This window comes from Lactuca serriola, chromosome 1 (assembly GCF_051521515.1).
Source record: "Lactuca serriola cultivar US96UC23 chromosome 1, Lser_US96UC23_V15, whole genome shotgun sequence".
Lineage (NCBI taxonomy): Eukaryota > Viridiplantae > Streptophyta > Magnoliopsida > Asterales > Asteraceae > Lactuca > Lactuca serriola.
Window position 1 is genome coordinate 253,519,031 of NC_136408.1, and position 72,089 is coordinate 253,591,119.

At 38.0% G+C, this 72,089-nt stretch overlaps 1 protein-coding gene and 1 non-coding gene across 2 annotated transcripts; one reads left to right on the top strand and one right to left on the bottom strand.

The window, feature by feature from the left end:
* Nucleotides 1–45,189: 45,189 nt before the first annotated feature.
* Nucleotides 45,190–45,705, bottom strand: LOC145067174 (uncharacterized). The gene has a single exon (XM_079014373.1). The coding sequence runs from the start codon at nt 45,703–45,705 to the stop codon at nt 45,190–45,192; it is 516 nt and encodes a 171-aa protein (XP_078870499.1).
* Nucleotides 45,706–46,770: 1,065 nt separating this feature from the next.
* Nucleotides 46,771–46,877, top strand: LOC145080834 (small nucleolar RNA R71). The gene has a single exon (XR_013695416.1). It is a non-coding gene; the product is annotated as a small nucleolar RNA R71 (small nucleolar RNA).
* The last annotated feature ends 25,212 nt before the right edge of the window (nt 46,878–72,089 follow it).

Sequence of the window (72,089 nt, forward strand, 5' to 3'; positions counted from 1 at the left end):
ATGAAGTGACTCTTGAACCTCCATAGCTTAAGGACAAGACTCTTCATCTTTTGTAACCATTGCCAACTTTTATGAGTTTTATGAAACTTAAATGTGACTTTTCATATAACTTGAGGACAAGTTACAAAAACACATTTTAGAATCATCTCTTAGATTAATTTGGATTGAAAACAACTATTTCACTGAACTTTCTATTAATCTAAGCAACTCATAAGAACAAGATAATTCAAATTAAACTTTTTCATGTAATTAGTCTAAACCTTAAACTAATACAAAACATGAATCTATTGACAATTATCCCTTTGAAATTGGATTAGCATGAACATTACCACACAAAAACAAGTTTATAAGTTCAAAAACATCTTAGGGTAATGTTCCTAGTCCAATTCTAGCCAAAAAAGTCGAATTTATGCTGACTGGGGTTCCAACTCGTCGAGTGCACGAACCAACTCGGCGAGTTGGATGCTTTTTGCCTTGGACTCGGCGAGTCTGCTGGGCAGATAGCATCAAAACTCGATTTTCCAGCTTCTTTTGCAAGTATAACAAGAAAACAAGCCTAGGCTCTGATACCACTGATGGGTTTTGAGCATTCTAACACTCCTAAGTGTACATGCAACCCTAAATACCTTGGATCTATGTTTTCTCTATTATACATGCAAATAAGAACATCCAAGGTATTAACCTAATCTAGCATACAAAACAATGACTATAGCAAGATAGCATACATACCTCTTTGGTGTAAAAAGTCTTCATGAAGCTTTAAGAGCTTAGCCCCAATAGTGTGGAAGCCTCAAGTGGAATCACAAATCACCAAGACACCTTGGAAGACTTTATAGAATATAGATACTTTGTTCTCTCTAGTGAAATTGGCTAGCCCTTCTTAGTGTACCACACTAGTGCCAACTTCACCAACCAAGGACATCTTTATATAGTGTGGAGGATTAGGGTTAAACCCTAATACCCATGACCTTTCATTTCCTAGGATCCATGGGTTAAACACTCTATGGACTATCCATGAAAGCTTAGCCCAGCCTAAATGAACTTGGCCCATTCCATATATATAAGAGTCAATATTTAATTAGTTCCTTTTGATCACTTAATTAATTATAAATTAATTCTTGATCAATACTAATTAAATAATATGATTCCATAATAATATATTATCCATATAAATTGTGTCGGTGAAGTGCAACCCAAATGGACCATGCCGGGTTGGGTCAAGTACATACCAAATATAGTTATGGACTTAGACATTAATCCAACAAAAACAACATGTTATTAAATCATCCATATGTATTTACAACTGTGTTTTCATTCAGCAGATTTTCACATACTACAAAATGTGATGCATGAAATGGTTTTCTATCTTAAAAATACTTTGTTATCAAATGTATTACTTTTGAAACGTTTATTTAAAATGACATCAAGTCACTTTTATTATTGTTTCAAAACTCTTAGATGTCTTACAAAACCATTTTTACCTTCTTGAGCAAAACTACATTTATACACATATGTTCTTATATATGTATTGATGTTATAGTTTTCATTTCTTCATTTAGTTTCCTTCACTCTTGTGTAACAAGGGTGTATAAACCTACTTGAACAATCAATTACCTTTTAGTTAACTATCATAGGGATAGTTAGAAAATATCAAACATTATTCCTATTACAAGGAATCACACAAGAGTCAGTTCATTCATGAGTACATATACATATACTTACCTGATACATGAGTACATATATATAGACTTATCTGATACATGAGTACATATACATATACTTACCTGATACACGAGTACCGTTACATAGATGCATTATCCTGTATTCACTTACCTGGATACTTGTACCTTGAGTTACAAGGAAGATTTATTAGAGTCTTCTCTGTAAATTGTCTTTCCTATCCCAGTTCAACGGGATATCTAGGCGGGACTAACCATTCCGAATCCCAACTGATTAGCACCAGTGGTTGATGACCATCTACGGAGGTCTAAGGTTAATACTTATACTAGGTAGATCGATTTCGGGACTAACCCTCCTTCCATTCTGTTGCTACTACAGAGGATGAGTGGACAATCTTCGGATGTTCATCAGGTTATACTTTTCGCTTACTGCGATGTTGTGTTAGTCCTAGTACCAAGTGATAACACTTACATTAGTACATTTTCCTAATTACTTTATTTTGTGATACTTTCACATAAACGAGGAGTTAGACTATGTACTTTAGTGCTAGTCAATAGAAAGGAAAAACTACCACTTTACTTACAGAACATTCGGGTCTTGGTAGAAGACTACATTTCATAATAATAGAAAATAAGGGATTTTCTAGGGCTTTTAATACTTATATCAACATTTTCATTTAAAAGATTTACATGGCATTCATAACAGCTTTTCAAACCAAGACAACGACACTTAAATACTTATGAATTGACTAGCTTTAAAGCTGAAACTCTCTTTCAAAATAACTTGTATTCTCAGGTCACCAGTAGACAGGTACGATGGCCAGGTTTTGAGAAGATGGAGCACAGACAAATCTCGTCTTTTATTTTGATTATATATTTTTGGCGTCTTATTACAATGAAAGAACACACATGTATTAAAACTTTACTTATAATGCAATGGATGATGTTGCTGCTTGTTTAGTATTTTACACTGTTGTGATACTGTACATGACGTCCTCCACCCCGGAACGTTTCCGCCGATCACGGTTTTAGGGTGTGACAGAATGGTATCAGAGCATTGTTTATAGTGAATATAGTATATCAACCCATAAAAGATATACTAACTATAAATACATAGGGATTAAAACACTCGGTCTAAGAGTTATACTTTTAAATAATAAAATATTTAAGTAAGTATACGTTCCTGCATTCATATTAAAATCAGTGTCACAATGACAAGAACAAAAGTATTACGATTGTTGAATATAACAAGTAAGCCTGGGGATATATGGTCAGTCTTGGGAATGGTATAGCCTGATCAACTATGATGGTCCAAGGAGTGATTAGCATATGCCGAAGAATGGTTGTGATGTGGCAACAAGTCTAAAAACTTACTAACATAACCATAAAGAAATACCATAGGGGTATTTGGTATTACTGTAATTACCTTAGTCAGTTCGCCTATTTAGCCATATCTTATATCCCTTTTCTCGCGTAGATTAAAATGGCTGGATTTCACCATGGCGATTCGTACTTCCCAAACCAAGGAAATGTTGGTTGGCTAGAGGCGGAGCCTGAAGTCAACAACGTACCCCCAGCTGCTCAAAACCGAAACCTGAACCCCCACCCTGCATTTCAAGGACCCACACCCCTGTGGGCTACAAACTTGAATACATGGAGCCAGGAACAAGGTTAGCCCATTCCCTACAATGGAGACCGAAGTTTCTGTTGGAATAGTGTCTAAGGCTGCAACTATATTAGGCAAGTATTTGACCCGATTGTGCATGGTCCTTTTGGGTTGCCTTCACCATAGCAACTTGATAGGATGATTTATTAAGAGAGAGTAAATATTATTAATATATTATGGGAATAATATAAAGAATAATATATTTTCATTTGATTAATATAAGTCATAGAATTAATTGGAATTAATTTGGTGACTTGAAGAGGTTAATTAAATAAAGGGGTATAAACTGTCAATTGTTTGATAGTTAAGCTTTAGACTGTAAATCCTTATAGATATATAGTGGACGGATTCTAGAAGCTAGGATAGCTTCAAAATCGTCCATGACTTATCTAAGGAAAGGATTTGGATAGCCTTAAGAGAAGATTATCCAATTAGGGTTTAGGTTGTAACCCTTAAGGAGTCTACAAGTATAAATAGATCCCATGGGCAAGGGAAATCGACACCTCACCTAAAGTAAGAGAACCCTGGCCGATTTCCTCCCCTCTCCACTCTCATAAATCATCTTCCTTGCTATTGGTGTTTGTAAGCCATTAGAGGAGTGAAAATTGTGACTCTAGAAGCTCCAAGACTACAAGATCAACAAGGAATTCAAATGTATAGTTCTAAATCTATTTCAATGTTGTTATTTAACCTAATTAGCCATTAGAAGTCTTGGATTCAAAGCATGTTTAATTAGAAAGCCTAGATCCAAGCATTAGAGTTTTGCATGCGCACATAGGAAAGTTCTTATGGCTAAAACCCATCAGTGGTATCAGAGCCTAGCTTGGTTTTCTTTAAATTGTTGCTTGATTAACTGAAACAAACCTGCAAAATTCAATTTTTTGGTTTCTGAGTCATGGACTCGGCCAGTAGGCCTGACTCGGCGAGTCCCTTTGTGCACTCAGCGAGTCCAGGCGTCAGGAATGGCCAGATTCGGGATTTTTTCATAATTATCTTATGAAAACTTACCATAATCATAATAGATCAACCTAAATCCGATTTTTTGATATATATATATGACTATTATCTTGATCTAGTTAAAGGTATTTATCAACTAATAAAATATTTAATTTCCTTATATGATAATTAATTAATTATTTTAATTATTTTGGTAATTATCTTTCAAAGAAATCTTGAATAAAATAAAATATAGATAATTAGGATATTAATTGTTAATTGGAATTATTTGTTATTTGATCGTCTATGTTTTAAATGTTTAAAACTTGCCCTCAAGTTTTGAAATTTATATTTGTGATTAAAAGTTTTAATTTAGACAACTTAAATTTCAAACCCTAGATTTTAAAAGGTTTAAAATACAACCCTATACTAATATGATATTACTAGAATAATATATATATATATATATATATATATATATATATATATATATATATATATATATGTATAACTAAATGCTAGTCTTACCGTTAGTAGGCCTCATTCACGAAGCCGATCTATAAGGTGGGTATAAGGTTGCGGCCTATAAAATGGCGCTTAATGGGTGTACACTCACACCCACCGCTTGCTTGATTGGTGGAGGGTCGTTAGCCGAACGGGTAGGATAAGGAAACCTCATCCTCTCATTAAAAGTATAATAAGTAATACAAAGTAACTACACATTTTTAAAAATTTCCCAATCTTAGTTACTTTAGGAAAAGTGAATTGATGCAATCCCATGAAATTACACTTTGCACCCTTGCCAAGAAGTTAGTGGAGCGTGTGTGGTTTACCGGCACACTAATTGGTCCTAAGGAAAGGTGGCAAAGGGTGATTCATTGTTTATCATAGTTCGATGGAGCGTGTGTGGTTTACTGGCACATCGAATAGGTGATCGTTACAATGAAGGCACCATGTGAATTTGCATGGTAATTCACACCCGCTTTGTGATCCTCGGTATCCCAATCACAAACAAGAGGGGCATATCGAGATTTAAACATGCCATTGAATAGTTTTAATGAATCTCTTTCGAACATAGGAATTCTCAATACACTTAGGACTAATAGTTAAGTTTTGTGATGGAGAATTAGTGAATCATCATTCACTTACCTTCAATTTATTTGAATGTTAGATTACGGCATCCCTTTTCTAATATGTAAATGTTATTGTTGGATCCTAGCCCTAATTTTCTTATTGGGTGATAATTAGGGATTCTTATTCTAATCTATCTTTGTCCTTTTTCTTTTAAAGATGTCGAACGCAAACAACGCTGCTGCTAGTTCTTTAACGTTGATGAGCCTTTGCCAAAAGGTCACCTTCGATGGAACGAACTTTAGCGAATGGATAAGGTAGATTCACACCATTGCTCGCTATGAGGATAAGGAGTATGTCCTCGATGAGAAGCTCGAGAAAATCAACCCTGAAATCGCTACTCCGGGCGAAATCACCGCTTTTGAGACTCATGAGCGAGATGCAACGAAGGTACATTGCATCATGATTGCCACCATGAACTCTGAATTCCAAAATTCCTACGAGGACATGTACCCGTACGAGATGCACCAAGACTTATTGGAGAGATAACACCAGAACGCGAGACAAGAGTGTTATGAGATTTTCACCAACATGATTTCCGCTAAGATGGGTCATGGAGAATCTCTTACCGTGCACCTGCAAAAGATGCAAAGGTATGTCGACCGCCTTCGTAAGTTAAATGTTGACTTTGGAGAAGACTTGGCGATCGACATGGTGCTTCACTGTTTGCCTCCGATGTACAACCAATTTAGGATGAACTACCACATGAACAAAGAAGAGGTCACCCTAAGCAAACTCCAAGGTCTCTTGAGGGTTGCTGAGAGCAACTTCAAAGACAAGTCTGTTGCACCGACTCCCAATCCACCTGCTGAGAGCAATTTCATCGAAGAACTATCGCAAGGTCAAAGCCCGAGATGGTGCCTCTTCTAGTGGGACCAAAGTTGATCCCGCTAAGCCCTGTCCTAACCCGAAGGAGGCAGAGTGCCACCACTGCCACAAGATAGGACATTGGAAGAGAAGCTGCCCAGAGTACCTGCAAGCAATCAAAGAAGGAAAGATCAAGCCATCTTTCGCAGGTATATACACAATTAAATCTAACAATTCAAATCATGCTATTTCTTGGTTTCTTGATACTGGTTGTGGTTATCACATTTGTTCTAATGTGTAGGGACTTAGAAGAAGTAGGGATATGGAGCAAGGAAGGATCAATCTAATCATGGGGAACAGAAGATCGTCGCCTGTGACCAAGATTGGAGTGTATTCTTTAGCGCTTAGGAATAATTTGTGTTTAGATTTCAACAATTGTTGCTATTCGCCAGAAATGGCTAGAAACATCATTTCATTTCATGGTTTATATAGAAAAGGATTTAGATTTTCTTTTAATAATGAGAATGGTTCTATTTTGGCTTATCTAAATGGTGTCTTTTACTTTGAAGCTATACCATGTAATGGAATATATGAAACTGTTATGATTGTTGATAACTTAGGAAATGATGTTTTGAATATAGATTCTTCCACTAGTATGGATAAAGCATCCTTGTGGCATTGTCGTCTTGGACATGTCAACAAGAAACGCATAGCCCAACTCCAAAAGGATGGAACGTTGGAGTCATTCGACCTTAGGGAAGATGACACATGCGAGTCTTGTTTACTTGGAAAGATGACTAAGTCACCCTTCACGAGTACATGTGAAAGGGGTGAAGGTCTATTGGACCTAATACATACCGATGTATGTGGACCGTTTAGATCAACCACGAAGGATGGGAACCGCTTCTATGTGACCTTTACCGATGATTATAGTAGATATGGGTATATCTATTTAATCAAGCAAAAGTCAGAAACCTTTGAAAAGTTCAAAGAGTTCAAGAATGAAGTAGAGAATCAATTAGGCAGGAAAATCAAGATGCTTCGATCCGATCGAGGAGGAGAGTACCTAAGTCTTGAATTCCACGATTATCTCAAGGAGTGTGGAATAGTTTCGCAATTGACGTCTCCTAGGACACCGCAGTTGAATGGTGTGGCAGAAAGGCGTAATCGAACCTTATTGGATATGGTTCGCTCTATGATGAGTCGTGCTTCACTACCTATCTCTTTTTGGGGGTATGCCTTAGAGATTGCCGCCCATATCCTTAACCGAGTCCCTACTAAGAAAGTTGCCAAAACACCTCACGAGATGTGGACAGGGAAAGCTCCCTCGTTGGCACATATCAAGGTTTGGGGTTGCGAGGCTTTCGTAAGACGAGATACTCACGACAAGCTCGAACCTCGAAGTGAGTGATGTATTTTCATCGGCTACCCGCAGACATCCTTTGGATATCTCTTCTATAGACCGAAGGACAATGTTGTCTTCGTTGCGAGGAGAGGAGTTTTCCGAGAGCGAGAACTCATAAGCCAAGAAGACAGTGGGAGGCAAATCGAACTTGAAGAGATTCAAGAGTCTATGGATGAAGGAACCTCTACCGCTGGCACTCAATCCGAGGAGGAAACTCCGGTTGAACCGATTGACGAATCCTTACCTCTTAGACGTTCCGATAGAGTTAGAGTTCATCCCCAGTTTTATGGTTTTCATATTACTACCGAAGGGGACACGTATATTAGTGATGGTACACTAGTAAATCTTAACGAACCTAATAGCTATAAGGAAGCCATGGCAGGCCCGGAGTCTGCGAAGTGGAAAGAGGCAATGGATAGCGAGATCCAATCCATGTATGACAACCAAGTTTGGAATTTGGTTGATTATGTGCCCGGACGTAAGACCGTTGGGTGCAAATAGATCTTCAAGAAGAAGATTGACGTGGATGGAAAAGTACACACATATAAAGCGCGATTGGTTGCGAAGGGCTTTACTCCAACTCGCGGAGTTGACTGTGATGAGACCTTCTCACCAGTTGCGAAGATTAAATCTATTAGAGTGAAACTAGTGATTGCCGCATTTCATGATTATGAGATTTGGAAAATGGATGTCAAGACCGCTTTCCTTAACGGAAAGTTGGCTGAGGATGTTTACATGGCTCAGCCAGAGGGGTTTGTGGATCCGAAGCATCCGAATAGAGTGTGTAAGCTTGAGAAGTCCATTTATGGACTTAAGCAAGCATCTCGCAGATGGAATCTTTGCTTCAATGAGAAAGTCAAAGAGTTTGGATTTGTACGAAGTAAAGACGAATCTTGTGTATATGTCAAAGCCAGTGGGAGTATAGTAAGCTTCCTCGTTCTATATGTCGATGACATATTACTCATAGGAAACGACATCCCGACTCTGCAGGTGGTTAAGTCCCTGCTCGGGAAGTGCTACGCTATGAAGGACCTCGGAGAGGCTTCTTACATTTTGGGAATAAGGATAGTAAGAGAAAGAAGTAAGAGACTAATTGGACTTAGTCAGAATATTTACTTGGATAAAGTACTAAAACGATTTAGTATGGAAAACTCGAAGAGGGGAGAATTACTGATACAGAGTAATGCCAAGTTGAGTAAGACTCAAAGTCCGAGTACCGAAGCTGAGATAGCAGAAATGAGCCGAGTACCATACGCTTCCGCAGTTGGCTCAATCATGTGCGCTTTGATTTGTACTCGCCCTGATGTAGCCTTCTCTTTGAGCATGGTTAGCAGATATCAGGGGAATCCTGGCAGAGCACATTGGATTGCGGTGAAGAATATCCTTAAGTACCTTTGGAGGACGAAGGAATGGTTCTTAGTCCTCGGAGGGAGTGATGACTTGAAGGTGCGAGAGTATAGTGACGCCAGTTTTCAGACCGACAGGGACAACTACCATTCGCAGTCGGGCTAGGTCTTTACCCTAAATGGAGGAGCAGTGAAATGGAAGAGTTCCAAGCAGGAGACCGTAGCTGATTCAACGTGCGAATCAGAGTACATTGCAGCGAACGAAGCGTCGAAGGAGGCAATATGGCTGAAGAACTTCATCGGTGATCTTGGAGTTGTACCTGCCATAAAGGAGCCCATGGAGATTTTCTGTGATAACGAAGGAGCAGTTGCCTTGACCAAGGAACCGAGGGATCATGGTAGATCAAGACATATCGACAGAAAATATCATTTCATTAGACATCGAGTAGAAGAAGGACAACTCGTAGTGAAGAGGATATCATCAGAAGATAACCCAGCAGATCCGCTTACGAAGGGACTGAGTAGGGTTAAGCACTTGCAGCATGCTAGGAGTATTGGGCTGAAGGATGATATTAGCATAGATTAGATAGTATTAGAAACGTGTAATAGATAAATGTAATTAACATTTGATGATTAAATAAAGGAGTTTTATTTATGAGTAATGTTACTGTCTTATGTTAATTGTTTAACTATTGTTTCACTTTGCATGTTTTGACTTCCAGAATAATTGAGTTTATTAGGAATAATCGAATTGTTCAAATTATCCACAATCGTTCATATGTTGGAAGTAGATATGAATGAAGATTGTCATGAATTGGTGTGTAGATTGTCTAAATGGTTTTAGACATAGCAAAGGGTTGCTACAACATTCACGAGTGCTTATGAACTAGTTTTGAGCATTGGAACAAACCCGCGCTTGCTGGAATCACCTTATGGAATATGATATAAAAGGGTGATCGCAAGACGATAATATCATATAGTCTTAAAACCTAGATATATGGTTTGTTATTTGTTAATTGGTTCTACATTGATAATGCGAAAACGCATCAGTAACTCGGTGTTATAAAACGCATTGTTGTGTATAGTTGATTAATGAATAAGTAAATGCATATAACTCGAAGTTTATCTGTAACTTTTATCTAAGAAGGTAAAAGTGATATCTCGGCCGCTCGATGATTTTATTTGACTTATGTGCCGGGCCCGGTCAGAACTGAATTGATGTGTTCGATTAAGTTCTATGTCAAATAAATCAGAGATCGAGAAACCTAAATTCTTGACTAACAATTCCATAGGATTGTCAGCATGATATCTAACAGAGGACTGTACGATCCCTTATCTAAAGGACAAGATTGATTAGATTAGAGTTTGACAGCATCTTTGAGAGCTACGATTGCAAACCGAATTGTACTTGTGCATATAGTTACTAGACTTATCCAAGTGTGAGACTGTTGGAATAGTGTCTAAGGCTGCAACTATATTAGGCAAGTATTTGACCCGGTTGTGAATGGTCCTTTTGGGTTGCCTTCACCATAGCAACTTGATAGGATGATTTATTAAGAGAAAGTAAATATTATTAATATATTATGGGAATAATATAAAGAATAATATACTGTTATTTGATTAATATAAGTCATAGAATTAATTGGAATTAATTTGGTGACATAAAGAGGTTAATTAAATAAAGGGCTATAAACTGTCAATTGTTTGATAGTTAAGCTTTAGACTATAAATCCTTATATATATAGTGGACAGATTCGAGAAGCTAGGATAGCTTCAAAATCGTCCATGACTTATCTAAGGAAAGGATTTGGATAGCCTTAAGAGAAGATTATCCAATTAGGGTTTAGGTTGTAACCCTTAAGGAGTCTACAAGTATAAATAGACCCCATGGGCAAGGGAAATCGACACCTCACTTAAAGTAAGAGAACCTGGCCGATTTCCTCCCCTCTCCTCTCTCATAAATCATCTTCCTTGCTATTGGTGTTTGTAAGCCATTAGAGGAGTGACAATTGTGACTCTAGAAGCTCCAAGACTACAAGATCAACAAGGAGTTCAAAGGTATGGTTCTAGATCTGTTTCAATGTTGTTATTTAACCTAATTAGCCATTAGAAGTCTTGGATTCAAAGCATGTTTAATTAGAAATCCTAGATCCAAGCATTAGGGTTTTGCATGCGCACATAGGAAAGTACTTATGGCTAAAACCCATCAGTTTCTACAACCCGTCTGAACGAGGTTCTGTTGATAGAGTCCTACTAATCATGGTGCGTTGGATTTCTCAGAACACGATGATGGATCAAGCGACTATCAATCAAGTCTTGGAAGTTGACGCCAACTCTGGTGTTAACACTGTCCACATTCGCCAACTAGAGTCTGCTCATGAAAGGACTCTGGTCTGCAATGCAAATCTGCAAAGGGAACTTGCTGAAACTCAAGCTGTAGTTAGAGAAGTTAGAGCTCAGCAAGTGAGAGCGGACAGGCGTATAAGGGACATAGAACGTCTCCTGTCATAATCGAGAACTCATGCTAGTAATTCTCGTCGCCGATAGAATTTCGACGACTCATCTTTTGAGTATAACCTAGTTTACGTAAAACTTTGGTCTAATTTCATTTCTTAATAAATCTTAGACCTGTTAGGTTTTGATCGGGTCTTAATTCTGTCAAAAAATTTCCATCTTAGTTGATGTAAGGCCTACTTCTAGGCCATTTTTCCCGAACATTTTACATCTGTAATTCCAGTATTATTGACAGATATCTAATCATATGGAAATTATTATCCAAATGCTGTCATCTTCATTTTAGTCATTCTATTCATTTGTTGTTGGGATATGGGGAGTTAGTCCATGAGACACATTCATTATTCATTTATTCTTATCCATGTCGTCATCTTTTAAACGTATAGTGAAAGGTGCCGCCTCGCAGAAATCCCAGGCGTAACCCAAACAACGAAGCACCGATACCACCACCTCAACCTCTTCAACCACCTACTCCTTTCGATGCCAACATGTTCCAGGCAGCTTTCGCAGCAGCAGTTGCAGCTGCTGTCTTAGCAATCAACGCTCCTGTCCCTAGTGGATCGGGATCCGGTGCACCTCCCTCAAACCACGGCGAAAGCCATGGACACTCTCGGGAATGCACCTATAAGGATTTCACGAACGCCAAGCCCCGCAGCTTCAATGGTACTGGTGGGGTTATGGTGTTAAGGCAATGGATTGAAAAGATGGAATCCGTCTTTGAAATCTGAGCTTGCCAAGAAGGCAACAAGGTCAAGTTCGTAGCTTGTACCTTCTCTGACAGAGCACTAACATGGTGGAACGGCCATGTTAAGTATCTGACTTTGGTGGTGGCGTATTCCATCAGCTGGGAAAAGTTGAAAGACATGCTGATGAAAGAGTACTGTCCTCGAGGTGAAGTACAAAAACTCGAGCAAGAATTCTGGGGTCTACAAATGGTTGGATCCGACATCACGACCTACGCAAATAGGTTCTGTGATCTGGCAAACCTATGCCCTGATATGGTTGCTCTCGAGAGCAAGAATATTGAGAGATATATCTGGGGACTGTCGCTCCAGATCTAGTCAAGTGTGTTAGCTTACAAGCCTATTACTTTCGATGGCGCCAAGGAACTGGCACAATCTGTTATAGATCACAGGAAACCTCAGAACCCAACAATCCCTGCACCTGTAACACCAAAGGCCAACAACAACAAGAAAGGGTGGTCTAAGAGGAAAAGAGGGGCTTCGCAAGAATCCTCCAAGAAACAACAACTTGTGGCAATCAATGCTGCCACAGTGACTCCCGTTGTCGCTGCGAACCCCTTACTAGAAAAAACTTATGCTGGATCTCTCCCGAAGTGCAACAAATGCAGCTTCCACCACCGCAGACCTTGCAGGGAGATGCAATGCACTAACTGCAACAGGAAGGGACACACAGTCCGTTTCTGCCAGATTCCAACAGCTCAGGCCGCCCAGGTTCCTAATGCCGGTATGGGCCAAACTTTCTACGGTTGTGGCGAAGTGGGCCACTACAAGAGGAACTGCCCTAAAGCGGGGATGGCTGGAGGGGTAGGGAGAGTTAAGGCCCTAGGCCACGCGGAAGCAGTAGCTGATCCTACGATAGTTACTGGTACGTTCCTCCTCGATAACTCATATGCTTGCATACTTTTCGACAGTGGAGCAGAGAGAAGTTTCGTAAGTCACAAATTTGCACACCTGCTTAAACAAAAACCATGTGCATTAGATAATTCATTCACGGTAGAAATGGCTAACGGGAAAACAGAGAGTACAAATTGCATATACGTAGGTTGTACCTTCACTTTAGATGGCCATACTTTCAAGATAGATCTCATGCCGGTCCCAATTAAATGTTTCAACGTTATCATCGGTATGGACTGGTTGAGTCTTCTTTGCGCCGACATCTTGTGCTTTGAAAAAGCAGTTCGTCTTAACCTTCCTAACAACGAAACCTTAATTATCTACGGTGAAAAACCTAGTACGAGTCTTCGCATCATTTCGTGCATTCAAGCCCAGAAGTGCTTATGAAAGGAATACCATGCGTTCCTCGCACACGTCGTCGACACAAGTCAAAAAATGAAAGACATACAGAACATCCCAGAAGTATGCGACTTTCCCGAAATCTTCCCAAAAGAACTTCCCGGTTTACCACCACAACGCCAAGTCGAGTTCCGAATCGACTTAGTGCCAGGAGCTACCCCCGTAGTCAAATCTCCATTTCGTCTGGCACCGGCCGAAATGCAGGAACTTTCCAGTCAGCTTAACGAACTTCTCAAGAAGGGATTCATTTGACCAAGATTCTCACCATGGGGAGCACCGGTCTTGTTCGTCAAGAAGAAGGATGCATTGTTTCGCATGTGCATCGACTATAGAGAACTCAACAAGGTTACCATTAAAAATCATTATCCTTTGCCTCGCATTGACGATTTATTTGATCAACTTTAAGGAGACAACTACTTCTCGTAGATAGATCTACGATCTGGATATCACCAACTACGAGTGTTAGAGGAGGATGTTCCCAAGACAGCCTTCCGAACTCGTTATGGGCACTACGAGTTTGTAGTGATGCCGTTCGGATTAACTAACGCACCCGTAGTATTCATGGATCTGATGAATAGGGTGTGTCGTCCTTACTTGGATCAGTTCGTCATCGTCTTCATTGATGACATACTCATCTACGCTCGAAGTAAGGAGGAACATAGTCAACATCTCCGTAGCGTCTTAGAAACACTGCGGACGGAGAAGCTTTATGCGAAGTTCTCCAAGTGCGAATTTTGGATCCGACAAGTCGAATTTTTGGGCCATGTTGTTAGCGAAGAGGGTATACACGTGGACCCTTCCAAAATCAAGGCCATCGAGAACTGGTCAGCACCGAAGACACCTACAGAAATTCGTCAATTTCTAGGTCTGGCTAGATACTATCGCAGGTTCATTCAGAACTTCTACCGCATAGCGGAACCTGTTACAACACTGACCCAGAAGGGCGTAGCCTTTGACTGGGAAGAGAAACAAGAAAGAACGTTTCAAACGCTCAAGCAAGCCTTATGCACCGCACCAATACTATCCCTCCCCGAAGGAATAGAAGACTTCATTGTCTATTGCGATGCATCCAATCAAGGACTCGGATGTGTTCTAATGCAGCGAGGTAAAGTCATAGCCTATGCCTCGAGACAGCTGAAGACACATAAGGTTAACTACACCACCCACGATCTTGAGCTAGGAGCAGTTGTGTTCGCTCTAAAGATCTGGAGACACTACCTGTATGGTACAAAAGCACGATCTTTACAGACCACAAGAGTCTACAACACATTTTCGACCAGAAGGAGCTCAACATGAGACAACGACGGTGGGTCGAGCTACTCAGTGATTACGAGTGCGATATTTGTTATCATCCGGGTAAAGCCAATGTAGTAGCCGATGCCCTAAGTCGGAAAGAATATACTGGTCGTAGAGTCAAATCTTTGACTCTAACTATCCATTCACACTTGTCCACGCAAATTAAGGAGGCTCAGCTCGACGCTTTGAAACCTGAAAATGTGGCTGGTGAATCCCTTAGAGGGATGGATAAGAACTTGAAAGTCAAGGGTGGCGGAGCCTTATACCTCATGGATCGGATATGGACACCGAAACACGGTGGCTTTAGAGACTTGGTCATGACGGAAACTCACAACACACGTTATTCCGTCCACCCGGGTTCAGATAAGATGTATCTGGATCTTTAAAAGTTATACTGGTGGCCTAACATGAAAGCAGATATTGCTACCTTCGTAAGTAAATGCCTTACTTGCACAAAGGTCAAGGTCGAGTACCAGAAACCCTCCGGTCTTCTACAGCAAACGGAGATACCAGAATGGAAGTGGGAGTGGATCACTATGGACTTCCTAACCAAGTTGCCTAAGACGACGGGTGGACTTGATTCCATATGGGTCATCGTCGATAGACTGACCAAGTTTGCACACTTCTTTCCAATCAAAGAAATAGACAAGATGGAGAAACTTACAAGAACTTACATTAGGGAGATTGTGAGACTACACGGTGTTCCGTTATCTATTATCTTGGACAGAGATAGTAGATTCACTTCGAGGTTCTAGCAGTCACTACAAAGTTCCCTAGGAACTAGGTTAGACATGAGTACGGCCTACCATCCACAGACCGACGGGAAAACTGAGAGAACTATCCAAACCTTAGAAGATATGTTGCGCGCCTGTGTGATTGACTTTGAAAAAGCTTGGGATACCCATTTACCCCTCGTTGAATTATCCTACAACAACAGTTATCACACGAGCATAAAGGCAGCTCCATTCGAGGCCCCCTATGGCCGAAAGTGCAGATCCCCTCTGTGTTGGGCTGAGGTGGGTGATACCAAGTTAGCTAGGGGACGAGTTCCCAAAAGCACTCTCACGGGTGCGGAGATCATTCGGGAAACGACAGAGAAGATCGTTCAAATTCGTGAACGATTGAAAGCCTCTAGAGACCGACAGAAGAGGTACGCTGACAAGCGAAGGAAACCGTTGGAATTCCAGGTGAGCGACCGAGTCCTACTGAAGGCTTCACCCTGGAAGGGCTTGATACGCTTTGGAAAATGTGGGAAGATCAATCCAAGATACATTGGGCCTTTCGAGATTCTCGCGAGAATCGGCCCTGTAGCTTACAAACTTAATCTACCGCGTGAACTCAATAACATATATCCTACCTTCCACGTGTCGAACTTGAAAACGTGACTATCCGACGAGATTCTTGTTATTCCACTCGACGAGATCGAGATCAACGAGAGCCTCAACTTCGTGGAGGAACTAGTAGAGATCATGGACCGAGAAGTCAAGCAAACGAAACAAAGCCGTATCCCAATAGTGAAGGTTCGCTGGAACGCAAAACGGGGACCTGAATTCACTTGGGAACGAGAGGATCAGATGAAACGGAAATATCCTCATCTTTTTCCTTAGTTTCCTGTAAATACTTTATTTGCTTAGACTTTAATTTCGGGACGAAATTCCCTTTAACAGGGGGATGATGTGACAACCCGAAATTTCCATTCGGTCAAACCCTCAAAGTCAACCACTTCGTATCATAAATTAATATCATTATATCTTATTTTTAAGAAATAAAAAGTTCTTTTGATTATTTTAATATTATTTTTATACGAATGGGTGAAAGAAAGTGTCGTCTTGGGTTTTAAATTTTTAAAACCGCAAACACCTCGCGTCTTAGAAACTCTCGGCCAAACTATTTCGTTTGAGTCGAAAATTCATACCAAAATCCAAAAACTCATGCTTATCCATGAGTTTACTCCTTAAGTCTAGTCAATAGGAGTTTACTCCCCATTTATCCAAAAGAGTAAACTCCCAAAAGAGTAAACTCAAGAAACATTCTCAAGTATCAAACTAGAAAAAATTCCAAATCTTCAATCTTGTAAGTGTTCTAACCATTTCAAGTTAGTAAAGCACTTAATCTAGTGTTTGCGCATCTATTCATCCATTCACTTTTGTGTTTTGATTAGATTTCCAAAAATACCAAGAACACCAAGAACACACACTAAGTGTTCTTGGACTTTTAGCATACTTCAAGCTTCCTTATAGTAAGTACTTCACTCCTTGAGTCTTATTGAGTTAGTATTACAAGTTAGCAACAAGAAAATATGCCAAGAACACATGGAACAAGGTGTTCACGGTCCAAGAAGGTTCTTGGGCCGTAAACACCATATAAGGCACCAAAGTGTGCCTAAGTCAAAAATCTAAGCACTAGTTGGATGTTTAAACCTTCCTTAATATGTTTGACCCTTCCCTTGATGAGTTTAAGCCATGAAAAACACCAAATGGTGCAAGGATCATGTGTTTACGGTTTAGGGATCTCCTAAAATCGTTAACACCGTAAAGTGTGTCTAAATGGGTTATTTTCCTTCCTTAGGCTTAGAAACTAGCACACACCCTTACCTAATTGTGTTAGGGACTTGAAAACATGGCAATACACTTCTCCATAAGGTTTTACAGTAGTAAACCCAAAGGAAAATGCCATGAGGCCGTAAACTCCTCAAAGGGGGTGTTTTATTGCCCTAGTCCACACCAAAGGCCAAACCACTTTGTAGAATTGCTTAAAAAGGCTTGCTAAACCACAAAACAACACCTAGTCATTAGGACTAGAGTTTACGACCGTAAACTCTAGAGTTTACTGCCATAAACTCTTTGAGTTATGACATCAAAACTGTAAACTCCAAGGTAGTATACCCTTGAACCCCAAACACCATAGCAAGGTCCTTTAGCACTTAGATGCAATCCTTATGGCTTGTAGCACTTATATAAGGTGTTTTACATGCCTTAGGATGTCTTAACTTCGTCAATTATTAGTTTAAAGTCTAATTGAATACATATATGTGTGATTATATGTTAACTAGGATCAGTGAGTGTGAACAACTCTTCACTTGTCACCTAGCCATCCTGTATCAGTCAGTACACCCAAACCACCACCTACAAGTGAGTTCATACCCCTAAATCAATGTTTTAAATGATTTTAAATGCTTTAATATTGGGGAATACAAGTAGAAAACAGAATGTTATTAACTCATTCATATGTATTTATAACTGTGTTTTCATTCAGCAGATTTTCACATACTACAAAATGTGATGCATGAAATGGTTTTCTATCTTAAAAATACTTGTTATCAAATGTATTACTTTTGAAATGTTTATTTAAAATGACATCAAGTCACTTTTATTATTTTTTCAAAACTCTTAGATGTCTTACAAAACCATTTTTACCTTCTTGAGCAAAACTACACTTATACTAATATGTTCTTATATATGTTTTGATGTTATAGTTTTCATTTCTTCATTTAGTTTCCCACACTCTTGTGTAACAAGGGTCTATAAACCTACTTGAACAATCAATTACCTTTCAGTTAACTATCATAGGGATAGTTAGAAGATATCAAACATTATTCCTATTACAAGGAATCACACAAGAGTCAGTTCATTCATGAGTACATATACATATACTTACATGATACATGAGTACATATACATAGACTTATCTGATACATGAGTACATATACATATACTTACCTGATACATGAGTACCGTTACATAGATGCATTATCCTGTATTCACTTACCTGGATACTGTTGGATAAGGTGTCTAAGTCCATAACTTATTTGGTATATACTTGACCCGACCGGCATGGTCCATTTGGGTTGCATCTCATCCAAACTATTATGGATAATTTTATGAGAGTTATACACATATGTTTATTAATATATTATGAGTTATAATATATTAATATGAAGTTACGTTATTTAGTTAGTTTTAGTCTTAAATTAATTATGGATTAATTTAGAGATTAAAAGGAATACTAATTAAATTATGGGCTATTTGTTTTATATAGTGTGGGCTAATACTCATTTGTTAATGGGCTAGGCTTATGTGGAAGTCCATGGATGATCCATGGAGCTTTTAACCCATGGATCCTTGGAGTAGGAAAAGACATGGGTTATTAGGGTTTCACCCTAACCATGCATACTATATAAGCATGCTTATGGAGCATGGAAGAGAGCCTAAGATAGCCTAAGAGAAAGCTAGTGTTCTAGTGTGTGTGTGCATGTGTGTGGCCGAAAATACAAGAGTGTGTATACTCTCTCAAAGTTTTCCAAGAGTTTGTGGTGTTTGTGATTCCATTTGAGGCATTCACACTATTGGTGCTTGGCCCTCAAACTCCTAAGAACCCAACACAACAAAGGTATGTAATCTCTTCTAACTCTTTTATGTTGAAATGTTCCCCATGCCATGTTAGATAGGTTATAAACCTTGGAAAATTATTATTTTGCATGTATTTAGACAAACATAGATCCAAGGTTTATTAGGGTTGCATGCACACTTAGGAAGTGTTAGATTACTCAAAACCCAACAGTGGTATCAAAGCCTAGGCTTGCTTGTTTGATACTTGATGCAAAATAGTGAAAAAAGTCGAAATCGTTGCTGTCTGCATGCTAGACTCGCCGAGTCCATTGGGGGGACTCGCCGAGTCCAAGGCAAACTTCAACCTACTCGACGAGTCCGTTCGTGCACTCGGCGAGTAGGATCGAAAGAATGCAGAATCTCGACTTTTGCTGTTGGAAATGGACTGGAAACATTACCCTAAATTTTTTTGGTGTTGTAAAACTTATTTTAGTTGGTGTAATGGTTGTTCTAATCCATTTACAATAGCATATATCAAAAATCCATGATTTTATGTGTTCATATAATTCTTGAATTTTTGATGATCATGTTCATGTTCTTATGAATTTAGAAAATGATAGGAATTATTTGCTGAATTGTTTAGAATTAATTCTTAATCATTTATGTGTTTTAATGGAGTCCATAATTTGTCCTCAAGTTATGGATTACCAAAGGTCACTTTCATTTAACACACACTTAAAACACATAAGTTACATGAAAATGAAGAGTCTTCATTTTTATGAACCTTTAATTCATAAGTTATGAAATGAAGAGTTTTGCAAAGTTACAAAACTTGTCCTCAAGTTTTGGAATTTGTAAAGTTTCACACACTTTAATAAACCTTAATTCCAAACCTTAGAGTTTTAATAGTTAAAATTCAACCCTTATACTATTTATAACATTAATGGTTAATTATTATATATATGTATAAGAATAAGTCGTTTTACCGTTAGTAGGCCTCATTCACGAAGCCGGTCTATAAGGTGGGTATAAGGTTGTTGCCTATAAAATGGCGACTTAATGGGTGTATACTCTCACCCACCGCTTGCTTGATCGGTGGAGGGTCGTTAGCCGAACGGGTAGAACAACGACTTTAAATCCTCATTAAAAGTATAATGAATATTATAAAATAACTAAACTCTTTTAATTCCCAATCTTAGTTATTTTAGGAAAATGTGAACATGGTGCTAATCCATGGAATTCACACTTTGTACCTTACCAAGTCGTTAGTGGAGCGTGTGTGGTTAACCGGCACACTAATTAGACTAGTAAGGATCACGAAGGGTAACTTAATGTTGTCATAGATCAATGGAGCGTGTGTGGTTAACCGGCACATTGATTAGGTGATAATATTAGGAGTACCAAGTGAGTTAGCATGGTTATTCACACCTTGTTTTGTGATCCTCGGCATCCCAGTCACAAAACTTGAAGGGCACAATCGAGATTGAAACATGCCATTGAAAAGTTCAATGAATCTCAAAAGAATCTAGGAATTTCAAATCCAATTAAACCTAATTAATCATTTCGTTTTCATGGTGGAAATTGGTGAATCGTCATTCGCCTACCTTTCAAATATATTATTACTTAGATTACGGCATCCCTCTTCTAAGTGTAATATATTGTGATTGGATCCTAGCCTTAATATTACATTTGGGTGTCTTATTAAGGATCCTAAATATCTAATCTAAACTTACTTTCTTCTTTCAGATGTCTTCCAACACTAATGCTTCAGGCTCTAACCCAACTGGTTCTTTCTCTCTCATGAATCTTTGTGGGAGGGTCATCTTTGATGGTTCCAACTTCATGGATTGGATTAGGAACATCAGGATGGTTACTCGTTACGAGGACAAGGAATATGTCCTCGATAAGGAGTTAAAAGAACTTGATGAGTCTACTGCTACTCCTGAGGAGATCACTGAATTCAGGACTCATGAGAGAGATGCTACTAAGGTGGCATGTATCATGATGGCCACGATGACAGCCGAGCTCCAAAAGTCATATGAAGATTTCTACCCTTTTGAGATGCACCAAGACTTGATGGAAAGGTACCATCAGAGTGCTCGTCAGGAGCGGTATGAAATAATCTCCTCCATAATAACTACCCGCATGAAGGACGGTGAATCCGTCACGGGCCACATGCAAAAGATGCAAAGGTATGTGGACCGTTTGCTGAAGCTGAATGTTAACATCCCCGAGGAGTTAGCAATTGACATCATTTTGCACTCCTTGCCTTCTTGTTATGATCATTTTCGAATGACATATCATATGAACAAGGAGGAAGTTACCCTCAGCAAGCTTCAAGGACTCTTGAAGACCGCTGAAACCGGTCTTAAGGGTAAAGCGGTTGTTACCTCTACTACTCCTACTCCAACTTCTACCCCTGTTTTAGCTATTGGGCAAGGCAAAGGGAAAAAGAGGAAACACCCTTCGAAGGGTACCAAGGGAAAGTCTCTTGAAGGCTCCTCATCCAAGACTAAGAACGGTTCTGTCACTCCTTCTGCCATTCCAAAGGATGCTGAATGCTTTTATTGCCATGAAAAGGCACACTGGAAGCGAAACTGCCCTAAGTACTTGCAGGATCTAAAGGATGGGAAAGTGAAACCCACCTATGCAGGTATTTACACTATATTGTCTAATTACTCAACACATTCTAACTCTTGGGTGCTTGATACAGGATGTGGTATTCACATATGTTCTGATTTGCAGGACCTAAGAAGAAGTGAGGATGTAGAGCACGGGAAGATAAACTTAATCATGGGGAATAGGAAGGCTTCACCTGTTTCCAAGATTGGAGTTTATACTTTGTTGCTTAATAATGGGTTAAAATTAGATTTGAATAAATGTGTATACTCGTCCGAAATGGCGAGGAATATTATTTCTTTTCATGCTTTGTACAAACAAGGTTTTACCTTTTCGTTTGATAATGAATGTGGTGGTATTAATGCTTTCTTTAATAATGTGTTTTATTTTAAAGCATTACCTTGTGATGGCGTGTATGAAACTGTGTCGATTGTCGACAACTTAGGAAATAATGTGTTGTATATTGATTCTTCTACTAGCCTAGATAAAGCATCATTGTGGCATTGTCATCTTGGACATGTAAACAAGAAACGCATAGACCAACTCCAAAAGAGTGGAGTCTTGGAATCATTTGACCTCAAATCAGATGATAGTTGTGAATCTTGTCTACTTGGAAAAATGACAAAATCACCCTTCACTGGAACTTGTGAGAGGGGTGAAGGTTTGTTGGACCTAATACATACTGATGTATGTGGGCCATTCAAAACCGCCACAAGGGACGCTAATCGGTATTATGTGACTTTTATTGATGATTATAGTAGATATGGGTATGTCTACTTGATCAAACACAAGTCCGAAACCTTTGAAAGGTTTAAGGAATTCAAACAGGAAGTAGAAAATCAATTGGGCAGGAACATTAAGATGCTTCGATCCGATCGAGGTGGTGAATATCTTAGTACCGAGTTCCTTGACTATCTTAAGGAGTGTGGGATTGTCTCACAATTGACTCCTCCCAGGACACCACAGCTGAATGGTGTAGCTGAGAGGCGTAATCGTACCTTGTTAGACATGGTTCGCTCTATGATGAGTCGAGTTTCGTTACCAATCTCTTTTTGGGGGTATGCCTTAGAGACTGCCGCCCATATCCTTAATCTAGTCCCTACAAAGAAGGTTACCAAAACACCTCATGAGATGTGGACTGGGAAGGTTCCCAATTTGGACCACATCAAAATTTGGGGTTGCGAAGCCTTCGTGAGGCGTCAAACTCATGATAAGCTTGAACCCCGAAGTGAAAGGTGTATTTTCATCGGCTACCCACAGAAATCCTTCGGTTACCTTTTCTATAGACCCAGTGAGAATGTGGTCTTTATAGCACGAAGAGGGATCTTTCGCGAGAAAGAATTTATAAGCCAAGGAGACAGTGGGAGGCAGATTGATCTTGAAGAAATTCAAGAATCAATTGGTGAAGGAACCTCAGACACTAGCAATCAACCTGAGGTAGAAACTCCTGTTGATCCAGCTGACGAGTCTGTACCTCCGAGACGTTCCACACGGGTTAGGAACACACCTTCGTTTTATTATGGTTTTCATATTACTACGGAAGGTGATACGTTTATTAGTGATAGTACACTAGTAAATTTGGATGAACCTAGCAGTGTTAAGGAAGCCATGGCAGGCCCGGAGTCTGCTAAATGGAAGGAGGCTATGGACAGCGAGATACAGTCCATGTATGACAATCAAGTTTGGAACTTGGTTGACAATGTACCAGGCCGTAAAACAGTCGGGTGCAAATGGATCTTCAAAAAGAAGACCGACATGGAAGGAAAAGTGCATACTTATAAGGCTCGACTGGTTGCGAAGGGTTTTACTCAAACTCAAGGTATTGATTATGATGAAACCTTCTCGCCGGTGGCCAAGATTAAGTCTATTAGGGTTATGTTAGCCATTGCAGCATTTCATGATTATGAAATATGGCAAATGGATGTCAAAACCGCTTTCCTTAATGGAAAGTTGGCTGAGGATGTGTACATGAATCAGCCAGAGGGTTTTGTCAATGCAGAGTACCCTAATAGAGTATGCAAGCTTAAGAAATCCATCTATGGATTAAAACAAGCATCTCGTAGCTGGAATCTTTGTTTTGATGAGAAGGTAAAAGAGTTTGGCTTCTTGAGAAGCGAAGATGAGTCTTGCGTGTATGTCAGAGCTAGTGGGAGTATAGTTAGCTTCTTGGTACTGTATGTGGATGACATACTACTCATAGGAAATGACATCCCAACCTTGCAGGAGGTTAAGTCCTGGCTTGGGAAGTGCTTTGCTATGAAGGACCTAGGGGAGGCTACCTATATCCTAGGGATAAGGATATTAAGAGAAAGGAGTAGAAGACTAATTGGACTTAGTCAGAGTATCTACTTGGATAAGGTGTTGAAAAGGTTCAACATGGAGAATTCCAAGAAAGGAGATTTACCGATCCAAAGCAATACCAAACTGAGTAAGACTCAGAGTCCGAGTACAGAGGCTGAGATAGCTGAGATGAGCCAATTACCATATGCTTCCGCAGTTGGCTCGATCATGTATGCTATGACTTGTACCCGTCCTGATGTGGCATTTGCTTTGAGCATGGTCAGCAGGTATCAGGGGAACCCTGGCAAGGCTCATTGGACCGCGGTAAAGAACATTCTCAAGTACCTGCGGAGGACTAAGGATTGGGTCCTTACCCTTGGTGGCAGTGATGACTTGAGAATATTAGGGTATAGTGATGCTGGTTTTCAGACTGATAGGGATAATTTCCGCTCTCAGTCGGGCTGGATCTTTACCTTAAATGGAGGGGCAATTTCTTGGAAGAGTTCCAAGCAGGAGACGGTGGCTGATTCGACTTGTGAATCAGAGTATATAGCAGCGAGTGAAGCAGCGAAGGAGGCGATATGGCTAAAGAACTTCATCGGAGACCTTGGAGTTGTACCAGCTATTAAGGAACCTATAGAGATTTTCTGTGACAACAATGCTGCGGTTATCTTAGCCAAGGAACCAAGAGATCATGGCAGATCCCGACACATTGACAGAAAATATCACTTCATAAGGCACAAGATTGAAGAAGGACTCCTTGTGACAAGGAGGATATCGTCAGATGAGAATCCTGCAGATCCCCTTACGAAGGGACTGACGAGGGTTAAGCATTTTCAGCATGCGAGACGCATCGGGCTGAGGGACGATATTAGTTTTACAGATTAGATAGTTTTCCTGAAACTTGTAAAATGTAATCGACGTTTGATGATGAATAAAATTTGTGATTTATTTATGAGTAAAGTGTTACTATCATTGTCAATTATTTACTATTGTTTCAGTTTTGCATGTTTTGACTTCCAGAATAATTAATTTGTTCAAACCTCCACAATCGATCATACGTCGGAAGTAGGTATGAATCAAGATTGTCATGAATTGGGTTTGTAGATGCCTTAAAGGTGTTTAGGCATGGCAATGGTTGCTGCAACATTCATGAGTACTCATAAGTTATGAGTATTGGTATAAACCCACGCTCACTTGTATCACTTCATGGAATTTATCTCGAGTGATCGTGAGACGATAACATCATATAAATCTTTAAACCTAGAGATATGAGTTGTTACCTATGAGTTGGTTGTGCATTGATTGCACGTAAACGCATCAGTAACTTGATGTTATAAAACGTGCCTTTGTGTACAATTCAATAAGTAGTAGAACAAGCATATCAGTCGAAGTTTATCTGTTCCTTCTAGAAATAGAAGCGATATCCGGGCCCCTTGATGATTTTGTGTTGACCCATATACCAGGCCTGGTCAGAACTAAACCGATGTGTTCAGTGAAGTTCTTCGTCAAACAAATCGGATAATCGAGAAACAACTGCTAGACAATAAGCAAGACATAGTTCCATGTGTTTGTCCGGCTGATATCATGAGAATAGAGGATTATGTGATCACTTATCTAAAATGGCGCTTCATAGTTCGACAGAGTCTTCATTGTTCGAGGGAGTTTTCGAGAGCTACGATTGTTGGTTGGTTCCTGAAGTTATAGGCAAATATAGTTATTAGACTTATCCAAGTGGGAGTCTGTTGGATAAGGTGTCTAAGTCCATAACTTATTTGGTATATACTTGACCCGACCGGCATGGTCCATTTGGGTTGCATCTCATCCAAACTATTATGGATAATTTTATGAGAGTTATACACATATGTTTATTAATATATTATGAGTTATAATATATTAATATGAAGTTACGTTATTTAATTAGTTTTAGTCTTAAATTAATTATGGATTAATTTAGAGATTAAAAGGAATACTAATTAAATTATGGGCTATTTGTTTTATATAGTGTGGGCTAATACTCATTTGTTAATGGGCTAGGCTTATGTGGAAGTCCATGGATGATCCATGGAGCTTTTAACCCATGGATCCTTGGAGTAGGAAAAGACATGGGTTATTAGGGTTTCACCCTAACCATGCATACTATATAAGCATGCTTATGGAGCATGGAAGAGAGCCTAAGATAGCCTAAGAGAAAGCTAGTGTTCTAGTGTGTGTGTGCATGTGTGTGGCCGAAAATACAAGAGTGTGTATACTCTCTCAAAGTTTTCCAAGAGTTTGTGGTGTTTGTGATTCCATTTGAGGCATTCACACTATTGGTGCTTGGCCCTCAAACTCCTAAGAACCCAACACAACAAAGGTATGTAATCTCTTCTAACTCTTTTATGTTGAAATGTTCCCCATGCCATGTTAGATAGGTTATAAACCTTGGAAAATTATTATTTTGCATGTATTTAGACAAACATAGATCCAAGGTTTATTAGGGTTGCATGCACACTTAGGAAGTGTTAGATTGCTCAAAACCCAACAGATACTTGTACCTTGAGTTACGAGGAAGATTTATTAGAGTCTTCTGTGTAAATTGTCTTTCCTATCCCAGTTCAACAGGATATCTAGGCAGGACTAACCATTCTGAATCCCAACTGATTAGCACCAGTGGTTGATGACCATCTACAGAGGTCTAAGGTTAATACTTATACTAGGTAGATCGATTTCGGGACTAACCCTCCTTCCATCCTGCTGCTACTACAGAGGATGAGTGGACAATCTTCGGATGTTCATCAGGTTATACTTTTCGCTTACTGCGATGTTGTGTTTGTCGTAGTACCAAGTGATAACACTTACATTAGTACATTTTCCTAATTACTGTATTTTGTGATACTTTCACATAAACGAGGAGTTAGACTAAGTACTTTAGTACTAGTCAATAGAAAGGAAAAACTATCATTTTACTTACAGAACATTCGGGTCTTGGTAGAAGACTACATTTCATAATAATAGAAAATAAGGGATTTTCTAGGGCTTTTCATACTTATATCAACATTTTCATTTAAAAGATTTACATGACATTCATAACAGCTTTTCAAACCAAGACAAGGACACTTAAATACTTATTAATTCACCAGCTTTAAAGCAAATACTCTCTTTCAAAATAACTTGTATTCTCAGGTCACCAGTAGACAGGTACGATGGGTAGGTTTTGAGAAGATGGAGCACAGACAAGTCTCGTCTTTTATTTTGATTATATATTTTTGGTGTCTTATTCCAATGAAAGAACACACATGTATTAAAACTTTACTTATAATGCAATGGATGATGTTGTTGCTTGTTTACTATTTTACACTGTTGTGATACTGTACATGGCGTCCTCCACCCCGGAACGTTTCCGCCGTCCACGGTTTTGGGGTGTGACACTGCTCCCCTTCCATGGCGACTGAGAGGATGTATATGAATAACTATCATTACTCTTATGAATCTACAATATGACATAGATTGAGCTGATGTTCCCTTCTTTGTAATAAAGGGGTATGTTTTTAGGTTCCCCAGCCATCACGATTTCCTCGGGACGTGTGATAGTTGTACCTTGGAGGAAATGTAGTTGATCGGGCTACATCCACTCCTTGATACGACTATGAATAGTCCTAGCTTAACCGAGATGCTAGCATTATCTTGTTTGGTTCGGTATATTGTTCTGTTTCCTAATTCACACAAGCAAAGATGTTATATCATTGTGTTTTACTTGTTTTGTTCACAGTTGTGTTAGTCCCTCTTTTGGTTTATTGTTACATATCAATGTGTGGTTAGACATGCTAGTTCACTATAAACAATGCTCTGATACCAACCTGTCACACTCCCGAACCAGACGGCGGAAACGTCCGAGGGCTCTTGTGACTTAAATTGAATACCATCACAATGAATATGCATGAAGCATAGCATAAATCATCACCATGCATTAAAATAATTCAACCGATACTGTTTACATCCAGTACATAGTTTTAGTCATTACAACTTCATAACAAGAATTGTCTGATAGATATCATGAGCAAACACCGTAAGATTACTTGGTACTTATTCTTCGGTTTACCTGTCACCTGAGAATACAAGTCATTTTAGAAAAACGTCAACATATGAAATGTTGGTGAGTTCATAAGCAATGTTGTGACAAAATGTTTTAGTGTAGTTTATAAAACCCAGAAAATCCGATATTTTTTGAAAACATCATTGTAAAAAAAAATGAGTGTGAAGATCCGTAAATATATGCTTGTTGATTTCTCAAAACATGTATAATTGTTGAACTTTTGTATAAATCACGCAAGTGAAAATGTTAAACTTCCCAGGAAAACCCGATGTTTTCCCATTACATAAAATACAATGATTTCTCTATTGTTATACCGTTACGACGAATGATTTTGATTACTCGGGTGGCGTTGGATTAATTAGGGTTTGCGAGTTGTTATAATCACGCATAAAACATGACTAGTTTATAACTACAGATTACGAACGATCCTTAAAGGCGTCGCCCGTTACTGCTCACTTAATCCAACCACCATGATTACTCTTGATTAACGCCCTGAATCTGTTTACTTTGATTTCTCATAAGCCCAACAACCGAGGAGAAAGGGGAGTACGAGTCCCGTTATTTCCGTGAGTTATTTAAGGCTATCGGGAATGCGAAAGACATGTTGGCCCATCTCGCATTTGACTTCTCGACCTTACTAGCAGTACTAATGGGCCAATAGGACCCAACAACACATTAGAGCCACTAAAAGTCCTTTTACATGAAATCGGGTCATAGGAGACCCAATAACACATAAGCATATTCCCTTTAGGCCCAAAGATCAAGTTAATGGGCTAGCAAGGCCCAACAAGCATGATTTGAAATTCAAGCCCAAAGTTTGTAAGTTAGCTCATCATAGTTATCGTGTGTTTCTCGAAATGCTTTGGTTTAATGATTTTGTTTTGTATTGATTCGAGACCGAGTCAATTCGTTTTATAACGATATTTGTCATCGAAGGTGTGTTCGTTTTCCGTCTTGACAATAGTCGTGGGTCTTGCATTTTGTCTTAAAGAATTAAATTTTTTAAAAGTAGAACTTGACCTTTTCACTACCCTTCTTTTAAAAAAATAACGCTTTTAGTCCTTTCATATAAAAGAATTGCATTTTTAGTCCTTAAAACATTTTCTTGGCACTTTTGTATCATTTAATTGTTGAAAAGATAGTTTGAACCCAAAAAATTAATTTGTTAAGAACTTCAGCCCTTCCAGAATGGTGTTTCTTGGTTGGAACCCCATCTTTCACAACTTTTACACTTTTGGCCCTAATCTAAAAACTTTACATTTTTTGTCCATTTTGATAGTGAAAAGTATTTTTGACCCTTAAAATAATTTTTCTATGCTAATTACCCATGTTTTTATAGAAAGTTACATTTCAGCCCCTTAAACTTATCATTTTTCGCATTTTGAGGCTTATTGGGCCGAAAAGCCCATAGTTAGCCCATTAAGCTAAAAATTTACATTCTTAGTCCCTTGAAGATTTTATTGTTCAGAAAAATGATTATAGAAACTGTTTTGACCCTTTTTACCCCCAAGAAAACATGATTTGTTGATTTGTAACCCAAGGTTTGTATTTTTGACAATTAAGGCCCTAAAATGGGTTTTATGTTAGAATATGTTCACCATATCCTTATAAGCAATTATTCTTGACTTTTTTAGTGTAAGATAGCTTAGATTATGTTTATTTCCTTTCTCATGTCATAGATCTCGGGTTTACACCCCTTTTGGTAACATATTCATCACAAAAACACATGAAATCACACACATACATGCATAAAATCACACATAGCATACACATAAACATAGATCTACACACTTTCTTGTATTCTCCCTCATAAAACTCATGAAAACCAAAATGAGAGTGGTATGAATCTCACCTTGAGTTGTGGTTTTCGGTTTTGAAGAATATTGGGTGGAGTTTGGTGCTATTTTGGGTCCTAGCAAGTTTCTCGGGTGGATCTCGAACTTAGTGTGCTCTAAGATGCAAGTTCATGAATTTAAATGGATTAAGAGATGATTTTTCGAGAAAATAAGTGAGTTAAAGCATGGATCAAACATCAACTTACCTTGCATGATGATTTTTGTGGAAGAATCTCTTTGAAAGCCTCTTAGATCTCGAAAATTTGGAGAGAAATGGAGAGAGTTTCTTGAGAGAATTTTGAGTGAAGTGTGTGTGTGTTTGTTTGGGTTCGGCCGAGAGGAAGAGAGGGAGAAGAAGAGGGAAGGGTGATGGGATTGTTGCATGGAAGTATGGGAGCATGCATGGAAATTCACTAAATAAAAATGAGTTGGCACCACAAAGTCAACTCTTTCTTTCTTTGTGGGGTTGGGCCAAAAATGGAGAGGGAAAGAGAAGATTTTTGGGCTTTGAATGATTAAGCCCATTTTGTGGTTAAGTTAGGTGATTTTTGGCCCAAACAAATAAAAATATGATTTTTATGACATATTAGGTCTAAATTAGGTTAGTTATGGCCCAATAAGGTCCATTTTGGTATTTTATTTCATTCGAGGCCCAATATGGCCCAAAATATTTAAAATATATGGAAGTGGGTTCAATTAGAGCCCTTTTAATAGTTCTAAGCCCAAGATAGTCAAATTGGAGGCTTATTGGCCCATTGGGCCCAATAAGGAGATCTTGGTCCAGACTAGACTTAAACCGGGATTTCTAGGGTTTCCAATTTTTTTGTTGACTATTTGCAGTGCTTGTATGAAGTGTTTGATTGAAATTATGTTGTTATTGAATAAGCATCCTACATGCTTTCACATTGTTGGTTCACATTAGTTATCCTTGTTCAATGTTTACAAGGCATCAAAATTCCTAGTTGTGACACTTGGATAAGACAAAGACCAACTAGGACCAATTTTGTGATGTGTTTTGTCTTGATAATAGCTACACTAACTGTTGAATATTTGTTTGTCGAGAAATGTTTATTGACAAGAGAATATTATATGTCAAGGAGTCAGTGGGAGTCTTAACGGTCTTGAAAAGTTCAAGAACTAATCAAGAATAAAGCTTATCGATCATCACTAGCACACGACTTGAGGTTCACAACCTATCGTGTTGATACTATCTTGTTTCTGTGTCATTCCAATTGAGTTAATTATGCATGTGAGTTCTATGAGTTCTCATTTGAACACATAAAAGGCAAGCACCTTGATCAATGGAAAGTACATTGATAGGAAAGTGTGAGTTGCTAACTACTTAGAAGACATGGTGGGCAATCGTGTTACCATAAGGCAAGAAATCAAGATTGAGAAAGTTCGGTCCATATGAGTTTGGATTTGTCGCAAACTTTGGTTTGACAAATTCGCATGGATAGGAATACATACACCATTAAAATATAAGTGTCATAAGATTCCCTCCTTCATGAAGATGACTGTGAGGAAATGCTTTCACTAACAGAGATTTTAAGAAGATAGTGATTGTGAAAGTTCTATTCTCAAATTCGGTTATGGTCATGGTATCCCTTTCCATGATTTGAATTGTGAGATTTGGCAATTAGCCTGAATTGTTTAGACGCACATATGAACTATCTAAGGCAAATGTGTATAAGTTTAAGAAGCTTAGATAAAGGATTATCAAAGCATTAGGTATTAGAAATATGAACTTAAGAAATTCAATAGGTATTGTTTTCTGGAAGTTAAGCTGTTTTCTGAATACATGTCAAAGCTAGTGGGAGCATAAGTGTTATGCTTATATGATAATAATCATCATGGTAGTGGGAGCATAAATGTTGTGCTTGTATGATTATTAAGGCAAGTATTGCAAGTTAGCAACATTAATTATAGAAAACAAGAGTTATACTTTGCAAAGTCGTAAGGGTTGAATAGTTGTTTTGCTATAATTAAGGGATAGAATATTATGCTTCATTTCAAATCTAAAGACTTAGGTTGTGGAATGTTAATAAATTTAGTCAAGAAATACATAGTGCGTTCTCAAAAATTAGATTATGATTATGGCATCCCTCTTCATAGTTCGAATTTTAAGAACGTGACACATAAAATATTATGGAAGAAGATTGATAAAGTATCGTATCTTTATGTAAGACATTATACATCGTGTCCCACACGCTTCGGGTATAGGATCGATTGCAAGTGCTATAATATTTGACCATTCTAGAATTTTCCAAATGTCTTGCGCATTAAGAGGGAAAAAGGACAAGAATCGGTTTTGACTAAGATAATTAAACAACTATCAAAGGACGATCCAAAGTTCGCTGAGGATTGATCGCTTATGAGTAGTTGGAAGTATGGTATTGGATGGACCATATCGACATTATTATGAAGAGAGAAGATTATATTAAGAATGAGTTGTCATATGGTAAATATGGAAATGTTTCCATATTGGGAGCTGAATATTGAGAATCTATGTCTAGATTAGAAACTTTTATGCAAGAAGGATGCTCAAAGGAATGTACTTTGAGTGAGAGACATCATATCTATAGAATTGTTTCTAATAGAGATTGGCCAAGTCTTGATGATTTTGAGCTATGACTTTACGAAAGGATCATTGCATAAAATGTTAGAATCTAACATATTCTATAAGTGGCAAGAATTTGATATTCTTATACTTATGATAAGGGTTAGGATTTGTGAAATGAGTATGATTGGAAATGTGTTCATTTGATCTATTTCACAAAGTAAGGACCATAGGAATACAGTATGTGCATGTTGAGAGCATGGGACAAGTGTATTAATAATTCAAGTAAGAAGTTGATTACCCGAAACAACAAATAATGAGTAATCAATATGGTGGTTAAATAAAATGTTTTATTTATACCCAGAGTTTGGGGCCATACGCGATTAGTATTATTCATGTGTTTCACTTTTTATGTTTTGGCTTCCTGAATAATTAATTATTTCAGAATAATCAAATTATTCGAACGGACCACAGTCGTTCATATGTTGCAAGTAGGTATGAATGAAGACTGTCATGAATTGGTGTGTGGATTGTCTAAAGTGTATTAGACATAAGCAAATGTTTTCTGCAACGTTCATGAGTGCTTATGAATATGATTTGAGCATTGGATTAAACCCATGCTCACTTGGATTACTTCATGAATTGTATCACGAGTGATTGGTGAGACGATAACATCTTTCATTCTTGAAACCGAGATGTGTGAGTTGTATCTTGCGAGTTAGTTACACATTGATAATATGTAAATGCACCAACAACTTGGTGTTATAAAACATATTGTTGTGTGTGATTCGGTAAGTGAGTGCAAGCAAGCATTGAATCAAAGTTTATCCGTTCCTTTTATCCAAAGTAGGATAAAAGCGATATCTTTGGGCCACTCCATGATTTAGTGATGGCACATAAGCTCTTGGCCTAGCCGAGACTAATTTGATGTGTTCAATTGTAGTCTGTTGTCAATCGTCATAAATCGAAAGTCGGGAAATAGTATAGAGAGAATGATTTAAATCCATGTCTCGGTCTATATGATATCTAGAATGGAGGAGCATATGATCCCTTATCTAAAGGACACATTTATGATAAGATCAAAGTTGACAGCGGCTTTTGAAAGCTACAATTGCAGATCAGGATCTGAAGTCATACATATAATAGTTATTAGACTTATCCAAGTGGGAGACTGTTGGATTAGTGTCTAAGTCCATAACTATTTTGGTATGTACTTGACCCGATGGTGCATGGTCCTTTTGGGTTGCCTTCACCAAAGCAACTTGATAGGATGAATTATGTAGAGAGAGGATTAATTATGATTTTTTAATATATTATGAGAATAATATATTAAAGGAGAAATCATATTGTGTCACAACTGGAAATTTTGTGTCATGTAATCTATACACTCAAGTTAATGTGAATAAAAAATTTAAGAGCATGTGTGATACCTATTATTATGACATCAAAAACTTCAATCCAATACATCATACAAGTACCACAAATAGTCATCAAAAAATTGGAAACCCTAGAAGTTCTTGTTTAGGTCCACTTTGGACTAGGACTTCCTTATTGGACCCAAATGGACCAATAAGTTTCCAATTTGACTACCATGGGCTTAGAACCCTAATTGGGCTCTAATTTGGACCCACAATCATTTATTTCAACATTTTGGGCCATTTTGGGCCTAGAATGAAATGAATTAAAAGCTTTGATCCATGATTAACCTAAACTAGCCCAACATAGTGTGAAAATCATATTATATTTTCTTTTAGATTAAAACTCACCCAACTTAACTTACACATGGGCTTGTGGGCATTAAAGCCCAATACCCTTTTTCTTCCTTCCATATTTTCGGCCCAAAACAAGCCCAAGAGGAAGGGTTGACCTTGTGAGTGACACCTCACTATTAACCAAAGGACTTCCATGCAAGGAGACTCATACTTCCATGCACCATCCTTTCATGCATCTCTCTTCTTCTTCCTCTCTCTTGCTCTCGGCCATTTCAAACACACACACACACCTCACAAATTCTCTCTAGATTACTCAAGAAACCATCCTCCCTCTTCATCAAAAATTTCGAAACTTTGCTTGTGAATCAAGAGGATTTCAAGAAAATATCATCACTTCATGGTAAGTTACACATATCTAAGGAATTTATACCTCTTTTTCTCATGATTAGATCCTTTCTCTTAATCAATTTTGGTGAATATACTCCTAGAAAACTCCATAAACTCGAGATCTCCATCAAGGGGTGCCAAGGCCAAAAATCACCAAACTTTCTTCGATCCTTTCTTCAAAAACCGAATCAACATCCAAAGGTGAGCTTCATACCCCCTATTTTCTGTTTTTATGAGTTTTGTGGGGGGGGGGGGGGGGGGAATACAAGTGAAAGTGTAGATCTATATGTGTTTTGTATGCCTTGTATGATTTCTATGCTTATATGTGTGTTTTTGTGTGTTATAATGTTGGATCCAGCCATAAAACCCCTAAAAAGTGAGATATACTTTATGTTAAATGATACTAGCATCAAGTATATTTCTACATACAAAGTGTTCCAAGAAAAATAGCTAAATGGCTTAGTAACATTTTCTTTGGGCTAAAAACTCAATTTTTGGACATAAAATGCTAGAAATATAAAGTTAAAGGGCCCAAATTGAAATATTTCGAAATCTGATGGGGGAGATGAGTCAAAACAGTTTCCATAATGTGTTTTCTGAAAATATACTTGTTGGAGGATTAAAAACATAAATTTCAAGCTTAATGGGCTAAAAATGACATTTTCGGCCCAATAAGGCCCATTATGCGAAATTTTCTGTTTTGGAGGGCCAAAACTGTGTTTTTCTATAAAACAGTGGACTATTAGTGTTCCAAGTACTTTTCAAAGGTTTAAAATGCTTTTTAAATTTAAAAAGGACCAAAGTTGCAAAAATTTTCCAATTTGGGCTAAAATTGTCAAAACTACGAAAAAGAGGGGTTATAACCTAGAAATCTGCATTTTCAGGGACTGAAACTGTTTTCAATGAAAAATATGCTGAAAAATATTAATTTCAACAATTTTTGGTGTTAAAATGTCAAGAAAAATGATTTAAGGACCAAACCGGAAAGTTATTTAATTAAAGGGTTGAAAAAGTAAATTTTACAAACAATGAGGGGCTGAAAACAGAAAACTTTCAAGGCTAATTCAATACACACAATTTGATCAAAAATGGCACCGCGACTATCGACGAAATACAATACACAACAATACCAAAATTCGTTGTTAAACGAATTGGTTCAGTCTCGAACCAATAAAAACCCGAAACTACTAACGCGACGATACCTCGATTCATAAAAGTAACATTTGGGAATTCAATATACACGTGAGAGTGCACAGACGTCTACGCACTATCTTTGGGCCCCAAAAGTGTAAAATCTTGTTTGTTGGGCCTAGCTAGCCCAATGACCTGATCTTAAGGCCCGAAGACTTCTACCTTACGAGGTGTTGGGTCTTACACGATCTAACACAGCGTAAAAGGACTTTCAATGGCTTGTATACTATCGGTCCCCAAGGGTCCTTTGGTATTGCTAGTAAAGTCGGTATTTCATGCGAGGCGGGTCAGGGACCCCTCGTACCTTTTTTTTATTATCCCCAACCGGTTAATGGAGTCATCGGGGTCTTCGTGTCCTCTTTCTCTTCGGATGTGGGGAAGTCAGGGGGGTTGGATAACGTGATTAGTACGGACGACGCCTACGGGATCGTTAGTATAGTTATAAACTGGTCGTTTGTGTAACGCGTGTTTATAGCAATTAATCATGCTCAAAAATAATCCGACGTCGCCTGGGATTGATAACTTCACGCGTTACAATGGTTTTATTTTAACTTCATGGAATTCAAGAATTAGGAAAACATCGGGTTTTCCTAGGGTTTTTCAATACATACGGATTCGAAATGTATACAAGTTTAATGAACATTTTTTTTAAATATAGAAACAAACAAGCATACCTATGGATCTTCACAAACGTTTTCAAAAGCTTTTCTTTTCAGAAAATATCGGATTTTCTGGTGGTTTTCAAAACGATACAAAACATTGTTTTTCAAATACTGCTTATGAACTCACCAACATTTCACATGTTGACGTTTTTCAAAATACTTGTATTCTCAGGTAACCAGTGAATCAAAGGAAAATGTACTCAGTGATGGCTTGCAGTTTACTTATTAACGAACTGAACAATTTATTTTTGGGAATGTAATGTTTTGAGACAATGTAACGGATGTAAACACTATCAGTTGTAATATTCAAATGTTGGTGACGAATGATGTTATGTTTCATGTATATTCATTGTGATGGTATTCAATTGAGTCACAACAGCTCCCGAACGTTTCCGCCGTCTGGTTCGGGGGTGTGACATATTGTTTAATTAATATTAGTCAAGAATTAATAAGAATTAACTTTGTGGCTAAAAGACATTAATTAAATAAAGGGGACTAGAACTGTCAATTGTGTGATAGTTGAATATTCGGCTAATGGACTCCATAGAGGATGGAGTGGACGAATTCTATGGGGAAACCCATTAGAAATCGTCCAAGGCCTCTAAGGAGGGAGTCCATGGGTTGCTTAGGGCCTAAGCAGTCAAATTAGGGTTTCCTTGTTAGATAACCCTAATAGCCTCACTATTTAAGGATCCCTAGGGCACCGAAAATGTGGCTAACTGATTCCTTCGGGTTTCTACACGTTTTTTGGGTGCCTCATCTCTTCTCATTCTTCATCCTCTTGCTCTTGGTGTTTGTGAGCCATTAGAGGAGTGACACTCGTGACTCTAAGCTTTCTATAGCTATTACAAGGTGGATTTGAGATTGTTATTGCTACATAACAATCAAGGTAAGATCTAAACCCCATTCATATGTTAATATGACTAATTGTATGCTAGATCTAGGGTTTAAAGTCTTGGATGAATTGCATGTATAATAGAGAAAGCTAGATCCAAGCATTAGGGGTTGCATGAGCACATAGGATGTTCTTATGGCTAAAACTCATCACCCATGGTACCTGGTGTAAGACCTTGGAGGATTTCTATGGCATCCTTATATGTTTATATGTAGGGATTATATGATTGATATGGTTTAAGTGGTTATGTGGATTGTGTGGGGTATGCTCTAGGGAACTCACTAAGCTTCGTGCTTATAGTTTTGTTTATGGTTTCAGGTATCATCGGTTTAGAAAGGAAGGGACTGATTTGAACCCAATGCACACACCCTTGTTTTTTACATTCTGTGATTTTGGGATTTAACTCTGATAAATGTTTTAATTAATCAATGTTTTTGAATGGTTGGATTAAGCAACATTTGTGTTTGACTATAATGCAAAATGAAATTTTTACCCTGGATTTTTGGATCGTTACAAGTTGGTATCAGAGCCTTGGTTTGATGCATTTGGACATACTCTTGAGTGTGTTTGAACTCAAAATGAGGATTTGGTAAAGTTTTTCAAAGAAAAATATTTTGAGAAAAGAAACTTTCGAAGATAAGAAAAAGGGTGTGGTTCATGCAAGCAGGTGAGCTCAAGTAAGCTTTCCCAGAATACCTGTATATGTTATCTATTATTACTTGATTTATGAATCTGAGAATCACATACTAGTTAGGGCTAGGGGAGAAGCCTTTATATGTTGTATGAGCTGGTAGACTTGCATGGTAGTGATGAGTAGTCAGCGATTGACTGGCCAAATATCTGATGCTTGTAGCCTTGGGGGTACTGGATGCTATGATAGAATAGGAATGACTATTGGTATTAGGGTAACACCGAAATTTTCAAATTTTTTTTTCATTTTTCCAAAATGAAAATAATGTATCACATCACAAATCAAAATCCATAATCAATCCTGTTTTCAAAAACAAATCCCAAGATCTCTGATATAAAAATCTCCATCAGTGTGTGTGTACGTGTCAAGCCGTCGCCTTCCCATGGTCCTCGCTGGTACCTGAGACATCAAACATAACAACTGTAAGCATAAATGCTTAGTGAGTTCCCCAAAATACCACATACTACAAATACGCCACTCGAGGCTAACCCGACCCTCTGGTCAAGATGTCTCAGTGGGACCTTCCAGTCCCGCAGCTCGTCGGACCCTCTGGTCCAGTCATAGCTCATTGTGCCCTCTGGCCCGAACTGAATCGTTGGACCCTCCGCTCCGGTCTATATAGTCATACAGCATACAATAACACATAGCATACAATCTCATAAATAGCACATAATCTCATACATAACACATAAGACCCTCTGGTCAACTCATAATACCACTCAAGGTAACGTATAGTGAGAAGACTCACCTCGCGTGTCTCAGTAACATGAGTTTATGACCATAAACTCATTGTTTGAGGACCTTAGAACCGAGAACTCCCTTAGGGAGTTTTCCTTGAACCCTACACCCACTAGCCATGCCCTACAACACTTGGATGAAACTCTTGTGATCTTTAACACTTGAAACAAAGTGTTTCCATGTTCTAGAGTGTCCCAACTTAATTTATTAGTTATAAATTGACTAATTAGTTATATATATATATATATATATATATATATATATATCTTTATTATATGATAACTAGGCTCTTTGTGTGTGTACAGGTCTCCATTTGTCACCTAGCACCGTATCCGACATTTCAATCCAATCCACTCACTACAAGTGAGTTCATACCCCTTTAACTAACCTTTGAAATACTTTTAAATGTTTTAAATGCTTTATGGGTGGGAATACAAGTTGAACCATGTTAGTTATTTGATCAATCACATGTGATTAATAACCAACATGCAAATGGATTTTTCATGTGTTAAACTGTTTTATCAAACAAATGACTTTAAACTGTTATCAAACTATTTTACATGTTTTTAAACTTATATATTGTTAAAAACCATGTCTACTACATATATAGTTATATAAATAAGGTTTGAAGGACTTAGGAGAGATAACCCACTTTACTTCCTGTCCTCGTTGGGTTGTGGTTCTAAAGTACCCGGTTGTTTGTCCGAGTGTCGTTGAATCCTTACTTATATATTATGTATATATGTATACACATAAAGATTTATATCTCAGTTCAGTACATTCATTCATTCATTAAATTTACTAATAAACTATAATAGGTGTAGTTTAGGGTTATACTACTTACTACTTCAGTTCTACGAATCATACAAGAGTTAGTTCATTCATGAGTCATTACTTATTACTATGAGAACATATACATTATATTACTATGAGAAAATGTACAACTATACTAGAAGGTGAACATATACAACTATGCTAGAAAGATAACATATACAACGATACTAGCACGAGTAACAATACATTACATATACATGAATACATTAACATAAATGTGATCCACTGTATCAGAGCATGCCTTCAATGTCGTGGCCCGAGTTGTAGCAGAGTCTCTTAGAGGGAGAGCGTGAGTTTGTGTATAGATCTATACTGGATTGACTATCCTACACCTTGCTGCTAGCTACAGCCGGACCTGAAGGTCTACGGGTGCCAAACGTCATACCTTTTTACGACTTACATTGTTGAGCTTCATAGTCGATAGTATGGTACAATTAATCACATAATACCTTGATATAAATCCGGTTTAAGGTAGTTAGTACAACAGTAGTTCCTATAATACAACACTATAGAACTACATTAATTTACCCTTTACATATATTCAGTGATCATTTCACGTAAACATTAATGTACAAACTATATTTTGATAATGATAGTTACACTTGGGAAAATCACACGCTTTTACGAGAAAGGAAGATACAAAACAGTTATGCCTTGTTAGAAGGCTACTTTTAGTAGGAAATATAGGATTTTCAAGGAGATACAAACTTTTACAAACACTTACAAATATTCATATACTTTTATTACAAATGTTTACAAACTCGTACTTCAAACCACGTTCAAACGTTTTGATACAAACACCGACACTAAATACTTATGAACTCACCAGCTTTAATGTTGATAAACTCTTTCAAAATAACTTGTATTCTCAGGTCATCAGTAGACAGGTACTGAGGCTAGATTTTGAGAAGATGGAGCGCATTCAAGACTCATTTTGTTATTTTGATTTACATTTTTGGTGTCTATAACTGTACAGAACACACTTGTATTAATATTACATATTTAATGCAATGGATGATGTTGTTTGCTTGTTTGCTATTATACTGTGTTGTGATACTTTACATGACGTCCTCCACCCTAGAACGTTTCCGCTGTTCTTGGTTTTGGGGTGTGAGGAATATTCACTACCACCCCGGAATGAGATGGTAGCAATAAATTCCCAACATAGCTTAGCAAACACTGGTTCTTGAATTTTAAACAGCTGCAGCCATCCATCACAAATTATTGTAGATTCCCCCACATCACAATATTTCACCAGATAAGGTGTCAATTCTTCTTCCAGACCAATTTTTCCCAACCAATCCCAATTAATTGCATTGGGAATGTGAATTTCTTTTTGCTTGAGAGCCTCCAATCTGTTGTTTGCACGGGCTTGTGAAGATCTTGAAGTTATTTGTTGAAAAGTAAGCCATGGAATATCTCCTTGACCTCCTCCCCTTGATGTCTGCCCTCTTCTAGACATAATTCCTGCATAATGACATCAAGAAAACAACAACAAACAAAACCCAACAATTAAAGTGAACCAAAACAGATCTGTCTTGGCACCTACTCGCCGAGTTCATGAACTACTCGGCGAGTGGGATGAAGTTTGGGACAGATTTCAATCGGACCTTATTAGGTCAATCCAAACACCTAAATTTGCAAAGGGGTTCACTATTCTAAGTCCCTTAAACACAATTCCATAAGAAATTTTGTCTAAAGCTTCCTAATTCATGGTAAAATTGAAACCCTAGAATTGGAGAAAACCCCAACTCCAGATTTTAAGCAAAATAAGAACCAAGAATTGATAAAGTTTCAACCTTTAACAAGTATACAAAGTAAAAATCATACCTTTTTTCTTGGTGGATAGAGATTCAACAAAAAATTAGAGAAATGGCTTGAGAGGAAGAGAGTGCTCGGCGAGTATGAAGTGTTGGTGAAAGTGAGTAAAAGAAAACGAAACCCTTATTTATAGATTGTAAAAACCCATGTAAATGGTCGTACTCGCCAAGTAGAAATACCTACCCGCCGAGTAGGAACACATATTTGCGATTTTCGGGGATTTCAAAAAAGTACTCGCTGAGTAGTACATATAAACTTGGCGAGTAGAGCGATCAGTTTGAAAAAAAAACTCAATTTTTTAAACCACCAACCCACACTTTGAGCATTACTTTCCCTCAAGAAATCATTTAAAGCAAAATTTCATTAGAAGAATGAAAAGAAAACAAATCCTAAAAAAATGAAAAAGAAAACAAAGGGAAAAGAAATGCAAACTCTAAACTCGGGTTTCCTCCCGGAAGCGCTTCTTTTTAAAGAGTCATTAGCTGACTCCTTCCATTCTACGTTTCTGCCATACCCTCCAGCATCAGCCCTTCTTCTATGTCTTCATTTCTCGGGATTCCTTCTTCGTATTTTTTTCACTCTATGTCCATTAACTTTGAATGGGGTACCATCTCTTGATAATAACTTGATAGCTCCATGTGAAAACACCTTCTTCACTAGAAATGGACCATCCCATCTTGACTTGAGTTTGCCCGGAAAAAGTTTGAGCCTTGAATTAAAAAGCAACACTTTTTGGCCTTCATGAAAATCTTTATTACCCTTGATCCTCTTGTCATGTCAACTCTTGGTTTTCTATTTATAAATCAAGGAGCTAGTATAAGCCTCATTTCTAAGTTCCTCAAGAGCATTCATTTGCATCAACTGGTTTTTTTGAAGCTCAGCTATATCAATGTTGCACATTTTTAAAGCCCAAAAAGCTTTATGCTCTATTTCCACCAGTAGATGACATTGCTTTTCATAAACTAGCCTATATGGTGTAGTACCAATAGGTGTTTTGAAAGCTGTTCGGAAGGCCCAAAGTGCATCATCTAACTTATCTGACCATTTCTTTCGATTGCTCCCCAACGATCTCACCAAAATTCTTTTTAAGGCTCTATTTGTCACTTTAGTTTGCCCACTAGTTTGTGGATAATAGATGTAGAGAATTTATGGGTTACCCCATATTTCCTTAACACCTTTTCTAATTGATCATTGGCAAAGTGAGTGCCTCGATCACTTATAAGGGCTTTAGGAACTCCAAATCTCGAAAATAATTTCTTCAAAAAACGTACCACCACCCGAGCATCATTAGTTGGTAAAGCTTGATCCTCCGCCCACTTGGATAAATAATCAACTGCCACCAATATGTATTTCTTGCCTTTTGACATGGGAAATGGTCCCATGAAATCGATCCCCCATACATCAAATACTTCGCACACTTGAATACTATGTTGTGGCATTTCGTTTCGGGATGAAATGTTTCCCGCTCTTTGGCATGCATCACACTCTTTGACATATTAGGTAGCATCTTTAAAAATTATGGGCCAATGAAACCCAATATCAAATATCTTCTTAGCGGTGTAGTGTGCTTCATGATGTCCATCGGTGGGTCCGCTATGATAATGCTCCAAAATTTGTCGACTTTCATTTCCGAATACACATCTCCGTATGATTCGATCTGCGCAACTTCGTAAAAGATATGGCTCATCCCAAAAGTAGTATTTTATTTCTAAAAAGAATTTCTTCTTCTGTTGACGGGTAAGATCTTTTGGGATGTACTTGGTAGCTAAGTAATTAGCTATGTCCGCAAACCATGGCTCTTCTCCCGTGGTCACCATAATGTACTCGTCCAGAAAGTCATCTCCAAGTTTACCTTCCACCAATGCCTCCAATTGCGGGTTTTCTAGCCTTAATAAATGGTCGGCTGCTACATTCTCAATTCTTTTCTTATCGCGTATCTCATTGTCAAATTCTTGTAGAAGTAGAACCCAACGTATCAATCTTGGCTTGGCATCCTGCTTGGCAAACAAATACTTGATAGCAGAGTGGTCAGTAAAAACAGTGGTTTTAGATAAAACTAGATAAGGGCGGAATTTGTCAAAAGCATACACCACAGCTAGTAATTCTTTTTCGGTGGTGGTGTAATTTTCTTGGGCCGGATTCAAAGCCTTACTTGCATAATAAATGGGTCGAAAGTGCTTATCAACCCTTTGACCAAGGACAGCTCCTAATGCAAAGTCACTAGCATCACACATTATTTCAAATGGTAAATTCCAATTCTGGGAAATAATGATCGGGGCATTAGTTAATTTTTCTTTAAAAAATTCAAAAGCCTCTAAACACTCTTTAGTAAAATTAAATGGTGCATCTTTTAAAATTAGTTGTGTTAGAGGTCTAGCTATTTTAGAAAAATCTTTTATGAAACACCGGTAAAAACTCGCGTGCCCTAGAAAACTTCTAATGCCCTTCACATTAGTTGGTGGAGGTAATTTGGCAATTGTATCTATTTTTTCCCGATCCACCTCAATTCCCGATTTGGAAACTTTGTGGCCTAAAACTATACCCCCTTTAACCATAAAGTGACATTTTTCTCAATTAAGGACTAAGTCGGTTTTTTCACACCTTGCAAGCATTAAATCAAGGTTAGTGAGACAATCATGGAAGGAAGATCCAAAAACAGAAAAATCGTCCATAAATACTTCCATGAATTTTTTCGCCATGTCTTGGAATATGGCCGTCATGCACCTTTGAAATGTCGCAGGTGCATTGCATAACCCAAAAGGGCATGCGACGATAGGAAAAAGTTCCACTTGGGCAAGTAAAAGTGGTCTTTTCTTGGTCTATTGGGTCTATGGGTATTTGGAAGTAACCCGAAAATCCGTCTAAGAAACAATAATAACTATGTCCCAACAATCTTTCAAGCATTTGATCAATAAAAGGTAAAGGAAAATGGTATTTACGAGTGGCATCGTTTAGCTTTCGATAGTCGATGCATACTCGCCAACCGGTTACCGTTTGGGTCGGAATAAGCTCGTTCTTTTCGTTGGTTATGACTGTCATCCCTCCTTTCTTGGGCACCACCTGGACAGGACTTACCCACAGACTGTCAGAAATAGAATAAATGATCCCTGCATCTAGGAGCTTGACTACTTCCTTCTTGACCACTTCTTGCATGTTTGGGTTCAATCTTCTTTGGTGTTGCACAATTGGCTTTGCTCCTTTTTCCAAGTTGATCTTGTGAGAACAATAAAAGGGGCTTATTCCCTTGATATCACTAATGCTCCATGAAATGGCACGCTTACGCTTCTTCAAGACTTGAACTAATTCTTCTTTTTTCAGATTTGGAGAGTTCAGAAGCTATTATAACTAGTTTTTGATGACCATCTTCAAGGAAGGCATACTCCAAGTGATGTGGTAGTGCTTTGAGCTCTGTTTTTGCATTTTGCATGTTGTACTCGTCGAGTACAGGTAAGGGACTCGTCGAGTCCTCTGCAGAATTCACCATTTCTTGGGTTTCTTCAATTGGACTCGGCGAGTAGACCGAGTCTACTCGGCGAGTAGATTGCTCAAATTTCTTCAGTAATTCCTCATAATCAGCTTCTTCCAGCAGTCTCTCAATTTCCAGTAGGTCTTTTTCAGCATCAAGTTCTTCATCAAAGATGATGGTGGAATTGTTTGGATCTTGATTATCCCATTCCTCCATCAATTCATCCAACATGTAAATTGAAAATGTCGTGTCATCACTATTCCTCGCATGCTTCATAGCTCAATCAACCTCGAAAGTGACGGAATCATCCCCCACCCGTAGAGTAAGTTTCGAGTCTCTCATGTCAACTATAGCACTTTCCGTGTCAAGGAAAGGTCTTCCAATGATGATCGTGACTTGAGGATCCGCTTCCATGTCTAGAATTATAAAGTCTGCAGGAAACACGAACGTGTCCACCATTACCAATAAATCTTCACATATTCCTCTTGGAAATGTGACTGTTTTATTTGCTAAGTGAATTGCCATTCGAATTGGCCTTGGTTCCGGGAGATCCAATTTCTTGAAAAATGAATAAGACATGAGGTTCACACTTGCTCCCGAATCAGCTAAAGCATGAATGGTGGCCAAGTTACCAAATTGGCATGGCAAAGTCAAGCTTCCCGGGTCACCCTTCTTCTTTGGTAGTTTTCTTAACAAGGCAGATGAGCAGTTTTCAATAAGAACTACCTTTTTTACTTCCTCCATCTTCCTTCTATTGGTTAGAAGCTCCTTGAGGAATTTGGCATATTTTGGCATTTGTGCAACTGCTTCGATGAATGGTAAGTTGATTTGAAGAGCTTTTATATGGTCTAGAAATTTCTGTTATTCCTCTTCATTCTTTTCTTGCTTAGCTCAGGCTGGATATGGCATTGGAGGCTGAAAGGGCTTTTCAGGAATCTGACTTTTCGGATTAGGCAATGGACTCGTCGAGTTCAATTTTTGGACTCGGCTAGTAGAATCTGGATCATGCAGATTTTTATTTTGGCCTTGTTTTTCTGCATCCTCCTTTTGTAACTCCTTGGGCTCTTCAGTCTGAATAGGGGCCAGAGGAGTAATTATCTTCCCACTTCTTGTTGTCATGATATTTATGTGCATGCGTCGTGGGTTGTTTTCGGTTTTACTCGGAAGTTCTCTAGGTGATCTTTGATTGATTTGCTGAGCAAGTTGCCCTAGCCGTGTCTCAATTTTGTTGATAGATGCTTGTTGGTTTCTAAACATTGTTCTTGTTTCTTGGATTGCAGCATCATGATCATTATGTCTCTTTTCTGAAGCAGCTACAAACTTGGTAAGCATCTTCTCCAAACTTGGTTTTCTTTCTTGTGTCGGTTCCTCCTTTTGGTAAAAACCTCTTCCTTTTTGTTTATACTTCTCCTCCTTAGCCTTCTTGTACTCATCATAAGGGAGCCACTCTTTCTTTAGTTTTCGCCGATCTTCATCATATCAGTCACCACTTGAGTAGCACACTTGCACCTTCTTATTTCCATTCTCATCCAAGTCACAATCTCTACTAAGATGAGGCCCATTGCAGTTCTCACAACCCACCCGAATAGCATGTATCGTTTGAGCCATTTTGTGCATCCTCCTATCCATGGTTTTCAACATAGCCATCACGCTGACTAATCTTCTGAAGCTCCATAGGCGGACCCCCTTGTCATATCATTTCTTGGATTGTGGTATTCTCTAGAGTGCTTAGAGAATTCTTTAATTAGTTGCTTTATCACCGGGGGTGCTTTCTTCATGAGTGGCCCTTTCGAGTCAAGCAATTTCCTTGTTGTAACATTTACTCCATCATAAAAAATGGAGACTTCTTGTTGACTATTAAGTTCATGATGTGGGTAATTCCTTAGTAAGATCTTGTACCTTTCCCAAGCTTCATAAAGTGACTCTCTAGCTTGTTGTTCATAGTTGGCTATGGCTTTCTTGAACTTAGATATCTTGGATGGTGGGCAGAATTGATCAATGAACTATTCTTTCATCTTGGCCCATGTAGTGATGGATCCGGGGGGGAAGTGACTTGAGCCAATCCTTTGCAGCACCCTTCAATGTAACCGGAAGCATGCGAAGTAGCTGAGTTTCTCGAGGCACGTTTGGAACATTGAAATAATCAGCTACATCATTGACTTCATCCAAGTGTTTGTAAGCATCTTTGTGGTCTTTTCCGCTGAAGAGGATCTCTTTACGTAGAGCAAGGATGTGACCCTTAAGATCAAAAGTAGCAGTTGCGGGATTTACGGGTTGCACAAGTCCCGAGCCAGTATCATCGCATATCCTCTTCTTCCATTCTCCCATGGGGACTTCATCGATTTTAGCCATTGTAATAGCTAATTCGTCGCCGGAATCGTAGTCGTGCCCGAATGTAAGTTCTTCTTCTTCTTCGGTTTCGTACTCGGTGTCCTCTTTAATAGGGTCTTCTCTTGCAAAAGAGGCGTTGGATGCTCCTGATTTGCTGCCCTTCTTCTTCCCAAAAACAGTCTTCAAGCTAGACAAAGGCAACTTCGTAGGTGTATTTGAGCTTTCAACGTCTTTGCCTTTGTTCTTTCTCAATGCGGATTCTGTGTCTTCAAAAGAGGGTACCAGTGGAGTGTTGGATCCTCTGGTCATGAAAATCCTACAATGAAATAAGAAAAATGTGTAAAAAGAACAAAAAATGAAACTGAACGAAAATAAAAATTAAATTGTCAAACAGCACCCTACTCGCCGAGTAGGGTCGAGTGCACTCGGCGAGTAGCCTGTCTAAACTAAGAAAATAATTAAAACAAAATAAATACTTCTAAAAACTAATAAACCCTAAAACCTAACCTACTTACTGAATTACTAAAAAAATTAACTTTGTGCAAGAAAAACTCACACAAAGGATCAATAAATTTAGGATTATATTTAATTTTTGAACCCTTCCCCGGCAATGGCGCCAAAAACTTGATGTGTGTAAAATGCACTGGTTTTATTCCTACTTTTAAAATATAAATTTAGCACACAAAGGCAGTGAACCTGTCTTTTAGTGGTATAGTAGGATAAGTAGGGTGTCGAACTAAGAGAACGAAAATTAAACTAATAACTAATTTTAACTAAACAAGTAATAAAAGTAAAGAGTTTTTCTCTAGTTTTACAAGACTAGAAACTTAAACACACCACCTAGAAAGTGATTAACTAAACAACTAAAAACAAGTAAAAATTCACCAAATTTAATAAAGAGTTTCTATTTAGGTCCAACCAATTCACTCCTATGGTTATTTTTTTAATAAAATGATAAATTAATTGTTATTTGTTACCAACTATAGTGGTTAGATTCATATTCACTATTACTAACCCTTAGAAAATTAATCAATTCAAGAAATTGCCAATTGCTTAAATAAATTAACCCCCTAATTCAATTATTTGGATTAAATAAGATTTGTAATTGGTTAATCAAATTGGTGATTCAAGTAACCTCTTGTTTGTTGGTTTCTCAAACAAGCTCACACATTAATTTACCCATTCTCTAATTAATCCTAGTTTCATATTCACTAGTCCTAGGCATATGATGAAGCGTTCATATAAAGCATATGAGGTTAACAATTAAGAGATGTTCATGCAGCTTAATTATCTTCCAATTAACAGAAAATAGTTATGGTTAATGCATAAGGTTCTTTAACAAACTTAATTTAATAAAATCACCCAAAAACAATCAATAAAAGTAATAATCAAACCATATGAATAACTTGGTTTTTACTAAACAGAAACAACACGAATTTAGCTCATGATTACAATGGAAACAAGCTCAAAAACGAATTTAACTAAGTTAGTCATGATTAAATCCTAAGATTAAGTGGATAATATAACCTAATTTGCCTTGAGTCTTCAAAAGATCAGAGATTAGGGTTCTTCAGGTCTCTAAAGGGTTCTTCAATCGCAGGTGTACTTCCCAAAAAGCCAGAAATGTCCCCAATTCATAATAAGGTTCTCTATTTATACTTATCACAAAACAGGGTCGACCAACTCGCCGAGTAGATGTGAAAAATCTGTGTTAATCAGGAACTCTTGACTTTTCTTCGCGAATATTCTTGGGAACTCACCGAGTAGCTACGTGGACTCGCCGAGTTGCTCCAGATTTTCTTCTTTTTCTTCATTCTTTAGCTTCTAATTGCGTCTCCTTATTCCTTTTTGCTTCCAAGCATGTCTTCTGGACTGAAATTACAATTTAGACCTTATTAAGTACCTTTTGTCCATATTATGCACATAATTAGCTAAAAATGAATAAAAATCTATAGTAAACATATGGCTAATTATGCACATATCAATTCACATGATCAAGACCTTAGTTTTATGGTTCTTCACCACCAGAAACACTTAAAACGACAGGTTATTAAGCTCTGGAGTGCATCAACTCATAAAGCCTCAAGCTTGGGACCAAAAACCCCAAAATGGACCCTAATATGCACAAAACAAAAAGAGTGGGAAAGCTTGGAGCTTTATACCTTCAAATGGTGCTCTAGCCTCAAGAAAGCTCGGATCCACTGCCTGGTCTTCAACTGCACTCCTTTCCATGCTCCTTCTTAACTCCCAAAAGCCCACAAGAACACATATAAGCTCATCATGGCCACACAAGCTCAAGAACGGATATTAGGGTTTGAGAGGGTTTATTAACTGAGGAAGGTGGACATAAAGGACACCATCTCTTTCTTTATATACAGACACCTCACTTAATTAGGGTTTCCTTCTATGCCTAATATGCCCAATATATTAGGTGCCTCTTGCTTAAGGATAACAGGCATATGTACACTAAGCGTACGCATACGTACGCCCAACGTACTTCGCTGCCAAAATTCTTACCTTTAGGGACTTATCATGCCAACTCTCCAAACATCCATAGCTTCTTCGATATGACTTGAATTCCAAAAATCCGCATACCTACAGGAAAGTAATGAGATGCCCTACATTCCTAGCAACTTGCCTCAACCCGAGACCTCCTAGCCCCCAACTCATGGCGCACAAACCTTAATCATGGATAATATGAAACAAGATGTTACACAAATTCTCAGATGATCCAAAACAACATGTTACACAAAACATGCCAAGTGAAACACAAGAATAATACTAATCCTAGATGGCCCAAAACTTTTAAGTGCAATATTGATTACTCATTATTCATTGTACGATGTTTCAAATAATCAACTTAATACTTGAATTAAGACAGTAGTTGTCCCATTCTCCAAGCATGCACACAATGTTTGTCTATGATCCTTACTTTGTGAAATAGATCAATTGACAGTATTTCAATGATGCTGATTTCACAATTCCAAATTCTTGTCATTTGTAGAAAGTGTTAGATTTTAAACTATCATGCAATGATTCTTTTGTAATGTCTAGGTACCAAAAGTCACAGAGACTTGACCAACGATATTACAAACTATTCATTTGGAGATTGTTACAAGACAATTCCATGGAAATGAAGTCTAAAATTCAAAGTACATTCCTTTGAACATTCTTCTTGCATAAAAGTTTCTAACTTTTTCATCTATTCTTCAACCCCCAATATTGAAACATTCCATATTTGCCATACGACAACTCATTATTAATAGATTCCTGTCTATTCATAATAAAGTCAATATGGACCGTCCATTACTATACTTCCAACTTTCCTTAAGCGACCCATCCTTGGTGAACCTTAGATTGTCCTTAATAGTTGTTTAATCACTTTAGTCATATCCGGTTCTATTCCTTTTTCCCTCTCAATGCCCTAGGGATTTGGAAAATTAGAACACGAGATTATTATAGCATATAAATCGATCCTATACCTGAAGCATATGGGACACGATTCATAATGTCTAACATAAAGACATGATACTTGATCTGTCTTTTGCTATAATATTTCTATTTGCCATGTTCTCATAATTTTTTATTATGAAGAGCGATGTCGTAATCATAATCAAATTTTGAGAACGCAATTAACATTTCCATATACAGAATTTCCTTATGTTGAAGCATTCCAACATAACATTCATATATATATATATATATATATATATATATATATATATATATATATATATATATATATATATATATATATATATATATATATAATTTGATTAAATTCCAATTTAAGCTTTTAGAATTTAAATGAAGTATAAATTCTTCTCCCTTAATTTTAGAAAAGCAACTTTTCAAACTCTACAACCTTGCGAATTGAAACTTTTGTTTTCTATAATTAACATTGCTAACTTGCAACATTTACCATAATTGATTATGCTCCCACTGGCATGATAATTATTATCTTACTAGCGTAATGATTATGGTCCCACAAGCTTTGACATGTACCCTGAAATCAGTTGGACTTCTAGAAATCAATACTTATTTACTTTCATTACGAAAGTTCAGATTTCTGATATGAGATGCTTCGATAAGATTTTATCTGGGCTTCTCAAAGTCATACACCTTTCCTTAGATAGATCACATATGTGTCTACACAATTTTAGAACTTATAACAACAAGTCTCAAATGTTTAGACCTTTTTCCATTTCTCACAAGTCGAATTATGAAAAGGGATGTCGTAATCATAACCGAATTTGAGATGCAAATATTACAATTTCTATCTCCTTAAAATCTACTTAGAGAAAGTGTTTCCTCACAATCATTTTCATGAATTGGAGAGAAACCTTATGACAGTTAGATTTTATGGTGTATGTGTTCCTATGCATGTGAATTTGTCAAACCATAATCTTAAGACAAGGTTTGTGACAAATCCAAACTCATATGGACTGAACTTATTCAATCTTAATTTCTTGCCACCTAGCAGCACAAGGGCCAACCATGTCTTCCTAGTTGTTAAGTAGCTCACCCATACTAATCAATGAAACTTTCATTGATCCACATGATTTGTCTTATGCAAACAACTGACAACTTGTAGAACTCACATGCATAGTCAACTTTTAACTGGAATGAGCACATAAATAAGGATATGTCAACACGATAAGTTGCGAACCTCAAGTTGTGTGTTAGGGATAAACAATAGGTTTATTCATGATTTGTTCTTGAAACTTGTCAAGATCTTTAAGACTCCCAATGGCCTTTTGACATATAAGACTCTCTTGTCAAGAACCATTCCTTGAGAAACAGATATTCAAGAGTTAGTGCGGATTCTAATCAAGACTAACACTTCACACAATTGGCCTTAGTTGGTCTTTGTTTTATCCAAAACATCACAACTTACTAATTTCAAATGTACAAGATGTAACATCCGGTTTTCCAGGTATATTATTTTAAATATTTATTTTAAGGATTTTGGGTGGACTTGACGATTTGGTCCCTCAACTTGTCGAGTGGGATCGCGACTGGGTGACGTGTTTAATGAATGGACTCGACGAGTCGGGTATCTGACTCGCCGAGTCAGCGCTGCTGAGGAAAACCCTAATTGCTCGGCTTTATGGCCTATTTAAAGGCTTTTATTGCCTCCATTTGCGGCCACACTTTGCCTTGAGAGACCCTAATCGATCCAGAGAGCTTAAAGAAAGAGAGAGAGAGAGAGAGAGAGAGAGAGAGAGAGAGAAAGAGCTAATTTTTTCATTTTGGTGCATTCTTGCAACGAAGAAGGAGAGGGTTCAAGCTTAGTTGTCTAGAGGGGCTCAGATCTTTCACTATTTCATTCAAGGCTGCTGCTGAAGGTATGAATCTATACCTATTTTCATATGATTAGTATATATCTTGAAGTCAAGGTTTCTTTACCCTCTTTAAGTTGAGTTATGAAATATGTGAAGTCCGTTTGAGGCTTAGACATCATATCTAGTCCTTGAGAGGTCCAAAGAGCCCCAAGAACCCAACTTTATGCAGTTACATAAGAATATTGAACCTAAGACACCATTATGAGGGCTATTGTGTCAAATAGAGATAGATGAGTGATGCATGTACATAAAGGTTGAACCGTTACGTGATTAATGAGCCTTGAGTGCATAGATCTGATGTTTGGGAAAGTATCTTGCACTAAATCAACTGAATGGAAAAGAGTCTGAATAGACTCACTAAGTTGAGCCGCTGACTTGGCTAGTAGCCTAGGGTTTTGTCGAGATGAACTGAGTCAGATGATGACCTATCGAGTTAGGGGTTAGCTCGTCGAGTTGGAGCTTGCTAGGGTTGCCATGAATCGATTGGACTCAACGAGTGTCCAGAGTGCACTGGACGAGTCTGGTCAAAGTTGGACCGTTGACTGGAGTTGACTTCTGTTGACTTTAGGGTTTGGTCAAATGAGTAAAAGAGGTCAGGGAGGGGTAGAATGGTCTTCTACCCACTTTTCAGAGATAAGAGTAGAATATTAATTAGAAATATTAACTTATGATAGGCGGAGGCTAGACCGAGGATTCCGGGCATGAGACTTTTACTAGATATATTACAAGGTGAGTCTTCTCACTATACTTTACTTAGAGTGGTGACTAAGTGTGACCAGAGGGTCTTATGTGCTTTCTTGAGTTATACATGATTGTATGATATGTATTGTATGCTATATTATTTTTTTCTTAGACCGGACAGAAGGTCCAACGAACTATGAGGCCAGAGGGTTCTCAATCAGACTGGATCGGAGGATCCAACGAGCTAGACCAGACCAGAGGGTCCAACAAGCTACGAGACTGGAGGGTCCTGCTGAGACACATGGACTGGAGGGTCCTACAGAGTGTAGCCTCGAGTGGCGAATTTTTTATATGTGGTATTTGTTGGAATAGTGTCTAAGGCTACAACTATATTAGGCAAGTATTTGACCCGGTTGAGCATGGTCCTTTTGGGTTGCCTTCACCATAGCAACTTGACAGGATGATTTATTATGAGAGAAGGAATATTATTAATGTATTATAAGAACAATATAAGGAATAATAATATTATTATTTGATTAATATAAGTCATAAATTAATTAGGAATTAATTTGATGACTTAAAGAGATTAATTAGATAAAGGGGTATAAACTGTCAATTGTTTGATAGTTGCACTTTGGGCTATATATCCTTTATGGATAAGGGGTGGAAGATTTCTAGGTCTAAGGATAGCCATAAAATCGTCCAAGGCTTATCATGGAAAGGATTTTGATTGCTTAGGGCTTAAGTTATCCAATTAGGGTTTAGGGTGATAACCTAGGAGCCTTACAAGTATTAATAGACCCCAAGGGCTAAGGGATTTCGAGACATGTGCTTAGAGAAGAAACCCTGGCCGAATTTCTCTTCCTTCCTCTCTCTCTCAAATCATCCTCCTTGCTAGTTGGTGTTTGAAAGCCATTAGAAGAGTGACAATTGTAATTCTAAAGCCTCAAGGACAACAAGATCAAGCAAGTGATTCAAGGTAAACTTCTAATCTCTGATTTCATATTATTGTTATTATATATTAGCCATTAGGAGTCTTGGATTCAATGTATGTTCAATTAGAGAAACCTAGATCCAAGCATTAGGGTTGCATGTGCACATAGGAATGTTCATATGGCCAAAACCCATCAGTGGTATCATAGCCTAGATTGGTTTCTATTGAATTCATACTTTGATTGCTTGTTTGTTGCTGAAAAAATCGTTTTTTTGTCCTCTGGCTGATGAACTCGGCGAGTCCCATGGTGGTACTCGGCGAGTAGGCTCAACTCGGTGAGTCCATCTGGGTACTCAGCGAGTTCGAGCGTCAGAATAAGGAAACTTCGGGATTCCTTGCTGTTTATCTTTGAGATACTTGCCTTAATCATATTAGATCAATATAAATCCGATTTTATGATATATATGAGTATATTTTTTACCTAATTGAAGATATTTATCAATTAATAAAATATTTGTTTCCTTATGAGATAATTGATTAATTATATTATTAAATTGGTAAATTGTTTTGCAAGAAATCATTAAATAAATCAAATATGGATAATTATGGAATTAATTGTTAATTAAGATTATTTGTTATTTGATCCTCTATGTTTTTAAAAGTTTAAGACTTGCCCTCAAGTTTTGAAATTTATGTTTTGTGATTAAAAGTTCAATTTAGATAATTTAAATTTCAAACCCTAGAATTTTACAAGTTTAAAATCCAACCCTATACTAATATAATGTTACACGATATATATATATATATATATATATATATATATATATATATATATATATATATATGTATAATTAAAATGCTAGTCTTACCATTAGTAGGCCTCATTCACGAAGCCGGTCTATAAGGTGGGTATAAGGTTGCTGCCTATAAAATGACACTTAATGGGTGTACACTCACACCCACTGCTTGCTTGATCGGTGGAGGGTCGTTAGCCGAACGGGTAGGATAGGGCAACCTCATCTCTTCATTAAAAGTATAATATAAAATACAAACTAACTACATGTTTTTCAAAAATTTCCCAATCTTAGTTACTTTAGGAAAAGTGAATTGATGCAATCCCATGAAATTACACCTTGCACCCTTGCTAAGAAGTTAGTGGAGTGTGTGTGGTTTACCGGCACACTAATTGGTTCTAAGCAAAGGTGGCAAAGGGTGATTCATTGTTTATCATAGTTCGATGGAGCGTGTGTGGTTTACCGGCACATCGAATAGGTGATCGTTACAATGAAGGTACCATGTAAATTTACATTCTAATTCACACCCACTTTGTGATCCTCGGTATCCCAGTCACAAACGAGAGGGGATATCGAGATTTAAACATGCCATTGAAAAGTTTCAATGAATCTCATCCAAACCTAGGAATTCTCAATGCATTTAGAACTTAAAGTTATGTTTTCATGATGGAGAATTAGTGAATCGTCATTCACTTACCTTCAAATTGTTTGCATGTTAGATTACGACATCCCTTTTCTAATGTGTAAATATTGTTGTTGGATCCTAGCCCTAATTTTTCTTATTGGGTGATAATTAGGGATCCATATTCTAATCTATCTTTGTCCTTTCTATTTGTAGATGTCGAACGCAAACAACGTTGGTGCTAGTTCATTCACATTGATGAGCCTTTGTCGAAAGTTGACTTTCGATGGGATGAACTTTAGCGAATGGATAAGATACATTCGCACAATTGGTCGCTATGAGGACAAGGAGTATGTCCTAGATGAGAAGGTCGATAAAATCAACCGAGAAATCGCTACTCCGGCTGAAATGATTGCTTTTGAAACTCACGAGCGTGATGCAACGAAGGTACATTACATCATGATAGTCACCATGAATGCCGAATTCCAAAAATCCTATGAGGACATGTATCCGTATGAAATGCACCAAGACTTATTGGAGAGATACCACCAGAACGCGAGGCAAGAGCGTTATGAGATTTTCACTAACACGATTTCCGCTAAAATGGGTCATGGAGAATCTTTTACCGTGCACCTGCAAAAGATGCAAAGGTATGTCGATCGTCTTCGCAAGTTGAATGTTGACTTTGGGGAAGACTTGGTGATCGACATGGTGCTTCACTCTTTGTCTCCGTGTTACAATCAATTTAGGATGACCTACCACATGAACAAGGAAGAGGTCACCCTAAGCAAGCTCTTAGGTCTCCTTAGGGTTGCTGAAAGCAACCTAAAGGACAAGTCTGTTGCACCCACTCCCAATCCACCCACTGCTCCTGTTTTGTCCATTGGGCAAGGAAGAGGCAAGAAGAGGAAGGTTCCTTCTAAGAGCCACCGCAAGGGAAAGTCCCGAGATGGTTCCTCTTCTAGTGGAACCAAAGTTGATCTTGTTAAACCCTATCCTAACCCTAAGGAGGCTGAGTGCCATCACCGTCATAAAATAGGGCATTGGAAGAGAAGCTGCCCAGACTACCTGCAAGCCATAAGGGAAGGAAAGATCAAGCCATCTTTCGCAGGTATATATACAATTAAATCTAACGATTCATCTCATGCTATTTCTTGGGTCCTTGATACCGGTTGTGGTTACCATATTTGTTCTGAATTGTAGGGACTAAAAAGAAATAGGGATGTGGAGCATGGAAGAATAAATCTAATCCTGGGGAACAGAAGATCGTCGCCTGTGACCAAGATTGGAGTGTATTCTTTAGTGCTTAGGAATGGTTTATCTTTATACTTGAACAATTGTTGCTATTCGCCAGAAATGGCTAGAAACATCATTTCATTTCATGGTGTGTTTAGACAAGGTTTTAGATTTGCTTTTAATAATGAGAATGGTTCTATTTTGGCTTATCTAAATGGTGTCTTTTATTTTGAAGCAATACTGTGTAATGGAATTTATGAAACTATTATGATTGTTGATAACTTAGGAAATGATGTTTTATGCATGGATTCTTCCAATAGTATAGATAAAGCATCCTTATGGCATTCCCGTCTTGGACATGTCAACAAGAAACGCATAGCCCAACTCCAAAAGGATGGAGTGTTGGAGTCATTCGACCTTAGGGAAGATGACACATGCGAGTCTTGTTTGCTTGGAAAGATGACTAAGTCACCCTTCGCTGGTACATGCGAAAGGGGTGACGGTCTATTGGACCTCATACATACCGATGTGTGTGGACCGTTTAGATCAACCACGAATGATGGAAACCGATTCTACGTGACTCTTACTGATGACTATAGTAGATATGGGTATATCTATTTAATCAAGCAAAATTCAGAAACTTTTGAAAAGTTCAAAAAGTTCAAAAATAAAGTGGAGAATCAATTGGGCAGGAAAATCAAGATGCTTCGATCCGATCGAGGAGGAGAGTACCTAAGTCTTGAATTTCACGATTATCTCAAGGAGTGTGGAATAGTTTCACAATTGACGCCACCTAGGACACCGTAGTTGAATGGTGTGGCAGAAAGGCGTAATCGAACCTTGTTGGACATGGTTCGCTCTATGATGAGTCGTGCTTCACTATCTATCTCCTTTTGGGGGTATGCCTTAGATATTGCCGCCCAAATCCTTAACCGAGTCCCTACTAAGAAGGTTGCCAAAACACCTCACGAGATGTGGACGGGGAAAGCTCCTTCGTGAGCACATATCAAGGTTTGGGGTTGCGAGGCTTTCGTAAGACGAGATACTCACGACAAGCTCGAACCTCGTAGTGAGCAATGTATTTTCATCGGCTACCCACAGAAATCCTTTGGATATCTCTTCTATATACCGAAGGACAATGTTGTCTTTGTTGCGAGGAGAGGAGTTTTCCGAGAATGAGAACTCATAGGCCAAGGAGACAGTGGGAGGCAAATCGAGCTTGAAGAGATTCAAGAGTCGATAGATGAAGGAACCTCTACCACTGGCACTCATACCGATTGACGTATCATTACCTCTTAGACGTTCCGAAAGAGTTAGAGTTCAACCCCAGTTGTATGGTTTTCATATTACTACCGAAGGGGACACGTATATTAGTGATAGTACACTAATAAACCTTGATGTACCTAATAGCTATAAAGAACCCATGGCAGGCCCGGAGTCTGCGAAATGGAAAGAGGCAATGGATAGCGAGATCCAATCCATGTATGAAAAACATGTTTGGAATTTGGTTGATAATGTGCCCGGTCGTAAGACCGTTGGGTGCAAATGGATCTTCAAGAAGAGGACCGACGTGGATGGAAAAGTACACACGTATAAGGCACGATTGGTTGCGAAGGGATTTACTCAAACTCCCGGAGTTGACTATGATGAGACCTTCTCACCAATTGCGAAGATAAAGTCTATTAGAGTGATGCTAGCTATTACAGCATTTCATGATTATGAGATTTGGCAAATGGATGTCAAGACCGCTTTCCTTAACGGGAAGTTGGCTGAGGATGTTTACATGGCTCAGCGAGAGGGGTTTGTGAATCCAAAGCATCCGAATAGAGTGTGTAAGCTTGAGAAGTCCATTTATTGACTTAATCAAGCATCTCGCAGATGGAATCTCTACTTCGATGAGAAAGTCAAAGACTTTGGATTTGTACGAAGCGAAGATGAATCGTGTGTATATGTCAAATCCAGTGGGAGTATAGTAAGCTTCCTCGTTCTATATGTCGATGACATATTGCTCATAGGAAACGACGTCCCGACTCTGCAGGAGGTTAAGTCCTGGCTCGGGAAGTGCTTCGCTATATTTTGGGAATAAGGATAGTGAGAGAAAGAAGTAAGAGACTAATAGGACTTAGTCAGAACACTTACTTAGATAAGGTACTAAAACGTTTTAGTATGGAAAACTCGAATAAGGGAGAATTACCGATACAAAGTAATGCCAAGTTGAGTAAGACTCAAAGTCCGAGTACCGAAGTTGAAATAGCAGAAATGAGTCGAGTACCATACGCTTCCGTAGTTGGCTCAATCATGTATGCTATGACTTGTACTCGCCCTGATGTAGCCTTCGCTTTGAGCATGGTCAGTAGATATCAAGGGAACCCTGGCAGAGCTCATTGGATTGCAGTTAAGAATATCCTTAAGTACCTTCGGAGGACGAAGGAATGGTTCTTAGTCCTTGGAGGGAGTGCTGACTTGAAGGTGCGAGGGTATAGTGACGCCAGCTTTCAGACCGACAGGGACAACTACCATTTGCAGTCGGGCTGGGTCTTTACCCTGAATGGAGGAGCAGTGACTTGGAAAAGTTCCAAGAAGGAAACCGTAGGGTATTCAACGTGCGAATCAGAGTACTTTGCAGCGAGCGAAGCGTCGAAGGAGGCAATATGGCTAAAGAACTTCATCGGTGATCTTGGAGTTGTACCCGCCATAAAGGAGCCCATGGAGACTTTCTGTGGTAATGAAGGAGCGGTTGCCTTGACCAATGAACCGAGGGATTATGGTGGATCTAGACATATCGACAGAAAATATCACTTTAGTAGACATCATGTAGAAGAAGGACAACTCGTAGTGAAGAGGATATCATCAGAAGATAACCCAACAGATCCGCTTACGAAGGGACTGAGTAGGGTTAAGCATTTACAGCATGCTAGGAGTATTGGGTTGAAATATGATATTAGTATAGATTAGATAATAGTAGAAACGTGTAATAGATAAATGTAATTAATATTTGATGATTAAATAAAAGAGTATTATTTATGAGTAATGTTACTGTCTTATGTTAATTGTTTAACTATTGTTTCATTTTGCATGCTTTGACTTCCAGAATAATTGAGTTTATTAAGAATAATCGAATTGTTCAAATTGTCCTCAATCGTTCATATGTTGGAAGTAGATATGAATGAAGATTGTCATAAATTGGTGTGTAGATTGTCTAAATGGTATTAGACATTGCAAAAGTTTGCTGCAACGTTCATGAGTGCTTATGAACTAGTTTTGAGCATTGGAACAAACCTACGCTTGCTGGAATCACCTTATGGAATGTGATAAAAGGGGTGAACGCAAGACGATAATATCATATAGTCTTAAAACCAAGATATATGGTTTGTTATTTGTTGATTGGTTGTACATTGATAATGCAAAACCGCATTCCAAACTTGGTTATCATACATGGATTGGATCTCGCTATCCATTGCCTCTTTCCATTTCGTAGACTCCGGGCCTGCCATGGCATCCTTATAGCTATTAGGTTCATCAAGATTTATTAGTGTACCATCACTAATATATGTGTCCCCTTCGGTAGTAATATGAAAACCATAAAACTGGGGTAGAACTCTAACTCTATCGGAACGTCTAAGAGCTAAGGATTCGTCAATCGGTTCAATCGGAGTTTCCTCCTCGGGTTGAGTGCCAGCGGTAGAGGTTCCTTCATCTATCGACTCTTGAATCTCTTCAAGCTCGATTTTCCTCCCACTGTCTCCTTGGCCTATGAGTTCTCGCTCTCGGAAAACTCCTCTCCTCGCAACAAAGAAAACATTGTCCTTCGGTCTATAGAAGAGATATCCAAAGGATGTCTGCGGATAGCCGACGAAAATACATCGCTCACTTCGAGGTTCGAGCTTGTCGTGAGTATCTCGTCTTACGAAAGCCTCGCAACCCTAAACCTTGATATGTGCCAACAAGGGAGCTTTCCCTATCCACATCTCATTAGGTGTTTTGGCAACCTTATTAGTAGGGACACGGTTAAGGATATGGGTGGCAGTCTCTAAGGCATACCCCCAAAAAAGAGATAGGTAGTGAAGCACGACTCATCATAGAGCGAACCATATCCAATAAGGTTTGATTACGCCTTTCTGCCATACCATTCAACTACGGTGTCCTAGGAGGCGTCAATTGCGAAACTATTCCACACTCCTTGAGATAATCATGGAATTCAAGACTTAGGTACTCTCCTCCTCGATCGGATTGAAGCATTTTGATTTTCCAGCCCAATTGATTCTCCACTTCATTCTTGAACTCTTTGAACTTTTCAAAAGTTTCTGACTTTTGCTTGACTAAATAGATATACCCATATCTACTATAATCATTGGTAAAAGTCACGTAGAAGCGGTTCCCATCCTTCGTGGTTGATCTAAATGGTCCACATACATCGGTATGTATTAGGTCCAATAGGCCCTCACCCTTTTCACACGTACTTGTGAAAAGTGATTTAGTGATCTTTCCAAGTAAACAAGACTCGCAGGTGTCATCTTCCCTAAGGTCGAATGACTCCAACACTCCATCCTTTTGGAGTTGGGCTATGCGTTTCTTGTTCACATGTCCAAGACGACAATGCCACAAGGATGCTTTATCCATACTAGTGGAAGAATCTATCTTCAAAACATCATTTCCTAAGTTATCAACAATCATAACAGTTTCATAAATTCCATTACATGGTATAGCTTCAAAGTAAAAGACACCATTTAGATAAGCCAAAATAGAACCATTCTCATTATTAAAAGAAAATCTAAAACCTTGTCTATATAATGTTGGGTTTTGAGCAATCTAACACTTCCTAAGTGTGCATGCAACCCTAATAAACCTTGGATCTATGTTTGTCTAAATACATGCAAAATAATAATTTTCCAAGGTTTATAACCTATCTAACATGGCATGGGGAACATTTCAACATAAAAGAGTTAGAAGAGATTACATACCTTTGTTGTGTTGGGTTCTTAGGAGTTTGAGGGCCAAGCACCAATAGTGTGAATGCCTCAAATGGAATCACAAACACCACAAACTCTTGGAAAACTTTGAGAGAGTATACACACTCTTGTATTTTCGGCCACACACATGCACACACACACTAGAACACTAGCTTTCTCTTAGGCTATCTTAGGCTCTCTTTCATGCTCCATAAGCATGCTTATATAGTATGCATGGTTAGGGTGAAACCCTAATAACCCATGTCTTTTCCTACTCCAAGGATCCATGGGTTAAAAGCTCCATGGATCATCCATGGACTTCCACATAAGCCTAGCCCATTAACAAATGAGTATTAGCCCACACTATATAAAACAAATAGCCCATAATTTAATTAGTATTCCTTTTAATCTCTAAATTAATCCATAATTAATTTAAGACTAAAACTAATTAAATAACGTAACTTCATATTAATATATTATAACTCATAATATATTAATAAACATATGTGTATAACTCTCATAAAATTATCCATAATAGTTTGGATGAGATGCAACCCAAATGGACCATGCCGGTCGGGTCAAGTATATACCAAATAAGTTATGGACTTAGACACCTTATCCAACAGACTCCCACTTGGATAAGTCTAATAACTATATTTGCCTATAACTTCAGGAACCAACCAACAATCGTAGCTCTCGAAAACTCCCTCGAACAATGAAGACTCTGTCGAACTATGAAGCGCCATTTTTAGATAAGTGATCACATAATCCTCTGTTCTCATGATATCAGCCGGACAAACACATGGAACTATGTCTTGCTTATTGTCTAGCAGTTGTTTCTCGATTATCCGATTTGTTTGACGAAGAACTTCACTGAACACATCGGTTTAGTTCTGACCAGGCCTGGTATATGGGTCAACACAAAATCATCGAGGGGCCCGGATATCGCTTCTATTTCTAGAAGGAACAGATAAACTTCGACTGATATGCTTGTTCTACTACTTATTGAATTGTACACAAAGGCACGTTTTATAACATCAAGTTACTGATGCGTTTACGTGCAATCAATGCACAACCAACTCATAGGTAACAACTCATATCTCTAGGTTTAAAGATTTATATGATGTTATCGTCTCACGATCACTCGAGATAAATTCCATGAAGTGATACAAGTGAGCGTGGGTTTATACCAATACTCATAACTTATGAGTACTCATGAATGTTGCAGCAACCATTGCCATGCCTAAACACCTTTAAGGCATCTACAAACCCAATTCATGACAATCTTGATTCATACCTACTTCCGACGTATGATCGATTGTGGAGGTTTGAACAAATTAATTATTCTGGAAGTCAAAACATGCAAAACTGAAACAATAGTAAATAATTGACAATGATAGTAACACTTTACTTATAAATAAATCACAAATTTTATTCATCATCAAACGTCGATTACATTTTACAAGTTTCAGGAAAACTATCTAATCTGTAAAATTAATATCGTCCCTCAGCCCGATGCGTCTCGCATGCTGAAAATGCTTAACCCTCGTCAGTCCCTTCGTAAGGGGATCTGCAGGATTCTCATCTGACGATATCCTCCTTGTCACAAGGAGTCCTTCTTCAATCTTGTGCCTTATGAAGTGATATTTTCTGTCAATGTGTCGGGATCTGCCATGATCTTTTGGTTCCTTGGCTAAGATAACCGCAGCATTGTTGTCACAGAAAATCTCTATAGGTTCCTTAATAGCTGGTACAACTCCAAGGTCTCCGATGAAGTTCTTTAGCCATATCGCCTCCTTCGCTGCTTCACTCGCTGCTATATACTCTGATTCACAAGTCGAATCAGCCACCGTCTCCTGCTTGGAACTCTTCCAAGAAATTGCCCCTCCATTTAAGGTAAAGATCCAGCCCGACTGAGAGCGGAAATTATCCCTATCAGTCAGAAAACCAGCATCACTATACCCTAATATTCTCAAGTCATCACTGCCACCAAGGGTAAGGACCCAATCCTTAGTCCTCCGCAGGTACTTGAGAATGTTCTTTACCGCGGTCCAATGAGCCTTGCCAGGGTTCCCCTGATACCTGCTGACTATGCTCAAAGCAAATGCCACATCAGGACGGGTACAAGTCATAGCATACATGATCGAGCCAACTGCGGAAGCATATGGTAATTGGCTCATCTCAGCTATCTCAGCCTCTGTACTCGGACTCTGAGTCTTACTCAGTTTGGTATTGTTTTGGATCGGTAAATCTCCTTTCTTGGAATTCTCCATGTTGAACCTTTTCAACACCTTATCCAAGTAGATACTCTGACTAAGTCCAATTAGTCTTCTACTCCTTTCTCTTAATATCCTTATCCCTAGGATATAGGTAGCCTCCCCTAGGTCCTTCATAGCAAAGCACTTCCCAAGCCAGGACTTAACCTCCTGCAAGGTTGGGATGTCATTTCCTATGAGTAGTATGTCATCCACATACAGTACCAAGAAGCTAACTATACTCCCACTAGCTCTGACATACACGCAAGACTCATCTTCGCTTCTCAAGAAGCCAAACTCTTTTACCTTCTCATCAAAACAAAGATTCCAGCTACGAGATGCTTGTTTTAATCCATAAATGGATTTCTTAAGCTTGCATACTCTATTAGGGTACTCTGCATTGACAAAACCCTCTGGCTGATTCATGTACACATCCTCAGCCAACTTTCCATTAAGGAAAGCGGTTTTGACATCCATTTGCCATATTTCATAATCATGAAATGCTGCAATGGCTAACATAACCCTGATAGACTTAATCTTGGCCACCGGTGAGAAGGTTTCATCATAATCAATACCTTGAGTTTGAGTAAAACCCTTCGCAACCAGTCGAGCCTTATAAGTATGCACTTTTCCTTCCATGTCGGTCTTCTTTTTGAAGATCCATTTGCACCCGACTGTTTTACGGCCTGGTACATTGTCAACCAAGTTCCAAACTTGATTGTCATACATGGACTGTATCTCGCTGTCCATAGCCTCCTTCCATTTAGCAGACTCCGGGCCTGCCATGGCTTCCTTAACACTGCTAGGTTCATCCAAATTTACTAGTGTACTATCACTAATAAACGTATCACCTTCCGTAGTAATATGAAAACCATAATAAAACGAAGGTGTGTTCCTAACCCGTGTGGAACGTCTCGGAGGTACAGACTCGTCAGCTGGATCAACAGGAGTTTCTTCCTCAGGTTGATTGCTAGTGTCTGAGGTTCCTTCACCAATTGATTCTTGAATTTCTTCAAGATCAATCTGCCTCCCACTGTCTCCTTGGCTTATAAATTCTTTCTCGCGAAAGATCCCTCTTCGTGCTACAAAGACCACATTCTCACTGGGTCTGTAGAAAAGGTAACCGAAGGATTTCTGTGGGTAGCCGATGAAAATACACCTTTCACTTCGGGGTTCAAGCTTATCATGAGTTTCACGCCTCACGAAGGCTTCGCAACCCCAAATTTTGATGTGGTCCAAATTGGGAACCTTCCCAGTCCACATCTCATGAGGTGTTTTGGTAACCTTCTTTGTAGGGACTAGATTAAGGATATGGGCGGCAGTCTCTAAGGCATACCCCCAAAAAGAGATTGGTAACGAAACTCGACTCATCATAGAGCGAACCATGTCCAACAAGGTACGATTACGCCTCTCAGCTACACCATTCAGCTGTGGTGTCCTGGGAGGAGTCAATTGTGAGACAATCCCACACTCCTTAAGATAGTCAAGGAACTCGGTACTAAGATATTCACCACCTCGATCGGATCGAAGCATCTTAATGTTCCTGCCCAATTGATTTTCTACTTCCTGTTTGAATTCCTTAAACCTTTCAAAGGTTTCGGACTTGTGTTTGATCAAGTAGACATACCCATATCTACTATAATCATCAATAAAAGTCACATAATACCGATTAGCGTCCCTTGTGGCGGTTTTGAATGGCCCACATACATCAGTATGTATTAGGTCCAACATGTTGGATAAGGTGTCTAAGTCCATAACTTATTTGGTATATACTTGACCCGACCGGCATGGTCCATTTGGGTTGCATCTCATCCAAACTATTATGGATAATTTTATGAGAGTTATACACATATGTTTATTAATATATTATGAGTTATAATATATTAATATGAAGTTACGTTATTTAATTAGTTTTAGTCTTAAATTAATCATGGATTAATTTAGAGATTAAAAGGAATACTAATTAAATTATGGGCTATTTGTTTTATATAGTGTGGGCTAATACTCATTTGTTAATGGGCTAGGCTTATGTGGAAGTCCATGGATGATCCATGGAGCTTTTAACCCATGGATCCTTGGAAAAGGAAAAGACATGGGTTATTAGGGTTTCACCCTAACCATGCATACTATATAAGCATGCTTATGGAGCATGAAATGAGGCCTAAGAGAGAAAGCTAGTGATCTAGTGTGTGTGTGCATGTGTGTGGCCGATTTATACAAGGTGTATATACTCTCTCAAAGTTTTCCAAGAGTTTGTGGTGTTTGTGATTCCATTTGAGGCATTCACACTATTGGTGCTTGGCCCTCAAACTCCTAAGAACCCAACACACCAAAAGGTATGTAATCTCTTCTAACTCTTTTATGTTGAAATGTTCCCCATGCCATGTTAGATAGGTTATAAACCTTGGAAAATTATTATTTTGCATGTATTTAGAAAAACATAGATCCAAGGTTTATTAGGGTTGCATGCACACTTAGGAAGTGTTAGATTGCTCAAAACCCAACAGTGGTATCAGAGCCTAGGCTTGCTTGTTTGATACTTGATGCAAAATAGTGAAAAAAGTCGAAATCGTTGCTGTCTGCATGCTAGACTCGCCGAGTCCATTTGGGGGACTCGCCGAGTCCAAGGCAAACTTCAACCTACTCGACGAGTCCGTTCGTGCACTCGGCGAGTAGGATCGAAAGAATGCAGAATCTCGACTTTTGCTGCTGGAAATGGACTAGAAACATTACCCTAAATTGTTTTGGTGTTGTAAAACTTATTTAGTTGGTGTAATGGTTGTTCTAATCCATTTACAATAGCATATATCAAAATTCCATGATTTTATGTGTTCATATATTTCTTGAATTTTGATGATCATGTTCATGTTCTTATGAATTTAGAAAATGATAGGAATTATTTGCTGAATTGTTTAGGATTAATTCTTTATCATTTATGTGTTTTAATGGAGTCCATAATTTGTCCTCAAGTTATGGATTACCAAAGGTCACTTTCATTTAACACACACTTAAAACACATAAGTTACATGAAAATGAAGAGTCTTCATTTTTATGAACCTTTAATTCATAAGTTATGAAATGAAGAGTTTTGCAAAGTTACAAAACTTGCCCTCAAGTTTTGGAATTTGTAAAGTTTCACACACTTTAATAAACTTTAATTCCAAACCTTAGAGTTTTAATAGTTAAAAATTCAACCCTTATACTATTTATAACATTAATGGTTAATTATTATATATATGTATAAGAATAAGTCGTTTTACCGTTAGTAGGCCTCATTCACGAAGCCGGTCTATAAGGTGGGTATAAGGTTGTTGCCTATAAAATGGCGACTTAATGGGTGTATACTCTCACCCACCGCTTGCTTGATCGGTGGAGGGTCGTTAGCCGAACGGGTAGGACAATGACTTTAAATTCTCCCTTCATTAAAAGTATTAATGATAAATACTAAAGTAACTAAAATCTTAATAATTCCCAATCTTAGTTACTTTAGGAAAAATGTGAATTTGGTGCTAACCCATGGAATTCACACTTTGTACCTTACCAAGTCGTTGGTGGAGCGTGTGTGGTTAACCGGCAGACTAACTTGGACTAGTAAGGACCACGAAGGGTGACTTAATGTTTTTCATAGATCAATGGAGCGTGTGTGGTTAACCGGCACATTGATTAGGTGATAATATTAAGGGTACCAAGTGAATTGGTATGGTTATTCACACCTTGTTTTGTGATCCTCGGCATCCCAGTCACAAAATTTGAGAGGGCACACTCGAGATTGAAACATGCCATTGAAAAGTTCAATGAATCTCAAAAGATCTAGGAATTTCAAATCCAATTAAAACCTAATAAATTATTTCGTTTTTCATGGTGGAAATTGGTGAATCGTCATTCGCCTACCTTCAAATATTTTATAGCTTAGATTACGGCATCCCTCTTCTAAGTTATAAAATAGTTTGTTGGGTCCTAGCCTTAATATTTCATATTGGGTGTCATATTAAGGACTTTAAATCAACTATCTTGAATATCTCCCAAAACATGTCTGGTTTAGACATTTATGATCTTCCCAAATCTCCTGAAGATGATGTTCCTCAACATCATGCTTCACTTCCTTTATCTCCTCCAAATTATTCTCCCTCACCCACAAGTTCTTGAAAAGTTTAAAGTCACTCAAGCCCTATTGGCAAGTTAAGGTCTTGGTGTGGTCACATCTTGGAGATGTAGTCACATATTGACAAGACGGGAGAGTTGGGTGTCAAAGTCTCGTGAAAGTTGGATGTTCAATCACTTTCTTAGTAACATAGCGGGTCACTTTGGGACTACTATGAGACAGACTATGACACGAGCCTTAATGATCTTATCTATTTGCTTTGTGCTGTGGAATCAGTAATGATTTGGAACACTAGTAAAGCAAATTTTGTTAGAAGATCAACTTCCCAAACCTTAAATGGACATTGGCAATGGTAGCATTGGATATCTAGAAAAGCATTTCTCTTCCCAATGGAAAGGGATCGGCCATAGTCAACTCGGTTGACCAAATGGTAAAGAGAAAGGCTAAGTCTGAGATAGTCTCATGTGCCATTATCAAAGGGTCTACATGTGTTTTGTTGCCAAAGGAAGGGGCATTGGTTGCAAAGCCGCCATAATTTACCTAAGGATGTTAAAGTCGATAAGTTTGACTCTACTTCAGGTAAAGTCCACTGTCTAACTCTATTAAGTTTCTATTATGAGATTCTCGATACATGATGTGACTGGGTCACATGGTGATGTTTTAAGAATCAAAAGAAAAGATAGGAAGCTTAAAGAAGTATATGCTGATTTTGATTGCGAAGATGGGTTTCGATCGCATGGTTCGGTAATCAGAATTTTGAGCTGTTGCTTAAGAGTTATAATATATTGCTTATGAATAGATAACAACAAGTTTTTCATGTGGATTGTAAGGATAAGTTTTTCTGCAAAGTTATAAAATAAAAGAAAAAAAGGTTTTAATTTTATTTATTTTAAAAATATCCTTACAATGGCATCGGTGGAAAATTGTTGCTTATATGTTTCAAGTAATAGCAATATTGGAAAGTGGATTTGATTCTTTCATTTGTGGTAGTGTCTGAATTTACCAAATGAAGAAAGTTTTTCATCACCCAAGTTTCAATTGGACAGAAACTTGGAATCATACAAGTTGTATTGTATGATGAATGAGAATTTTCATCTTTGAAAAATTAAGACTAATTCTTTGATCACATGTATATGTGAGTCAATTGAAGGACTAAGGATTTAGGTACACTGGGTGTGCGCTGGTCAAGGTCCACCACAAAGATTGATTTGTCATGATTTACTAAAGATTAGTAAATATGATTGTACTTATAAGGTTAAGTATAATTCTGTAACATTGAAAAGGTTCCAATGTATGACAAAACAAATGAGAAGAATCAAATTAGGCAGAAGGATAAAAGTTTCTCAAAAGATGGGAGAGTACTTTAGTATCAGCTTTGTGATCATCTTAATGATTAAGAAACCATATCAAAATTTGTTCTCTAAGAAAGTCTTAGTGCATTCGTATGACTAAGAAGAAGGGATCTTGTAATTGTTGAAATGGTTAAATCATGAAGATGAATCATACTTCGTTCCAATACAAGTCTTGGAGTCATACTCCAAGATTGTAATTTGAGTGACATGTCATAAAGTAAGGTTTAAAACACTTATCAAATGTAAGAGTAAAATGTTTTCTACTCTTGTACATTTGAGATTGGTAAGTTGTGATGTCTTGGATGAGACAAAGACCAACTAAGACCAATTGTGTGAAGTGTTAGTCTTGATAAGAATCCGCACTATCTCTTGAATATTTGTTTTATCAAGGAATGGTTCTTGGCTAGAAAAACTTATATGTCAAGAGGACAGTGGGAGCCTTAAAGATCCTGAAAGAGTTTTAAGATTTAATCAAGAGTGAAACCTGTAATTTATCACTAGCACACGAATTAAGGTTCGCAACCTATCGTGTTGACATAATTCTTATTTCTGTACCTACTTCAAATAAGTTGAATTTACATGTGAGTTATCAGAGTTCAACTTGGAAGCATTGGTGGGCCTTATGCTACCAAGGTGACAAGAAACTAAGATTGAACAAGTTTCATCCGTGTAAGGCTGAATTTGTCACTAACCTTATCTTGTGATTATGGTTTTGACAAATTCGCATGGATAGGAACTCATACACTATAAAATCTAAGTGTCATAAGGTTTCTCTCCGATTCATGAAAATGATGGTGAGGAAACGCTTTCACTAAATAGATTTTAAGTAGATATCAATTGTGTCATTTGCATTTTCAAAAGTCATTAGTGGAGCGCGTGTGGTTAACCGGCACACTAATATGGACTTGTGAGAAATGGCAAATGCCTAAGCAATTGAGACTATGATTACGGCATCCCTTTTCATAGTTCTGAAAATTGTTTAGACACACATGTGAGCTATCTAAGAAAGGGTGTATGAATCTAAATTTCAGAAGTCCAGCAGATTTCTGGAAATATGTCAGAGCTAGTGGGAGCATAAGTGTTATGCTGATAATCATCATGTTAGTGGGAGCATGATTATTATGATTAGTATTGCAAGCTAGCAATGTTAATTGTAGAAAACAAATTTCAATTTGTGAAGTTGCAGGGGTTGAAAAGTTGTTTTGCTATAATTAAGGGAGAGGAAATTATACTTCATTTCAATTCTAAAGCTTAGATTGAGATTTTAAGCATTTTTAGTCAATAATATATATGAATTTCATGTTGGAATGGTTCAAACTTGAGGAAATTCTATATATATTGCGTTCTCAAAATTCAATTATGACTACGGCATCCCTCTTCATAGTTAAATTTTGAGAACATGGCAAATAAAAATATTGTAGCAAAAGACTAGTCTAGTATCATGTCTTTATGTCAAACATCATGAATCGTGTCCCATATGCTTCGAATATAGGATCGATTGCATGTGCTATAATATTCATCTTTTCTAAATTTTCCAAATGCTTAAGGCATTGAGAAGGGAAAAGTCTAGAACTGGATATGACTAAAAGTGATTAAGCAATTGTCGAGGACAATCTGAGGTTTGCCAAAGATTGGTTTCTCAAGGATAATTGGAAGTATAGTGTTAATTTTAGCAGGACCATATTGACATTTTCTGAAAAGAAGTAACTCTTGTTCGGAAGTGATATTCAAAATGGGACTATGGAAATGTCTCCATAGTTAGAAATTATTCAATCTATGTAAGATTATGAAACTTAATGCAAGAAGGATGTTCCCAAGGAGCTGATCTCCTTTGGAATGCTCTGTAATGGTTATTGTCAAGTCTTTCTGACTTCGTGCATAATCATTACAAGAGGATCAATGCACATAAGTTTAGAAGCTAACAGATTTCAGTAAATGACATGAATTTGGAATTCTTGCATTTACAGTAAGGATTTGGGATTGTGAAATGAGTATCAATGGAATCATGTTCAATTGATCTACATGACAATGTAAGGATCATAGACAAACATAGTGTGCATACTTTGGGTATGGAATAACTATTGTTTAGAAAAATAAAGTGTACATGCTAGGAGCATGGGACGACTGTTGTTTTTTATTCAAGTCTTAAGTTGATATTTGAAACATTGAATAATGTGTAATCAATATGGTGATAAATAAAAGGTGGTTTTATTTATATTCAGAAGGGTTCTGAGACCATATTAGATTCGATTATTATTGTGTTTCACTTTGCATGTTTTGACTTCCAAAATAGCTAGCTTATTCTTTCTGAATGACTAAGTTATTTAAACACTCCACAGTCGTTCATATGTTGGAAGTAGGTATGAATCAAGACTGTCATGAATCGGGTTTGTAGATGGCTAAATGAGTTTAGTCATGGCGATGGTTGCTACAACATTCATGAGTGCTCATAAGTTATGAGTATTGGAATAAACCCACGCTCACTTGTATCACTTCATGGAATTTATCTCGAGTGATCGTGAGACGGTAATATCATATAAATCTTCAAACCTAGAGATATGAGTTGTTACCTATGAGT

What these genes read in the sequence shown, in the direction of transcription:
- LOC145067174 (XM_079014373.1), bottom strand. Translation starts at nt 45,705, where the DNA reads ATGCCAAAATATGCCAAATTCCTCAAGGAGCTTCTAACCAATAGAAGG.